The sequence below is a fragment of the Schistosoma haematobium genome, chromosome 6 (genome assembly GCF_000699445.3).
Source record: "Schistosoma haematobium chromosome 6, whole genome shotgun sequence".
Lineage (NCBI taxonomy): Eukaryota > Metazoa > Platyhelminthes > Trematoda > Strigeidida > Schistosomatidae > Schistosoma > Schistosoma haematobium.
The window spans coordinates 4,824,733-4,896,821 of NC_067201.1; the positions used below are offsets into that span (position 1 = coordinate 4,824,733).

General features: G+C 35.5%; 1 protein-coding gene across 1 annotated transcript; it reads left to right on the forward strand.

Annotated features, from left to right (window-relative positions):
* The first annotated feature begins 10,006 nt into the window (after positions 1-10,006).
* On the forward strand, positions 10,007-33,490 carry TAF8_3 (transcription initiation factor TFIID subunit 8). The gene is made up of 12 exons (XM_035732348.2): positions 10,007-10,327; positions 10,359-10,782; positions 12,225-12,510; positions 14,039-14,103; positions 16,294-16,363; positions 18,143-18,685; positions 18,791-19,116; positions 19,408-20,140; positions 21,031-21,479; positions 24,911-25,687; positions 27,409-27,962; positions 31,722-33,490. Exons 1-12 carry the CDS (start codon positions 10,218-10,220, stop codon positions 32,011-32,013), a joined length of 4,629 nt encoding a protein of 1,542 aa, XP_035587556.1. The 5' UTR covers positions 10,007-10,217; the 3' UTR covers positions 32,014-33,490.
* Positions 33,491-72,089: the final 38,599 nt, after the last annotated feature.

A 72,089-nucleotide genomic window follows, 5' to 3' on the forward strand; every position in this document is an offset into this window, starting at 1 on the left:
ACATAACACGTATATATCAAAGGTAAAAGGTCTGGGGAGTTGTCGGTGAGACGGAATGAGGAAAAAAAATTATTTTTAAGTAGATGCAGGGTATGATTAGCTGCGTGGTTAGATTTTATCCTGCAGCCGAAACTGTCAACATCCTTGACTGACTAATTGGATGTGCCCAGCGAACCGTTTTAGTCATTTGTAAAGATTTATTATCTTTACATTTCGATTCCGTAATGGATTTGTCAGTTAAACGATCTAACAACACGTATGGTGGTTCATGATCTAGATAAGCCGGCTTTAGCCTATCAATGCTTACTGTGTCGATGTTTCCATGTTTTTCTATCACGAAATATTTAGATTTTCTTGAGACGACTTTGAAAGGACCTTCAAATGGAGGACTGAGTGGTGCTTTTATTTTGTCACATCTTATCCAGACGTGCGTGCAATTGCTTAGGCCTTTAGGTATATATACGGCGCGCGATTGTTCACGAGTATTAATCGGCTTAATTTTAGACATGTGGTCCCGTAGTTGATCTACATAATTTTCTAAATTAAGTTTTTGACTGTTAGTATTAGGGTTAATAAATTCACCTGGTAGTCTCAGAGTTGTTCCGAAAACCAGTTCCGCAGCTGAACACTGTGCGTCAGTTTTGACAGATGTTCGTATTCCCAACATAACTAACGGTAGGAATTCTGTCCACTGATTGGGGTTTGAGTGAGATATAAGGGCGGTTTTTAGCTGACGGTGAAAACGTTCTACCATCCCATTAGCCTGAGGATGATATGCAGTGCAGCGTATCCTATTGGAGCCTAGAAGTTTAGCCAAGTTATTAAATAGTTCGGATTCGAATTGCGCTCCTCTATCCGTCGTTATTGTTATGGGTGTACCAAAAATGGTTACCCAGTTCTGCATGAAAACTTTGGCTACTGTTTCCGCTGTGATGTCCGCTATCGGGATGGCTATAGGGAATCTGGTAAATCGATCTATGCATGTAAACAGATAATTAAAACCGTTCGAACGTGGTAAAGGACCTACCAAGTCGATATGCACATGGGCAAAACGTGCATCTGGTTGCGAGAAAACACCTATGGGTGAATTTGTGTGACGATTAATCTTTGATTGTTGACATGCTGAACACTCTCTAACCCATTTGTGTACATCCTTCTGTAAATTCGGCCATATATATCTGGCATTGATTAGTTTTGTTGAAGCTTTTGCGCCAGGATGAGACAAAGAATGAAAGTTATCATATATCAACTTTCGCATATTTTTGGGAACGAAAGGTCGCGGCATTGCCTTGGTCGTGTCACAATAAATTAGAATACCATCGATAGGTGATGGGAATTGTTTTAAATTAAGACTTGAATTGTTTGTTTTAAGTAGGTTTTGTAATTCTAGGTCCTGCTCTTGTTCGTGTCTCAACGTTTCGAAGTTTACTGTAGACTGCTGTAGCACGTTCACTTCTAGTCTGGATAAAGCATCTGCCGCCTGATTGTCCTGACCTTTGACATGTCGGATATCGCTTGTGAACTGTGATATAGTCAAGGTGTCGGACTTCTCGAGGTGAGTATTTATCGGCTCTCGCTTTTAATGCATTCGTTAATGGTTTGTGATCCGTAAAGACTATAAATTTCCTACCTTCTAACATGTGTCGGAAGTGTTTAATGGTCAGGTAGATTGCAAGAAGTTCTCGCCCGAAGGTAGAATACCTTGTTTCGGCTGGAGCGAGTCTTTTAGAGAAGAAAGCAATTGGTTTCCAGGCGTTTTTAACCAGTTGGTTAAGGGTACCGCCTACTGCTTTATCTGAAGCATCCACCATCAAAGCAAGTGGGGAAAGAGAATTCGGATATATCAATGTAGTTGCTTGAGCCAGTTTATCTTTAAGCTGTTTAATAGCTTCGATGGCGTCAGAAGACAGTTTGAATTCTTTTGGTTTTCCTTTAAGTGAATCTGTCAAAGGTTGCATTAATTGTGCACAACCTGGTATGAATCTGCGATAAAAGTTAATTAGACCTAGAAAACTTCTCAGTTGTGTTAGAGAACTAGGTATGGGGTATTGTTTGATGGTATCCACTTCTTTTTTGATAGGTTTAATCCCTTCTGGGCTTATTGTGTGACCGAGAAATTCTAAAGTTTGAACACCGAAAACACACTTTGGTGTATGTTTATTCCATGTTCATCCAGTCTTTTCAACAGTGCTTGTACATGCTGTTCGTGTGATTGCAAATCGGGGCTGGCAATTAACAAGTCGTCTATATACCCCTGCGCAAATGGCATATCTCGAAGTAGGTTATCTATGAATCTTTGAAATGTCTGTGCCGCATTTCTCAGGCCGAATGGCATGCGTACAAACTCGAATAAGCCAAAGGGTGTAGTAATAGCTGTCTTGGGAATATCTTCATCAGCCACCGGGATATTGTGATATGCCCTGACTAAGTCAATTTTAGTGAATATGTTCATACCCTGTAAACCGTTTGTGAAATCTTGGATATGAGGTATTGGGTACCTATCTGGTACGGTTTGACGGTTTAGGGCTCTGTAATCCCCGCACGGTCGCCAGTCACCTTCATTCTTCTTTGGGACCATATGCAAAGGGGATGCCCATTGACTATCAGAGGGACGGATAATACCCAATTGTAGCATATAATCAAACTCGGCCCTAGCGATTTTGAGCTTATCTGGTGCTAGTCTCCTGGGTTTTGCAAAAACCGGTGCACCTTCGGTTTTGTGACTTACTTTTAGTTTGTCTTTAGAAGGCTGTGGGTTTGGTTTAGTTAAGTTTGGAAATTCCGCGAGTATATCTTGGAATTTCGCTGTTGTTACTGGAGGAGTTTGAATCAAGTTAGGAGAGCTGATGTGACTTTTTTTGCCTTTTGTGTAATACGAAGTTTCTTTTAGTGTTAATCGCCGTTTCTTGGTGTCAACTAGAAATTCGTATCTCTCTAGAAAGTCCATGCCCAGTATTGCCAGATCTAAGTCGGCTACCGTGAAAACCCAAGGGAATTGCCTCCTGAACTCCAAATCTAGGGTTAAAGTTTTCTGCCCAAATGTCGCGATTTTAGTTTTATTTGCAGCTTGAAGTGTAATTGATGATGTTTCTCGACTAATCTCAGTTTTATTTTGAGGGATGATGCTAAGAGCAGCGCCAGTATCCACCAAGAAATTCAAGCCAGAGTTTCTGTCTCTAACATAAAACAAGCGACTGTTTAGGCGCCCCTCCTCAGTCGTCGCGACCTGGGGAGGGGTTACTCGTTTCCCGCTGCCTTAGGATTATGCTTAGGCCAGGAGCATGGTTGCATGCACTTGGTTGAGTTGACACCAAACTTCCAGTGGTACCAACAAAACTGCCCAGATTGTCTGGACATTTGTGACCTGGATCGTGGTCGTTGTGGTGACCTGATCCTGTTTCTATGACCCATTTGCATTCTTGCGACAGCCTCAGTGAGACTCTTAACACTCGCAATGAGTCCTTCTATTACGGGGTCTTTTGCTGATTCTACTTTTTGTGTGTGATTTATTGTGCCTGATCCAGTTGGAGGACCTCTTTCCATTATTCTGTCGGCTATACGCGCTAAATGAGATAATGAGGTTTCAGGATCTTGTGCATCCAAGCAGTGTTGGACATAGCATGGGAGAGCTTGTATCCATCCTTGTTTTAAGACTGCTTCACCCACTGTGTTATCACCCACTAAGACTTGGAGGTGACGTAAAAACTGTGACGGCGACCGATCACCTAGTGTTTCACCTTGAAAAAGTCTTTGAATTCTTTGACTATCTGATAATGATAAACGGTTCATTATCTCTCGTCTTAAGATGGTGTATGATTGTGGTGATGGTGGATCTAAAATCAAGTCACGGACTTCTTTGGCGACTGAAGGAGGAAGGATAGAACACAAATCTCTATAGCGAATCCCTTCAGATTTGATATTGTGTCTCGTGAAATAATGCTCTAGTTGAGCAAACCACAACTCAGGATCACTACGATCAAATTCTGGAAGTCAGGATTTCGTAGTCATAACAGTGTCTATCTCCACTGGTGACAAATCATCCAGATTATGGGTTTCTATTGAGTCTGACATGAAGTTTGTGACAAATATAGCAATAAAGTTAGCACGAAAAAATGGTTTCTATAACACGAATAACTTAAGGTAATTAAAAAAAGAAAAAAAAACTATTTATATATCCAACTTAGTTTACGGATAATCAGGTCTACTTTTACGATTGAGTACAAAAAATATAATATTAATAACAAAAATGAGGTTAAATTTGTGTTCAAAAGGGCTCACCAATTTCGTGTCTATAGGTAACCCTCGTGCTATTGATAGAAGAAACCAGACAAGTAGTGAATAGGTCTTTATTTCGATCTTAGCGCAGTCACAGTCGAGCGTGGGATTATCTGTTCAGACAAACAAAGGCTCTCAGCATTCAATATAAGATAATAGGGAATATAACGCTTATACAAAATAAGGAAGTGAATGAATACTTGAACAATACTGTTCTGGCATATACTTGGTTGTTTGGGGTCAACTCTTAACCAACCAACCTAAGCTGTTACAAGTTAACTGTTTATCAGATACGAGTTATAGAACTAAGTAATAAGTCTATAGCTGTCATGAAGTAATGAGGATATAAAATAAAACTTGGCAGTAGAATAACGGACCAGCTAGAAACAGTTAAACGGATTGTCTTTATGCTCGATAAACTAGCGAAATTGAAGGTGTTCTTATTGAGGTTTAGGAAATTCAGTACCGTCCAAAGATCTATTCCTATCGGTACCTAACTCGCCAATCTTTCACAAACTCAAAGAAACCGGAAAAGCTAAGTGTGGTTTCTTGACTGTTCAGATAAATGTCCTGGAGCTTACGTGAACAATTGATTTGCGTGGAGCCGGGCAGCACAGCTTATCTGCTGAGTATGTTTTTACATCTTCATGAAGAGCTTGTATCCATTTCTGATGACTCGAAAGAAATATTCAGGAAAGTGAGGGGGCCTGAGCCTAATCGAGGGAACTTAAAATGCCCATAGTAGTTGATCAGTGTTTAACTAGGAGAGTGTGTTGAATTCCAGATGAGATTTCATTTATTTAGTGTCTTATTATCTTGACGTTGTGCAAATTTCGTTATGAGTAAGGAGAATCGTTAGTTTTCTGGTTCCTTAGACAGTCTCGCTATAGAAGTTATTGGGAGCAATACACATATCAATAGCTTTTTAATCACGTTTTCTGCCATTGAACAGGTGAGTAAATTAGTTGTTCAGATAAGTGGATCATCAAACAAATATTTTTCATTGAAGACACAGACAAGTGATTTAAAGATGTCAAGATTACATTCCCCGACGTGTTAAGGGGATTGCCTAGGCCTGAAATGCCGGTGACCTGTAGCACCGCTCAACGGGCATTTGGTTTATAATGAGGTGACTTTAGGTTTCTCTCAAACTCACTGGAGAAGCCGTTAACTTCTTTGTTGTTTCATCGCTGTCCAACTCAGTGGATCTTACAGCTTAAGCGTGCCCTTAAGCTGCACTCCTCCTACAAAACTTTGCAAGGGTCAGTTAGGTTGGGGTCCAGTATTCAGCAGGCAAGATCTATCTACACGACTGTGAGTCGTCAAATGTGTGCATCTGCCACCGTGTTTCGCTCTCTTCATTAGAGTTAAGAGCAAGAGTGACAACCACGACTCCAAGTTAAGACAACATCCATTCAGTGATGCAATGGAGATGGGTTACCGCCTACGCCCATAATAAGCACCAGAGTACACACATAGGTGCGTTCCATGTAGTAGCCATGGCCTGCAAAAAATATTCGCCTTAAAAAGAACCAGTACAACTAAAGCAGCGATAGGAATACGTGTTGCTTGTGGGTAGACTACGACGAAGTTAGGATAATAACTGATTCACAACTTCCCTTCTTCAGAGTTCATCAGAACCATTATAATTCCTCAGCTTTGGTAACAGACTATACTGGATTCTTTATAGCTTACCAGAGATCATTGAAAAAGGGATAAAGGTGAGTCCACGTGCTCGTAAAGTTGGGCCTTAAACATTAAAATGGCCCATCATCATTCCACGAATTCGTCCACAATTCAAGTACCCTATGTATGTTTTCAAAAGATGCCTGTGTGAATGTGGACCATACCCACAGTTCCGTCAGCAGTAGTTGATGAAGAGGTGTAACATCTAGGAAAGGAAAGTGATTATTGTACCATCAAAAAAGACTCTACGGAAAGTTGAAGGTTCTAATAGAAATGATGATGTGTTATGAAATTTATTGCATTACTGGAGAATCATGTTGCCAGGAGAAATATTCTTAGTGTTTGTCCTCTTCAAGATTCCGACTGACCACTAGCACTGCAGCGTAAGTAGCTCGGTTTAATGTATCGCTTTCTTAATATCGAAGGATATGTTTTTTGATAAAAAATATTGTGTTTAATGTTATGGCAATGACTTCCTTTCTGAAGATGTTAACGAAAGTGCTAATCCCTTTACTTCCGATAAATTTAAGTGAGCTCAAATATCTGCATCATATTGTATGCAGATGTTGAGAGTGGTTGAATAGTTGGAGCGCCTCTTGAGTTTGTGTGAAATCCGAGATGGGGCTAAAAGTATCTTCAATCTACTTTTCCAGAAAATTATTCCGCATTTACTTCTATGCAGGAAACTTTTGTTTACCACGTTAGTTAGAGCTCACCACTCTAGTCTTATAATCGACTGTCAGCACTCCTAATGTTCCTGAAGAAAACATTATATTCCATCAACGGACGTGTCCTACTCATTGTCAGTCTGCTACTTACTAACCGCTCACTTCACTTTCATCTCCACCTTCATCAGTTACACAAGAGAACAAAACGGACAAGGAAATCAAAAACCAAAATCCCAAAACTGCCGTAACTAGTATTTGTAATGTAGGTTGAGAACGTTATAGGTGCTAAGAGAGCAGGAACCCTGCCCTTTAATTTATTACTTCAAAGGCTGTTCTCAACCAATTTTCATTTGACTTTATATGACTACTTTCACTTTTTATGAAAGCATCCAATATCTGCGACATATACAACGAGGTCTGGCTTGTTGAAATATTCTGTCCTCTGAATCCCCTATTGCGACAAAATGAATCGTAATAAATAAACCCATCGTTGTCATTATTAGATAGAATATTAAGACATTCGTCAGGGCCAAAATTCAAATACTCCATTTCAATTCAGGAAACCCGTCAGTAGCATCAATATCTGTCTTGATAAGTCAGACAATTATGTTCTTCTGTATAGAGTACGAAGCTTTCCTACGTCGCTCACATCTAACGATTGTATCAAGACGCACACAAACATTTGCAGTACAGTACAGCTAAAGCTGGCTGCTTAATACAAATTTGAATTACCTGAGAATGAACACGCGTATCCCCAACAAAATTGGATGAAACTTTGATCTGTAAGTATCAATTCAGGCAACAGACAATCTCACTAGATAAATAAAGGGCAAAAATGATTAGTCACTATACTCCCGAACCCTAATTTCGGTTCATTGAGACCTTATTGTTAACCGTTAGTTGTTACACAATAAAAATGTCATATTTATAGCAAATCTCACACGAAACCAAACAGCAGATGCTTTGTTAAGAGAGATCTGGTCAACCTGGATTTATTAATTGGTTTGGTGGATGCAGAATCATGATCTAGGCCAGGCATTCATCTTTGATACTAGAATGATAGATCTAATCCCATAATTGTAGATTTACCACGGCATGACTATCTAATCTATCATATCCTACGTGAAAGTCACACATTTCCTACACCAACTAGTCTTATGGCGAGTGACACAATCGTGATAGGGATAGGATATTATATTTAACATAGTGTCCTCAACTGTATAACCGAGCCATGCTATACATAGCAAGTGTCCCGTCATCTTCCTTTCTGGCCTTCTCTGTGGTGTTGAATGTGGAATGCAAATGTTCTGAGTTGTCATATGTTCGCCATCGAGGATTATGTGGTTGAGAGCTAATCTTATTATATGGAATAACAGGTGTTGTACCTTGACCAACTGAGTGATAAGAACCTGTTCGTGAATAATATGTGAAGTTCCTATTTCACAATTGATTGATCACTGGGTGGCGATCAATGTCATGCATGTCTAGTCCTTATTAGTGTAGATCGAATGCTATCGACCATGTTGCGATGTGACCACCAGTCTAGGTGACTCGACACTGCGAGCACTATATATTGAGATTAGATGGTGTTTGGAGGTAGTCGACAGGAAACCCTGGACCCGGGTTTCCTGTCGACTACCTCCAAACACCATCTAAAGTCCCTATTTGGATACCATGGGTAACTGAGAAGACAAACAATTAACTTTTGAGTAAAATTTAGCGGAACCAGTAACCAAGAAGTTTGACAGCAGCTCAAACTATAATAGAGGTGCTGCCAAAATAAGTGTAACCATTCATTCTATGACTAGACAACTTGGGCTAAGCACTTCAGAATTGTTTCTGACACTGTCCTGATTGTAAAAATGGTTAAGAGAATACTTTACAAATACAGACTCACACATGTTTTGCCATCCTCCGTTACGACTAACTGTGCCCGGCGATTGTCTCACAATTTACCAAACTACCAAGTATCATTTAGTTACTCCTTTCTCACTTTTTATTGTCACCTCTCCTCTTTTCATTCTTACACTTCTATCTAACACTAATTATTCAAATCATTTATTTCCCTCATGAAACAATCTTTTCTTATCATTCGTCCGTGCCAGGTTGCCAAAAAGTGACTGCAAAGAAATCAGACTGTTGATGCAAGTCCATAGCAAGTATGTTGGATATTGAAGCTAGCAGACAGTTTCTTGGAATCTTTGTCTATCATTTTGGAGATACTTTATCGATGTGGAGTAGGTTATTCTTTGTTCCGCACCTCAAATGTGAGCTTATAACGGGGAAATGAAATTTGTTATCAGGTTACCACACTTCTTACTCGTTTTCACAGATAATGTCATAGAGGTCGTAGAGAAATTCTGTCCAAACTAGTCTTTAAGCGTATACCAGACGAGGTTTGGGCAGTCCACAGAGCAAGATAGAGAGAAACTTAGTGACAACATATAGTACGTTAATTAGAGATACATATGCTATGAGATAAAACAGCCCATCGCATAGCTAAACTCTTTGCTGTGATGGTAACTGTAGTGACAGAACAAACCCGAAAATATGTAGTAGGTGCAATATTACAATCAGTTGGTAGTGATTTATTACGCCTAAAAAATCCATTACTCTCCATTTTCATGGTCTCCGAAATAGCGTGTAACGCTGTGCTCAACATCTACCGCAATCGCTAGCCAGATTAGATCAGAGAATTCCGATATATTGGTTATCGCCAAATACACTCTTCCGATCTTCTCGACTCTGTCTTTTGATTTCTCTCGGTGGGTACGAATTGTATTAGAAGGTGTTGCTGGTAAAAGCGTTGTCAAACACTGAATGCCTGTGCCATCTTCAAACGGTAAGCATGAATTTATAGTTATTTTACTGGTTTACAGTTTCAGTTTGGGAAGGACAGGAGGCTTAATGACCTGTGTTAGTCCTGGCAATGGTGTTCTCTCAGTTGATCCAGCTATCTTTTGAAACAGTCGACGGATGGAGCCTCAACCACGTGCTGAGGTGATGAATTCCACTCGTTGATGATTCGATGGGAAAGTCGATAGTCAGCTGACAAGTAATTTGTTCTTGGCTTGTGAACTTTTTAGGAGTGCCCTCGTAAATTCTCTGTTTTGGAAGACAAGAAAAATGAGGGCATATCAGGTACAAATTTGGCACTAAGCAATTTGAAAACTGTAATCAAGTCGCCTCTAGTTCTGCGATATGACAACGGGAAAAGGTTCAGCTTGGCCAGTCGAGCTTCATACGGAAGCACTGTGAAGTGTTTTTAAAAAATGTTTGCCTATTCAAAAACAGATGACAAGTAAACAATTCAAGAAAAGGTGAAAGTTTTTGAAATTCACTCGCGTGATTTTCTTGTTTTAATGCATGAATGTGTTAATCAAGTCGGTTATTTGACCCGGGTTTTTCCTTAACCGGTCATGAACTGAAATTTGGTTTTTTGTGTAAGTCTAACTGTTTAATTAATTTGTAAGGATTCATGATGCCTCAGAACTTAGGTTCCATGGTTTTGGGACGCATCTCCAGATCTGTCATTTCTTCATTCCACGGTGCTTACGAGACTCGTCTTACTTCTTTAATACAAATAATATGAATAAATATAAACGTTCCTCCAGTTGTCCAACCTTGACTTCACAAACCAACAGGACGCTTAGACGGGAAGTTTCAAATAATAGACGTCTGCTTAAGCGAATCCAAAGGTAATTCCTTTTACCATAGTTTTATTGCTAGGCAATACCATCGTCGGTTACCAAGACTTTTAGGAAAGCCAATCAAGCTCAGTGATTTGTTTGTGGCTGTAGTATCTCGCGGGGGTTATAAAAGAGTGTGCGATCATAGATGTTGGTTAGAAGTAGCTCGGGAATTAAAGCTACCTAGTGAATGTACCAATGCAAGTGTTGGACTGAGAAGAATCTATTACCAATTCTTAAGTCATTTTGAATTCAAAGAATACCCTTCTCTCTCTGAACAGTTTTTGGTTCGAACACTTGTCGAACCAGATGTCACTCCTGAAGACGTCACTTTACCACTTTCTTCCGTAGAGCGGAATCTCGGGATTGGGACATCGTGTAATCATGCTCATATGACTTCCGTCCAGTCAGCGGTCGATCTATTTGATCAGTCCCACCGGTCTCGTTTGTTTCCCTTGTTTCAGGCAAGTTCATTTTGTTTAATATGTCAGTTTTCAACATTTGGTTTTATCTGTTAATCTCTTACATCTTACCTGCTTCGGTTTGGGCACCAGGGCAGCATCACAGCCCTCACACAAATCAGTGTTGACTGCTACTGACCTCATTGTTGTTGTGTGGCGCATATGTATTCGGTGCCCCCTTTTATCAGTGTTTTTGTTCAAATAAATAAAATTATACCTTAAGACTTTTATATACATTTAGAATGATGACATTGGCTTTATTCCATCACCCTTACGTAATAAGTGTGTAACATCCTACAACCGTTGGTAGTAGCAACCATACTACGTCTGAGTTTTAAAAGTAAACTAATAAGTGCTTCTAGTTCATCACTTAGTAAGTTACATGCGGTTAGCTACTAAGATCTCACCACCCAAGTGCATTCACTGGAGTTTTATTTGATTTAGCAAACGATTTGTAACAAAGATAACCAATAGCAACTTGCTATATGTATGTTTACCAGAATGTATATTTCAGGGATAATATTTGTGTTGTACGACTTCCTTGAAATGGTCTTGAATCTATTATATTGGTTATTACTAAATAGTTCGGACCAGTAGTGTTTCTATATCAAGGGAAGTATCTTGCCAACAGAAACATTGACAACTTTGTTGACAGTTGGATATTTTAAAAATACTTTCTAGTTGATTTATGTAATGATTCCTGATGTGATTCCAAGAATAACTTGAAATGCTGAGTTGTCTGGTCATTTATACCCCTTGGTCACCCTATAAACGATTCTGAACCAAGTTCCCCAGCCGTTAATCGCGATTTCCTCGCGGACCCCGACCGATCATCATTAGTCAGACCACTAGTCAGTGACTTTATAGACGGACACCATGTTGGTCTCGTCGCTTCTAGCTTTCAGCCTGCTTTTACGCCAGAATACATTCGTCCTAACCACCTCAATTCAGAAGCTCGTCAACCGACTCTCCACTTTTGTCGATCACTCTATCCTTAATCACTCAGTCGTTCCACAAAACACGAGTGGCGTTTCACATGTACCTAGGATCAGCAACGTGCAACCCTAACGTCTTTTCTATTTCCGTAGACCGTTTTTCACAACCATAAAATAATACAGAGCGGACTATTGCTCAGTAAGCAGACCCTTATTGCTCTGAGAAAGCGTAAATCTAAAGTTAGACAGTTACATAATACTACATGGGTTTAACTGTCTCCAAATGTGTGGTAACAACAGGCTGATTTATATGACTTCCTCCTATGTCAGTAAAAATAGATCCGCAAAGTACTTTCCTTAACATTCGCTACATGCATTTACTGTCTGTTGTCGTAAACATATTTTAAAGCAATTGCTCACTGGCTTAACTGAGTGGAATTTCCGTCTGTTCCTAGACAGATAGCCTGTTTTCGCTTCAAATTGATAAGTGACTTTTTCATTTGTTTACAGGATTATAATTATAGTAATAAAGAGATTCTGAAAACCGGTCAAGATAATGATATATTTGACGCCAGTCCTAATGCAGATGAATTTCCTGATGTATTTGAACCCTCACAACTGCGTTTAGTGGAATCAGCATTGTGTTCAGGTCTACCAAATGAAATAGAAGTTGCTTTAAACTCCCTTCTTGTTTTATCTATAACTCCATCATCTGGTTCATCAACTAGTGTTAGGCTTGCTCATTGCACAAACTTACTTTCTCTTCTCGTAGCATCTGTTGGAATATATGGAGAAGGTAAGCGAAAATCATTCATTGTTATTTACATTTATAGGGAAGTTCCATTTTCTCTGTAGTGTAAGCAAATAGTGCATCAACAGTCTCAAAGAAATTATGTGTAACCTTAGGTATAACTAATAATATTTTGTCGGTTGTCATCTCAGTGAAATATGAACTTTAACTGAGTTGCATGTAATCATATTTTTTCAAACTTGCCTGCAAACACATGTATGCATATGACTACACCCTTACAGTTAATCTCAGAAGAAAATATTAAGTGTATGTTTTAAGAACAACCAAAGGAATAGATCATAAAATTTGTGCTCACGATGATATGGCTTAACATGATATCAAACTTGCTGAAAAACAGAGGTTGAGAAAGCCAGTGAGTCTGTAACTTCTACTGAATTTGCAGTTGCAATAAACGTCTCATCTCATCTGACTGCTCTTGGTCACTGATCTTCCCACTATATAAGAAAGAACAAAAATCCTGTTTTCATTGCCACAAAGGTATATTTTCTAATATAGGATCTAAAATATTAGCTTCAGTAATCATCTATGGTCTATCTGGAGTTTGTCTACAGCAGACTGGACGTCTATTTTCAGACTTAGGTGCTTCGTCTAACTCCTCAGGGATTGATCTACAAACAGATCCATTTTTCGACCTTAAGTGCTCATATGAAATCATTCTGTCTGTTGAAGACTGAGAAAATACAGTCTTCTGATTGCCTTCAGGACCAATCCAATCATTTTTTTGGATGCACCTCTCTCCCTCTTAATACAAAATGTTGAGTGCATCGATCACTGCATTTGGATATGAGGTCTCATTAGCCGTGGTTGATTAGTGTCTCACGAAACCTCTTCATTTGTTCAAAAGTGTTTATCAAACCTAGTCACCTTTGATTTAGGTAAGATATCCGTCCACCACCAAAAAGATGATATTGTGCAGCAGTTCGCTCTGTTTTACCTCATGTCTGAGACCTGACTGTCTTAAGAGTATGTATGAAATCTAGGAGTGGCCCACCAAAGATATGGAATTAGTCCATGAGATAGTCGTGTCGATTTTAACTATGTTGGTTGGTACAGACTGACCGGTTCAAGTTCGCGTGATTATCTTCAGTCGTTAGAGACTTCGACTGAAATGTTAAAATCGTTGAAAGCTGCGCCGATCCATTCAATCATTCCTTTCCCTTAGATCTTTAATTTTAAAATCATTCTATGCTCTACATTCCATCAGTTCGTTCTTTTCTATTGAATCATATTTTCTATGCCCAATATTTTTTATTACTGGTACTTCTACTACTATCATAGTATTCATCTTCGTGATTTCATCTCACCTTGCTGACATGATGTAGTCACTCAAGCCGATTCCCATTTGTGTCAGGTTCTTCGTCGCTTTTGACTACTGATTCACTGAGATTCTTAGGAAACCTCTAGTTAATTTTCATTTTTGTTATAGCATGTATATTTTTATTGTCAAGTCTTATTTAGTTTGGATATTATTAATTTAATGCTATACTAAATGCATTAACAAATTTCATTCTAGATTTTGGGTCCTACATCTCCTGTGATGAAACTTGGGGACGTCAGAATCAACTCAACTTTCTCAAAGTATGTTTCATTGATTCTCGCTAGAAAAATTTAGCGACTATTTGTCTGTACTGTGTTTTCTTTAACGTGTAATACATTTTCTTATCAAATAACCAGTTACGGAACTATGTATTTGATTTCACGTTACACATTAGTTATAAAGGTTAATGATGCTACCTTGTTGCCCAAACCGAAGTGCGTGGGATAGGGTTAAAACCCGTCACTTATTAGTTGGAAGTTTAGAAGTCGATAGTGACAAGTGATTATTTACATTCGTATCTATTGTATAATATAAACTAATGGTAAAAATCTAGGTGGATGTTCCTGAAACGACTTAAATAATATTCATTTAACGACCAGTTTTTCAAATAATGGTTTCATTTGAAACGGGCATATGAAAAAAATTCATTATACCATTGCTTATTACATTGGAAATGTTGAAAGCGTGATATACCTCGTACACGTTAAAATGTCCTGGATTAAAATAAGAAAAAATATCGCCATCCTCTCGTAACTAAACCGTTATACAAATACTGTGAGAATTATTGACATTAATCACTTTCCGTACCAAGATGCAATCGTTATTGCTCTCGTGATAGTCATGACTCATAGGATTGTGTCTACATCTGGTTGTGATTACGCAGTTCTGTTTGTATAGTTTGTTTAAAGTTTTAAATTTCTGCGTTTGGGCTAGAACCATATCTCCTTTTTACTATAAACCTCCTTTGTTCAGTGCTTATACTATCAAGGATATTAAACTCATCTTGACTGCTTTATAAAGCATATAGTTGATTCGTTAACTTAATACTAGTAATATTACCCAAAAACCGGTTATAAAACAATGTACTATACCCGAGACGGCTATTGGTTAAGTTTGATTTTCCAACCACTCAAAGGAAAGTATCAATCAGCTCTACGTTTTTCATAAGTAGTTGATCTAATCTATACTCAAATATTTTGTTTCATATTCGCATTAGATTACTGAGTGATGTTAATTCGTCGTAAACTATAACAGAATAAAGTCCCAAAACTAACACAGCTAATATGAAAAGTGTTGAGTATTTTAGAACATTTTGTATGTGATCATTCATCCGCAAGACCTTATCTGCTACCTTCGTAAAAGTGAAATTCCTTCGATAGGGCAATTATTTTCCTGTACTAGGGTATTTAAACTAAATGTAAGATTTATGTTTTATTGATATTGTTTGACAAATGATGTTAAACAGACATCAACATAGAGCCTGGGATAAATGTGTGTTATCCGAAGTTCCTATAACATGCGCTGGAAATAATAAGGTGAATAATGATAAACTTAAATAACATAGTAGCACTGATGAAAAGAACACCTGAACCTTGGTTATATTTAAAAAGATGGATTGAAAATTCATGTATTAAAGGATACTGAGACTCAAGATCAAGAAGAAAGATAAAAGTGGATGCATTCGTGGAGTATTATGTATGACACATTGTTTGTGCATAATTTTAAAATAATGAAGAATATTGTTAAGAATTTACTGGGATATTTTCCTTTTACACTGTTATGCATGATTTCTAATATTTGTTTAGTTAGTTATCAATTAGTTTGTTCATTAAGTAATGTGACATCCAATTCTTTATTTTATTTAGGAAGACTTAAAAAAATATTTTTTATGTCATAACTTGTGGCTAATGTATAACGTAATGATAACGCCAATTAGAGAACAGTGAATTATCGATCGGACCAATGACGCATAAAACCCATGCGAGCAGTCTGGAGTACTTATCGGTCGTGCTTCCCATCTAGCCTAGCCCAGCCAGTTAAGTCCAGAACACCAATCTCAGCCTCTGCAATCTGAATCATTTATTCCAAACACACTAGGTTTATATACCAAGTAGACAAACCATATCGTACCATAAAATAGGAAATAACATTTGTACAAGATTTAGCCAGATGTGGCTGTGAATGTAGGAGATAGTAATTAATGAACTGGGTATAACTCAAGAATGGTAAATCGTATAATAATAGTTCATAGATCAAAATAAAGCTCATAATAATAGGGATATGAATATGTATAGTTTAGTTATTTAACAATGATACGATAAAAATTTACGTATAGTATTGGTCCATAAATGAATCCCGAAAGTTATCATTCATTATTCTTATCTATACATAACATTTTATTGATAAAATAACTTGATATTTTGATTTCTATTTTTTTCATTCAATGAAAGTTTTGGTACAGTGTTGTTCGTGAACCGTCTGGACGTATATTCCTCCGTCCTGATGTTTTCATTAATACGGGTAAGTGAATTCCATTTATATATATATATACATAGATTGTAGATCAATTATTAATTATTTCTGTTATATTTTTCTTTCTTCGTTCTGATATTCTCTACATAAATATCTATACAATTCGCCTTGAAATATTTATAAAGATTTTGATTGTATTTTAAGTTTGTAAAAAATCTAGTCACATGGTTGACTAAACCAATCACTTTTAGGTGTATTATTATAATATTAATGTTCGACAAGGTCACCATCATCATCATCATCATCATCATCATAAAGTTATCTTTTGTTTTCTTCTTCTTACAAGTGCAAAATCTGTATTATTATTATTATTATTATTATTATTATTATTATTTGATCGGGGTTATTTAAAGTGCTTCGAATAGAGAAAAATCACTACATTCAATGTAGTTGCATTTATTTAACTAATAATAATAAGATTTTGTTTATGTAGGTCATGTAGAAGCATTAACAAGATAATTCAAGAACTTTAAAAAAAAGTTAGGTTTTATATTCTTCTACCATCTATATCTTTACAGTCTGTGGTTGAATCTCAATAGTTTAGACACAATATACAGGAAATAAAATTATATTCACTTAGGTTGTACCATTACCAGTGTAAAATATAAATCTAAATCATCACCTAGTATACTTGTATGTTTGTTGTTAATAATTGGGATTTACTTTATTTGCTAGTCAATATGATGGAAGTGATTCTGTATAGTCGTTATTACATAATCCAGTAAACAAAATCTATACATATTTGCTATATTACACTAAATCACATGTTTAATTAAGTTTAACTGTTAGTCTTTTCAAAGTTAAGGTTAGGTTGGAGTACTTTCAGATTGTAGCATTGTGGAGATTTGACCAGCCCATAATGTTCAAATTCTGCATCTTATTTATTTAGGTTAGTTAGTGCCGTTCTGATGTAGTGTATCAAATTGGACCTAATTACATGTGTGCTAAGTTTTCTGTTGCTTATCGGTGTCTTACCGATTGTGTCCGTTTTCAAAGGCCAAGTTGAGCATCTTGACCACAGATTGTACTATAATAGCTAGTCAGTTAGTCATAAATAGTGTAGGACCCTGGCCTGAATGTGTACCAGTTGAAGTTAAAACATGTCAAACCAACACATCTAATGAAGTTAGCATCTAGTAAAACTAAACATCTCGTGGCTGTTATGGTACTGTAGAGTGTGGGTGGCATATGCAGTAGAACTACAAACGCAGATTTAACTTACATTTATTTGTGTGGCAAATATATTTAGGTGTTTACTTGTGCCAGAATTGATGTGTATTTTATAAATAAACCATCTGAAATAGAAAGTATAATAAACTCGATATCGAGTCATTTAAACTGGCGACCATATTACGGATTGATCAATGGAATTCGACCGTCAATAAAGGATTAGATAAAAACAGCATTAAAATGTGCAGGCAAATTTGGATTAACATTTACCTGAATGTTAGGAAATTCGAACCTAATCAGAAGTTAAAAAGATGTGTTTAGAATCAAATTCAAGGTAAATTTTGATTAATAGGCTTGTGGTACATTAAACTAGACAGGGAAAAGCACTTTGAATATCAGTTTGCATCATGAAACGATTTCACCTAAATAACCATTGAATACAGTGATACAGTTCTCTAGCTTCAGTCGTTTGACCAGATTGTTGTATCTCTTCCTGTTTCTCATAGTTTGTAAATGGTTTTATGATACGGTGATAAAATGACCCATTTTTTATTCAATACAACACTACATAGCTCTGTTTCATGTCGTCCTTTTCAGAATACACTATCGATGAAATTGGCACAAATGAAGAAAAGGTTATGCATGAGCTTTTTACTCCTTATTCCAATCAGTATTTTGGAACCCATTGGCCAATGGAAGGTTTTGAAGGTTCCCGTGTTTTGTTGATCGCCACTATTCTTGTTAACCTGGTGACTCCACCACCTGTTGCCTATGCGTCAGTAGTCGAAGGTGACGATGACGAACTAGATTTTGGACCTATCATACCTTGCAATCTTTTCCCAAATGGCTTGCCTCTTGTAACTTGGCGAGAAAATGCACGTGTTATTGCAGGAAGTCCAAATGCACTTCGTTTTATATTTCTTTGTGCTTATGCACATCACTCAGGATTGAGATCCTTGGGGCTGCAACTACTTTCAAGCATACGCTATCCCCTAGATCCACCTGGTTTATCACTCCCACTCGATTGCCCAGAATATTGGACACCTTTAATTGATAACGGTTGTCGTCTTGGCCAGCTAACCTTAGCATTTCTAACTCGATGTATTCTGGAAAGTAATGATCGGTGTGATTTAATTGCAGGTGAGATTTTCTTATCTTAATCTTTTCAAATCTTAAGTATGTACTGCATATTAGTTGTTTTAAGACTTCTTATCATTCATTTGCCTTTTCTTACTAACATTCTAGGTTTGATGTTTCTGGCTAATCTAACGAAAGTTCGTGAAAAAATGAATTTATCTAGTCTTCTTGTCGGTCTACCTCAAACTGTTTGGCCCAGACTTGCCCAGTTGTTATGCTTACCAGATTTGGCAGTTGTGTGTGCTACTTTAGAGGCTCTTCGTTGCTTAACAAATCTGGATGCAACGATGTGTTTAACTTGCTGGGAGTCCTGTTGCCTAAATGTAAATTCATTCGATCAAGAAAACATTCCTTTTATTTTACTCCAACCCTTGTTAGCATTACTTACATTAGAAGGCCAGGCGATGGGTTCTCAATCGCTTCATCGCATTAGAGTAAGTTACATATTCATGGAATAAAACTTTTAAACTGATTTGTGTGTCTTAATACTTTTACTTCATACATATCAAAAAATATTCTCATATGGTTAAAATGTTTGATATAAGTACTCCTTGTTTATTTCCTTGTATATAAAGTAATTAAGTGCCTAGGGAAATTATCAAAATTATTCGACTTGATGCAACTGTATTGTTAATTTATACTCTCTTTTTATACAGTTCTATTCGAAAACTTAAGTATTTCTATTCAGTGCATGTAATTTTACTGTTTTTTAAACCTATTTATAGCTTTTACCCCGCACTCCACAAGCTCAAAACGTTCAACCACAACTTCCTCATGGGACCGGTCTCCGAATTCCTGCTCTTAGTCGTCCGTCTCCTAATGTGAATGAGCTCAATCGATCCAGGGATGCACCAGCATACACTAATGGGCAAGTGTTTAAGTCATATTTGCGCCCAAAACTTCCTGTAGTACATACAGTTCCTTCTGATTCTTTTGATAATAATAATATTCATAACTCTTCTACTTCATCCTTCCGTAATTTGAAGTTCGAATCTAGTACTCATTTAAAACAATCCCCAATTTCACCAACATCTACTTGTATATCACATCCAGTGTACAGACCTCAAAGCGGAAGTACTGCTTGCTCTGGTCTTATCAACTTACTATCTTCAGCGCCACCTGCTTCATCATCACCTAATATTAATATGCCAGTTATCAATTCTACTTCTCCTAATTCACCAAAAGTGGTTACACCTAGTCTATCTGAACTGACGGATAGACTTCAAATGCCACCACCTTCCTTACCACCGCCATCTGCAATGCGACGTTCCATAAAACGGACTCATTCACGGACAAGTCTAATTTCATCTCCTACTCAAGCGGCTGATGCAGTGAAAGTGAATATTTCTTCTCCTTGTAGAACTAATCACTCATCAGGAAACGTGACTGTAACAGATCGAATTAGTCCAACATCTTTGCTGCTTGCGAATTCGTGCAATCTAAGACCCCAACCTCAAGGTAAATTTTAGCTTATACACTTATCTTATGTATCATCCAAAACAATGACACTGATACTATAGCGAATCCATCAATAAGACAATCTAATATGATATAAATGATCACTTGTGTATTGTTGATCAACTGCCGATTAAGCAGTTGGTTTTTTGTTTCTGATATAAGTAGTAAGTTAGTTAGCGAAGTTATTTTATTTTGTCCACTGACGTAGTATGCTGAATTGTTATTGGGTATTTGGCTTTTTCATCATATAGGGATTAATAGAGATTGATTTATTTATTCTAGGTACATACGTTTTAGTTTCTTTTAAGTGCTCACAAGCACAAATTCACTGACGGAGAAATAAAACTTGAATAGTTAGATCTAACTGACAGTCACACAAACGTGTTACAAAATTTCTGGGGTTGAACTAAAGAAATTTCAATAGACTATTAAAGGCTACGTCAGTCTAACGATCACTTATCTCGCTATACTGCATAATGGGTTTAAAGATTTAGTGGGTAATACATTATGAAATTTATGAATAATTGATTCCCGACTGGTGATTTTAGCAGTCTTACCTTATAATTGATTGTTAACTTCTCACAAAATCAAATTATTAACGTATACCTCCGAATAAAATCGATATCTGAAGACCAATACATCTTGCTAGAAGATTAAATTTTTTCTTAAAACCAAGTGACGTGCTCAAATAAGAAATATTAAAAGAAACAAGGGATTAAAAATAAAAGTGAATAGAGGATGATGACTTAATAGGTCACTTATAAACCAATGAAGTTTGACCTTGACTCAGCCCTTATTCTTGGCCGTCATTCCAAAATAATATTTTATTTTTAATGTTTTATGGGTATCATTATATTATGATAATAGATGGTCTTATTTTGCCTTTACAGGAGACTCAGTTCCTTTAGGGGTATCTATAAACCCCAAGGAAATTCAACAAACTGAGAAACATGAAGTTTGTTCAGAAAATTTTCCCGATGAATCTTTAAATCAAATAAATAATTCTCGTAATTTACTACCTCATTTGAGGCCAATTGTGAATTATGATACTTGTAACAAGAAAACCAGTAATAATAGTAATAATAAGGACGAGCTAGATGACAGTGAAATCAAGCCTATTGTTAATGGTGAAAAAACTATTGATCCTATCATGGATGGTGAATTGAAAAGTCCAGTTAATACTTTTCATACGAATGGTCTTCGAACTGGTATTTTACAAGAAGCTGTTTTAGCTCTTCAAGACAGAAAATTAAAGCAAACTTCTGAACAGTGTAAATCAACTATCAAATGTGTCAATGGTGTATTAGAGACGAAGCGTGAACTAATCTTAAGTACAAAAGTGAGTGTGTTATTATTCTTGTCTTGTATCTACTTTATTGAAAACTTTTATCAAGGACTAAATTAGCATGTTTGTGTAAGAAACATCATTTCGACTTGACGTTTTACCTGAGATCAATAAAAACTCCAGATTGGTTTGGTAAAGTCAGTTCTTATGTTGGACATGTATTCAGGGAGCATAGTATTGATGACAACTATTGCTGTGGTGGTTTGTAGGCAGTTATTATTAGTTCGTTATTTTCAAAATTCTCATTTCATTTCTCGGAGTTTATTTCTTTTTATTTATGCATCGTTTTATGCTTCTACATTTTTCAGCCCAATTTATTATCAATCTGTTCAAGTTACATCATTTGCATGTGTCTGTCGTCTCTCTCTCTAAGTGTTGATTTTACTTGTATTATCCTTCACGTACTGCGCTCGTTCAACTGATCGGTCTTCGTTTCATTCATCGAGTAAATAAATAGGATAATAGTGTGACTAATGTATTATCTACACTACTTTGAATTACGGTAGTTGTACAACTTGTGTACCCAAGCCGAAATAAGTAAAGTATAATCTAAACCTGAAACTTAGTGGCTGAATGTCGGTTGGTTCAATTGTCAAACTATCACTTCACTATCTATTCTATGGTTATGGATCATTTTGAAAGTAAATATTAGTGTTAGATACCATCACTGGATTTGATTATTTTTCCTGCCGACTGCTTTCGACCATCTATCATTAAAAGACTAATTAAATTTCCCATAAACACCTCACTTATATATGTATAACTACGAGGTAGGATTTTGTTTTCCTAATCGTTATGAAGACGAGAAAATATGCGTAAAATTCTGTATGCTCTCTAATAAGCCTTTTCCATCGACATCATTCACTATTTCCAGTAAATATTGGAAAATTACAAATAAGGGGAGAAAATAATTGTCTTCATAGACTAGTTTCTAGTCAGCTAGTCAGCTACAACATAGGACCAGGCACATATATGCATCGATCAAAGTTACCATACTGCATTAGCACAGCAAGATGAACACCGGATTCATAGGAGTAGTTAATTCAGTGGTGGTAATATATATATATATATAAGAACATAGTACAGGAAGAAAGAATTAGTTCGTAGAAAGAAAGATATGAAGCGATTAGTATAAGGGAAGACAGAGTGTATACACCGACGCCATTGTGATCGATTCTGAGCAATGTCACCAAGAGTCTCCAACCATTGGTTACGATAGTCACACGGACACTAACCAAGTAGTCTGCATCTACCAACATGGCTCAGACTAGAAGTTAGTGATTTCAAGCACTGATGCCACGTTTTGGTTTGCTTTCTAGTAAATTTATGGGTTGAATTATTCATTGTAAACTTTGATTATTCAACAAATCAATGACACAAGTAGTTTAAGCTAGTCTATATTTTCATTATGGTCTTGTAAAACTTTTCACTGAAATATGTAAAATTCTAATTCGTCTTATATATATGTGAGTAGAGTACTAAACAGTAATCAGTCTACATGTCATACGTGAGCATTGTACTCATGTTATATAAATTGATATTTTATGGACTGTATTAACTGAATGCATAACGATTTCCACTCATCCAATGTAATTGATATTTATAAAAGTTGATTTTTATCTAATTGCCATTATTATAAAGTGAGATTTGATGGATGAATTTTTAATTGGTAAGATGAAAGAAAAAACTACTGATCATTCGATGATACGCACTAATCAGAAGTGACCGGGTGATATTGTCGTAAACGAGAACATGGTGTGGACAACCAAATGTATATGGATACAAAACTACAGAATCTCTGGTGAGACTATAATTTATGGTCGACCTTTGAGCGACGCTAAAATGACCTTGAGAGTGCCCACCTAATAACTAGGACCAAATGAAGATTATAAAGCAGTTTGAAGAATAAGGATTATGATTCACATTTGATGGGTAAAGTTAGGAATTAGATTTAATGTTGTCATCACGAACTGACATCAACTATAATGTCAAAACAATATTTAGCCAAATAAATGAATGAATGTCGCGCCAAAATCCGAGACCTGTTATCTTATACGTGATTGGTTAGTCCATAAATTATAGTCTCGCTGAATCTTTGAGTAAAATCTGAGAACCACACAATAAATACTTCATTTGCAAAATATCCATCAATTGTCCCAGACTTGCTTATTCCTTCATTTTCATACCAATCACTCTGTGTTTTCGTTCTCGTTCTCTTCGATGTTCTCAACGTTCTGCCACCAGTCATTCCAATTTCAGTTAGTGATACATACTACCTATATCTGTCGATATCAGTAGCACATACCACAATATCTGTTAACAAGAGTGAATTACTGATGTAAGCCCTCATAATAAACTGATATTAAAAGACAAGATCACCAACCAAAAGAATAGATTTTTTATTTATCAAAGTGATATGCTTATGTACAGAATATTAACAGAAAAATGGACATAATTGAGTATTGTGTGGGATTGAAAGCAATTACTTATGTAGGTTACGCACTGTCCAATGAGTTAAAACTTTTCCATGTCATATCACATTATAAAATCAACGCATGAGTAGGTAGTTCTCTTTTATCGCTGGGTTCATGGTTTATATCCTAATTTTATTTTCTTGTTATACCTTTCTTTACTTATTGGGCTGTTAGTTTCATATTTGGAATGACTAAGATAGTTATAATCCTCTAATATATATTTATGTTTATGCAAACGACAGTTGGAAGGTGTTTTATCTGTAGAATTGGAATTATAGGCTGTTTAAATGCTGAAGGTTTTAACTTATTCTTCTTGTCATCATCGGATTCGGTTGTTACCTGTTGAATTTGGTCATTCGACTTTCGACCAGTAAACTACGCGATCAATTTGTGGACTGAATCTTCCAAGTTTTAAGCAAACATAATAGTTCGTCCCTTTTGTCCGTGTATCGTAGTTTTCAAGTCACGTTGACTCATAGTCACCGAGTTGCGTATCATCTCGTAATATTGACTTAGCAATGAAGACAAGATTTGTATTAACACGGAATGTAACGGAAATTTTGTTTGTTTCATTCGTAGAACTCATCGAGTTCTTGCGATTAAGCTACATTGTGACCACTATTCTAAATTATTCAACGTTGCATGTATTGTGACCTTACTTGACGAATGCCAACTAGTACACTGCTTAGCTCCAGAACTTCCTGTCACTGGCTTCTATTCACCTTCAAAACAACACGATTTTGAAGAAATATGTTAATCTCTTACCATACATTTTAAATCACAATTTGGTTATATAAACAGTACATAGATATTAGTATAGGATACTGGTAAAGTTGTCTGATCTTCGTCAAAATGTGCCTAAAATTCTGTATCACTTTTGTTTAATATATATATTTGTATCATATCAGTTTCCTCATTCTCTTTTACATAATTTAATATCAACACTCACAGGATAATTCAAACACGGATACTAACTCGAATAATGGTAAATCAACGCCTTTTGATGTATGTGAGAATTCAAATAAAAAATCGAGCAAAACTTCTTTAAGCAATGGATATTTAACGGATAAGATTCATGAAAATGAAAAAGATTACAATTCACTATGTGAAAATAATCCATTGTATATTGCTTCTAGTGGAAATGGTAACGTCAATAATGATGATGTCAATAATAATAAAAAAACTGATGAACTGGAGAAAAATTCAAAATTCCGGTTTCGTGGTGTACATTCTTCTCATAGATTCTTGAAGCGTCGACGAAAATGGGGTTCAAAAAATCGATTGTTCACACCCAAGCGTCGACGTGATCTGACGTCTAAACATATTGACTCGTCACCGACTTTGCATGTTCCATTAACGTTTAATCCTGTACCTGGTTCTGTTCTGGATCCTACTTGGAAACAACCTACCGATCCTGTATCAGTTGAATCCCCTCCAGACACCAGTACTAGCAGTAGTAGTAGTAAGGCGATAGTCGAACCCCCCTCAAGCAATGATAACAAAAATTCATCAATTTCAAAAGATGTTATGGACAAATCAAGCAAGCATGATTGTGATGTTTCCGTGACCAGTGAATCATCAGAACGCAATTCAGAATCTGGCAATACACTTTACAATGCTAGTCTCACATGTTCAGAGGATCCATCTAAAACAGTTAACATAGAAAAACCAGTATTGTATTTATGTGAATGGGAGTGTTGTACAGCTACATTTGAATTGAAACACCAGGTGGGTCTGATTACTTTCTATTAATCTTTGGTTTTTTTTCGAAATGTTTCTTTTTGGAGCTTGGGAGCTTTTTAGGTTTTTTACACTAGATAGAACATCTGAAAAAAGCACTTCTGTCGCTTGAATAGAAAAGTGGTGGCTAAATTATAAATTAATATTTTAATCTGTTGGTTGATGAGTTAAAATCTCTCCACTTCAGATTTTATGATTCCTTTTACAGACCATAGTTTAAATAAGTCTATTAGACATTTTATTCTAATTTGTTGAACCAGTACAATTCTCTTTACAATTTTTCCTTACATCATAATTTTAAGTTGGTTAGAAATATATGGAGTCCTATTTTTACTATGTCACAGCTCTTTGTGATTGCAAATCAGATAGCCTCTTCTTCTACTCTTGTACCTCAGTGACGTTCGTCAGGTCTCCCTACTATCTCAGTTTCTATTTAATTTTGTTATCGATATCCTCCTAGAAATAACATTTTCTTCAGTCAACTATTCATGGCTCGATCTACCACTAGGAGATTTGCTCACGGACCTAGAACATCTAGATGTAGTAGTCTAATGTGAAAAAATTCTGAACAACAGTGCTAGCGTCGCTTGCATTTCTCTCCTTCTAAATGCGAAATTTCGTTCTAGGACTGGTTTGCGTCAGTATATAAACCGAAGCAGGTGGTTTTCTTAGGGGGCCACACCCGGAGCCTTCGACCTAAAGGTCCGATCCACAAGGCAGAAAAGCAACGTCAGGAGATGCAGTCCCATGGTAGCCGGTGACCAACGATAGGTTTATGCTCCACTTATCCCCTCAGGATCCTGGAGCCCATGTGCACGATTGGTTTGGAATGAAGGTTTTCGAACTCTCTTAGATGGATCGTCCCTATCCACCAACCTGGTTAAACCCTTGGACATTTGCCTTTCGTCCTCTCAATTTCGTAAACACCACCCGTCGCGCGAAAGGCAGTGAGTAGAACTTTCCTGGAAGTGGCTATGTACGTGTGGTCATATGAGAGCATTTGGAGAGCTAACTCCTCACCCTTGACCTTACTAGGGTATTCGGGGGCAGAAAACACGCTTGGGTTATAGATCTTTGATTGTAGGCATTGCTTGAGTTTCATGGAATGACTAAGTAAGCAATATTAAGGTAAGACAGCGTACTTAGCAGAGGTGGCAAACTGGCTGGTGAGATAGTGGATCTTCATCGACCAAGGTAGTTAGGACATGTGCTAAATATGCCTAACTACAACCTACCTCGACAAGTGATGCTTGTTAGTGTAGAAGGGGCATGAACGAAAGCCAGGAACGATATAACCGACTTGTGCAATTAGTTTTTGAAGTCATTGATTATCGGTCTGAAACATGCTAATAGATTTAGACTTACCTTGTCTACGCGATAACCTAGATTAATGGCTGGATATTGGGTGATACGAGTCAGAACTATCCATAATGTCACAGATCCCCTCAACTTCCCCTCAGTACTGAATTCAAGTATCCCTCCAAACCCACCTTTCCACTCTATCTTTTCAAACCATATTCTCGTTGTTCAGTCTTATTATCATCGCTACTACATTTTTTAGATCTCTCACTACCAGTCTTATTATTTTCATGTAGTGCCAATGTGATATGATAATTTGGGCCAACACACATGTATTCCAGGTTCTATGTTGATTTTATTCGTCAGTAATCATATATCATATATCATGTTACACAATCTTTTTTTGACAGGTTGCCTTTCATGTTTACAGTACACACTTACCTAGCAAGGAAAGTTGGAAAGTAGATGGATCACATCATAAATGTTCTGTTCAACTTGTACGTCGTTGCTGTCGTTGGCGAGACTGTCAGTCAGCATCACTGGCTCGAGCACCGTACGCCTTAATGACTCATGTGCTTGATATGCATTGCAGTCCAAGAGAATTAGAAGCGCGAAGATCAAATCATGCGAAGTCTAAAACTGAGTACAGAACTCGAAATGAACATTTTTCTGATGTTAATTCATCGATTGGAGATACACATCCAGAATATCCTTTAGTTAGTGATCGTACAGGATGGGGAATCATTCGTTCTGTTGAAGCTAAAAATATGCAAACTGAGCTGTTGGCTGCACAACATCATTTTCTACTTACAAATCCCAATTGTCATTCAAATATCTCAATAAATCCACTGGTTCATTCAGGCATGAATAATCCACCACGTGAAGGACCAGTAACAAAACATCTTCGAGTAACTTCCGCACTTATATTAAAAAACCTAGCAGTACATGTTGATCAAGCGAGAAGGTGGGTTTCTTTTCTAAAACTGTATTGATTTATGTCTTCAAAATAATTATGTTGATATCTTAGAATAACTTTCTTTTTGCGTTACCTTCTACACATTTGGAAAACGTCATTTATTCGATTTTTCAAATCTAGGAAGCAATGTATACATAATCCGTATTGGCTTATTCCCTATATTTTGTTGGCTTACTAAGGGTTCATGAATCATGATCTTTTCCCAAATTATTGATCATCTGTTCTAATCATAAGGATACAAAGGTAGTTATAGAAATGTTCATATCTATCAATGTTGTTCAGCTGAACGATATTCCGTAGCAACTTCTTCATAAAAATAAAGAACACAGTAACCTTAAACCCCATTACCTATACCGAATTTATGCCTCTGAAGGGGGATCTCAGATCAGATTAATTAGGGAATTTTAATATACTTGGTCTCCAATGTCCCAACTCGGAGGACAGCCGAACCTACTTTAATCTATCGTCATTTTGTAAACGGACGTTTTAATTCTGTTACACCTCTGCACTAAAATTTCATTGTAAATATACTTCCATTCGAAAAGAGCTCATTAAACAAAATAATTCCCTCTATCAAAAATACTCGAACAATTATTATAATATAAAATACGCAAATGATGTAGTCCTGTTTGGTGAAGACGCTGATAAAACCCAGTATTTTGGTAGCACTGAGCAACAATGCCAGGTTGTTTGGGATGCGTTTCTCTCCTTCTAAATGGTAGTTGTTGCTTCAGGACTGGTCTGCGTCAACACTTGAACTAAGGACAGGGAGTGAAGTAGTCGAACGCGTTGACAACTTCACTTGTCTTGGAAGTCTGATCAGCCCTAATGGGTTGGTGTCTGACGAAATCTCAGCACGGATTCAAAAACCTCGCTTGGCTTTTGCCAACTTACGTCACCTATGGAGAAAGCCAGATATCCGTATACCAATAAAAGGATGAGTATATTGTGCAGCAGTTCGTTCTGTTCTACTCTACGGTTGTGAAATGTGGCCATTAAGAGTAGAAGATACTCGTGAGTTGCTAGTATTCGATCACAGATGTCTTAAAAATATTGCTCTCATCTGCTGGGATCACCGGGTCAGGAATAGTGGGGTTAGATGCAGGGTATTAGGGAATGATGGTAAATCAGTTAATGAGGTTGTGAATCTTCATCGACTGAGATGGTTAAGTCACCTGTTAAGTATGTCTGAACACTGGTTATCACGACGTGCAATGCTGACTAGTGTTGGGGTTGATTGGAAGAATGTTAGGGGCGGCCAAACCAGCCAAAACGTGGCATTAGTCTGTAAACTCAATAACTTCTGATGCAGATTACTTGTTTGGGGTCCGCGCAACTATCGTAATCAATGGTTGGAGACTGGGTGACATGGCTCAGAATCGATCACAAAGTTGATGTTCCTTCCTGTTTATGATTTCGTTCAAAGCTTTACTCGTAGAATTTTAAGACATCAGTTCTGTGTAATAAGATATCATTTCATAACATAACTGGAAAAAACTATCGATTTGTAGTCGTTATGTTAAAATTAAGTTTCAGTACGTCTAATTATAGTTAAACTTGGTTTTGTTCTTAAAGTTCTTTTAATTCATATTAGGTGAATGATACTACTTTCAAGTAGTTTAATCGTGTTTACAGAACTGTTATTTCCTATCAATTCTGTTCAATATTGAAATATTTTATTCCGTCTAAAAATGTTTATAAACAAATAATACCTACAGGAATTAATCTACTATGTATATTCCCGTAAATCAACTACTGTTTTTTCTCAGGCTCTCGAATTTTCTTCATGAAATGTTAAACTTTATCTGCTTGTTTTTTTCTCCACATCGTCTTTAAGACACGATGTATTGGCGGAGTAGTTTGTAATTTTTGTTCCAAGCGTACTAAAGATTATATTAAGTGGTTAGAGCGGCAAAAAATCGTTAACTTAGTTTTCGTGCAACAGTTGACTCTCGTCATAAAGGTTTATGTGGAATCTTGAACTAATTGTTGCTTGCCATGAAATTCGAACCCTTAGAAATGTTATTACAGAGGCTGTGGAGAAAAATACAACCTATAACGTCTCGCGCTTCTTCAAAGGTCTTGGGGATTATGAACCGTTATAGGAGGTCGGTCTGACCAAACAGTATCGTAAATTCAGATCATCCCACTGTTCATGTGGTAGCGGATTAATGAGAAGGAGCTTTAAGACACATAAATTGATTTTATGTGAGTCTTCCAGGCGTGTGTTTAGAGTGTACCTGCTCGCCGAAAAACAAAAACGGTTGCGGGAACGTCATCTATGCTTTTTTCCTGGGAATTAATAGGTCTCTGATCTATGTACTTAAAGTCTTCATGCAACGTTTGGCTGTCTATCTGGGATTAACGCTAAGTGGCATATATACTTGCAAAGAGTGCACGTAAGGTGTATATGTCACAGAGAGTGGTCCCTAACTGCCGTCTGAAAACTTAGTAAAAATTATAATTTACACAAGTGTAGACCTCGCCACCTTCCTGAAGTGAAATCTTTGCATATGCCATGGAGTGGATAAACCAATCTGATTTGTATATCTCAGGTATTTATGTAACAGGAGACCAGGAATAGCGTTCCACGTACTCGAATCGTTTGCCCTAGCGGTGCGAGGTGATAAAGAGACATGAGGAGGGTTGGTCATGGAGATAAGAGAGGTATTAGGAGGTGTAGGAAGGATTTGAATGTGACCAACTTGGTCTCGTGTGCTGTTACGGGTATGAGGGCTGATATCACTTCCCGGCTGCCCACACCGTGGAAGGGTATTTCTTGAGGAACCTGAAAAGGAAATTGGATTAGTGTTGGTCTTAACGACCTGGGAGCGTGACCGCAGAGCCCAAGGAACAACTGCTTGAGGCCGGTTGCGCACGGCCTTTCTGTGGAAGGTTTTTGACGTGTTAGCTCCGTTCTTCAAAGGGCCTTACCGTCGGAGACGGAAATCCGTGAGGTAAGGTGAGGTGTGCATTTTTAGGGTCGATCTTTTCTAACCCCACCCCTCCTTGTGGGAAGGCAGCATCGCTGTCATGCTGGTTGTCCGAGGGAAACACCTTACTGCTGTCACACCTCTCTACAGTCAGCAGTACGACTTCGCCCTCAGACCTTGAGTTGCTGCTTTTAGTCTTACCGTTCACCAATCAACCTGCCTGGCATGGTAGAACCTACAGGAACATATGTTCCAGCCAATATAGCTCGGTTGGGTCATCACGATAAGCAAGCCCGACCACCGCGTCAAAGTAGCAGCTTCGGTCGGGACCTTTGAGAATATACAAGCTTATTCAGCCAATCGACTTTCCCGATACTTTGGATGGAACAAGGAATCACAGAGACTATTCAGAACACCTCTGAAAGTATTTTAACTGCGAAGATTCTTTTTTCTCAGTAGACATTGTGATTTGCATGAGGACTCATGTTTCTTGTCCGATTCCAATATAGCCTGTTCAACATAGCTGTAACCATTGTAAGCACAGATTGATAGTGGCTTGAATTGAGGACGTGTGTTTCGTACTACTTGCGACTCGTCAGCTGTATGTAATTGCATCCCAATCCTACTTATATTGCTTGTAACCTAATGGCGATATCGAGGCAATCCGTCCAGGGTACACATATGCTAACAAGGGACTGATCAATTTCAGTCCTAAACGTCAAGGGGAAGATTCAGACAACCAATACAAAAATGAACAGTTCTAACAAGCTTTAATAAATTATTTATTTTAATTTTCATTCATTCTTTTTACCAGGTGGTTACTTAAAGAGTCACAAGTTTTATCAGAAATAGCATTTGGCTGTACACCAAGCGAAACAGGATTAAAAACAAACAATGCCAGTCATATTATTGCCCAATGTTTATCTATATGCACCTTAAAACAAAATTCTACGAATTGTGTTTTATCACATCCATTAGAACGCTCATTAAACATTCCGTTATTATCTACAGACGCTTGTTCATCGTTGAAGATTCAACCGAATGAATCGACATTGTATCAATTGAAAGAATCTACTGTAGATCTAGATTCAGATACTTGTAATTAACAGTCAAAAGAAAAAGAAATTGGCAGTACTTTTTTTAAAAGTGTAATTCCTTAATTCACAATGCCTTTCCATGTCTTGTATGTTGTAGTATTTCTTCATAGCTATTTTGTTCAGGTTTATTTCACTTACTCTTCCATATGTTATTGTTGTGTAGATAACAAACAAGCGTTGTTTCATTTATTCTCAATCCTTCAAAGCGCTTCAGGGTTGTTACCGTGGAAGGCTTTATTTCCACTTCAAATGTGTTTACTTTTTTTGTACAGTTTCTAACGGTTAACCTCACAAATTCTCTCTTCCTTTCTACATATGCACATATATACATATATATATTTATTCTTTAGTTAATGTTCACTCTTTTGATCTGTTGTGTACTTTGACAGTGAATTTTGTTGAATTGATTAGATAATTCTATTTATATAATATATTCACTGTTGTATTTCTATTATCATTATGATGATCAATTCCGTGTGCAGCTCAACTCTTATTTTTCTTTTTCATCTTGAGACGAGAATTTGTTCCCCTTTTTTTTCCCCCACTGTTATCACACGAAAATTGTTTTCAAAACAATCTGTGTATATCTATAAACACACACACACATACATACATACACACAGGTTATTTAATAACAGAACGCACTACTTGACCGCTTTCTATAAATAATAGTTCATCAATCCTATATATATATTATTTATTGTTTTATCTCTGGTTTGTTCCTTTTAGAAAAAAGAAGTGGTGCCAATTGTCGTGATGATATCTTTTGGTTAACCTTCTACACTTCTTTTTCTTTTTTTAAAAAAAAACAACAACAGTCGAACCCCTTTACACTACTGCATATTTTGTAATTATCTAAGTTGCTTATACACATATATATATATATATATATATATATATATATATATATATATATATATATATATATATATATATATTGTTTTAAAGAATTCCCCAATGAACTTCCTATTATGTTGTACAGTTTCTTGATCAGAATATCCCATTTTTTTTCTTTCTTTCTAAAGATGAGTAAATGTGTTTTCATACTGAACGAATACATGTGTATATCAATTGTGATATACCCTTGTTATATATACATATTTAAAGGATTTATTATTATTATTCTTATTGTTATAGTCCTGTTTCTTTTGTCCAAATATGTCTATTTTTGAAATGTTTATATTCCCTTGTTTTTTTCCCCATGTTTCTTTTCTCCGTCTCTCCAACTTTTCTCCATATGTAGCCCCTTCAATCTTCCTATTCTAATTTATTGCTTAAATTTCCAAACGATACACGAAGGTTGTACAATTTGGGGTTGTAATAATGACGGTAAGCCTGATAACGACGACGATGATGATTACGAGAACAATAATCTTAGTGCATTTCAATGTGATTTTGATCAACTCTTTTTTTAGTGCCTACTCAAGTGTTTGCGTATTTTTTTTGTATGTGTCTTGGTTACGTTAGTATTATTTATGCATTTGTATGCGTAGTTATCAATTGAAATCTGTGCATAGTGGGTTATAAAACAATTTATAAGTATACCATTACAGTAATAGTTAGTCTACCATAAATTAAGTTATCAAGTAAAATCGGAGCTTCTCTGTAAATTAACAGTAGGATTGATTATTTCTAACATTTAGGTCAGTCAGTCAGTAACAACGTAGAACTTCGTACGTACGTACATCAGTTCGAGTTGCCACACCACATTAGCACAGAGATACAGTTGTCGATTCAAATCCCGTAGTGGTAGAGGTAGCAAGAGTATAAGCAGTAATCGGAAAGATTAGGGTTTGGAGATGTTATTTAAAGAGTATAATCCAGTGAAATAAATTTGGAAAGAGGAAAGAAGAGACATGAAGAATTCAGAAGATTAGAATTTGGGAGAACATAAAGAGTGGATGCACCTGCGCCATTGCAAACGATTTTGAGCCATGTCATTCAGGGTCTCTAACCATCGGTTCCTATCATCTCGTGGTCCCCAACCAGGTAGTCTACACCTACCAACATGACTCAGTCCACTTGTCAGTGACTTCATGGACTTGTGCCATGTTTTGGTTTGGCTGCCTCTAGCTTTCTTCCAACCTACTCCTATACCACTGAACATAGCACGTCGAGGTAGTCGGTTGTTGGGTATACGTAACACGTGTCCCAGCCATCTCAACTGATAAAGTTTCACTACTTCATCAATTGATTTGCCATCCTTACCTAGTATCCGTTTCCTAACAAATATATTACTTACTCGGTAGCCCCAGGATATACGAACAACCCTTCGAAGACAACTATGATCGAATACTAGTAACCTACGAATATCCTCTACTCTTACCGGCCATGTTTCACTGCCATAAAGTAGGACGGGACGAACTGCTGCGCAGTAAAGACGTCCTTTGGTTGATAGACGGATATCTCGCCTACGCCATAAATGACGCAAGTTGGCAAAAGTTAGTCGGGCCTTCTGTATCCGTGCTGAGATTTCGTCACACACCAGACCACAAGGTCTGATGAGACTTCCAAGATAAGTGAAGCGGTCGACACACTCAACTACTTCATTCCCTATCACTAGTTCGGGTGTCGATGTAACCCAATCCTGAATCAACATTTTGCATTTCGAGGGAGAGAATCGCATCCCGAACATGCTTGCATTGTTGTTGAGAGTGGTCAGAAGACTCTGCATTTTGTCAGCGTCTTCGCCAAATAAAACTATGTCATCGGCATATTCTAAGTCAACAAGTGAACCTCCCGGTAGAAGTTCAACCCCTGTAAATTTAGATGAGGAGAGTGTTATCTCTAAATGTACGTCGACCACAAAGTTGAACATTTAGGTATTACGCCGTAAATGACTAACTTATGTTCAAACTACACGATTCTCTTTATAAAATTACCAACCATTAATTGCGAATATTCTAGTCAGTGACTTCATGTCATATTTAACAAGATTAAAATCTAAGAAATAGAAATAATCATATCAATAACAGCTGAGTAGCACTACGGACTTAGAGTTAATGAGTACGAACTTCTGTTGTCATTTATACTACGTTTTAAGCTTCACAGGTGTTGTCCACCCATATATAACATAATGGATTAAATACATTCTAGTCTAGTTCTACTGAGATTGCCGTACATCTGTATTTCATTGTTTCTCTTTTTGTATATACATGTTTCAAGAATTAGATTCGAGCTAAAGCAGGTGCTTTCTTCAATAAGTGTTTTCCCCATTCATTTTACTATTTCGGTTCTCAGCTTAATACATTTGATTTTTTATTATTTTTGGGCTGATTGGCTAAATTAAGAGATTGTCTCATTCTAGATAACTTTATACGTGTCAGCAAAAAATATTCTTAGATTTATGATAATGTCTCTTAGACTAATTGTCTCAATTCATGTTTATTGCTTCAGTCCGTGGTATCACCAGTAAGCTATAATGACAATATGAGAACGTCTATAAATGTTTATGTGTTCGTCAATGGCGTGTCAAATCATCTTTTTGACAATTCAAGTAATTGTAAGTGACCCTAAGACTGTACAGATACCGTTTTACGATTTATCCTAATGGGATTTAAAGGGAACTGATACCTCGGGTGATGTTCGCTACAAATATAATAGTTCATTAGGGTCACTAAAATCCCGTTGGTAGATTTTTGTCACAGAGTAGCATCAGTTATCATACCGTAGGAAAATGTCATAATACGAAACAGTAGTAAGAAATTACATCGCTAACAATCGAGCTCAGGACTTTTGAATTGATATTTTAATGTCTCACTATTTCACCACTTCCAACGAATTCACTTTAATTCAAAATATGGGTCACTAGTTGAGGAAGATACATACGTTTCGCTAACATATCTTTAGATACGTGGACGTTGATCTCACTTAAAAGCCATTACTGTATATGATTTTACCACATCAAAATCTTAATATAGCATTTACTCAATAGCTCTTTCTGTTATGAAAGATAGCAGTTTGCACGTATTTACCACAATTTGTTCCCAATTGGTGTACAATTGATAGCTCGGGAGCAGTTGTTTCATAGTTCTGCTGCGTTCCTCAGTGGTATTCAAGCACAGCTCCGGGGGGGATCCTTGACTCGCGTTCCGTAATGAACATTTAACCATTAAAACTACTAGTTTGGAGTTTAATAACAATATCGGTTATTAATCGGTATCCATAATTGTCATAGGCTCACTTAAACCAGTTAACGCTAATAAAGACAACATTTTACACAAACAAAATGAATAAATAAATACTGCATGTATTATGTGAAATAAACCTAAATTTTTATAAGCGAAGATGGATGGTGGCTAGCAGTGAAATCCAGGACGCGCCTTTCGTCCTATTTTGGACTCGTCGGCTGTATGTACGTACATCCTAAATAACAATGGGAGGGTACATGCAAACAATACTAATTGAAAACATTACACCGAGAAATGGGGATACATGAGAAAAATGAACAAAAATTGGATAAAACTGGAAAGGAAGGCACAGGACAGAGTGAGTTGGAATGCTGGTCAGCGGCCTATGTTCCATTGGGAGTAACAGGAGTAAATAAGTAAGTGTTTAAAAACTCACAAAGATAGACCAAACAGATTATTTTTTGAATTGGTTAAATTCTGAATTTCGCATAGTGATAATAATTAAGCAACACATCACAAACTATGTCTTAATGTTAGATCAGCGTAATAATCGAAGTAGTGTGGTTCAATGATAAAAGTGTTCCACTTTCAATCGACAAATCGATTGTTGATCAATCACAATGCAAGAAACTCGTATATTCTCGAAATTATCTGCTACATTCAAATACTTCCGTTTCTTATCTTAATCAAAACTAATTCCTTGAACACTTATGTATCAATCGTAATTATGTCATGCACTGATTTATTCTTTCTTTTCACCTCAATATAATAGAGATGGACAGACAAAGTGATTCATTGTCTTTTTTTTTGTTGTTGGGCGGTTACTACTATTGGAAAAGGATGAAACCATTAAAATTGAATATTGATAAATTATTTAATTGCAAGGTTATTTCTTTTTAATATTCATGTTGATTGTTGCATAGGTATTAACAAATTTTGTCGGATATATATAAAAATGTTTAAAAATTACTGTAATATTAACGTTTGTAAATCGATAAGCAATGGAACGATATGTATGAATATATTCCAAAAGTATTTTGCAAGCAATGATGAATAGTGGCTAGCAGTGGAATCCAGGACGCGCGTTTCGTCCTATTTGGGACTCGTCAGCTGGGTGTACCTGCATTTCAGAGTTGATGTTCACCCTGGGACTCGAACCCAGTACCACTCGCTTCAAACGCCATCACGTTATCCACTCAGCTACTGAGTCCTGATAGTCACTTGCTTTTGCAATGAGGTGAAGTTCAAATTCACTTGGTATTGTTTTGCTTGTATCTTCCCATTGAGGTTTAAGACTGCAATTGATCAGTCTGTTATTGTCATATGTGCATACTCTGAGATGCAGGTACATCCAGCTGAAGAGTCTCAAATAGGACGAAACGCGCGTCAAACTGGATTCCACTGCTAGGCACTATCCATCATTGATTACGAAAAGCTTGTGAATTAAGGCAATATTGAGGCATACGCACAGTATGCACATATGCCAATAACAGACTGATCAATTGCAGTCTTAAACCTCAATAGGCAGATACAAGCCAAACAATACCAAGTGTATTCCAAAAGTAATTTTATCATTTATTAAGACTTGCGGGACATAGGTTTCATATTCGTTCGTATTATTTCAACAATTTATACTGGTTATATTTAGATAAATGACTTCCAGGCGTTTGTTGAATCTACACATCTTTTGATTTTAACCAATTTTTTGGTATAGTACTATTTTTATTGTGATGATTCCTTGTCTAAATGGAAATCTACGTTTAGGTTTTCATAATAATATGATCGATCGGATGTTCTGTAGTGTGGTCTGGTGAAATTCATGTAAACTTGTGTGTGCGTTTGTATGGATAATATAATGCCACCTACAACTATTTTGTTGAATGCATATAAATCTACAAATCTGTCAACGTTCTCTTTCCTTTCTCCCAGTCCATGTCATCGCATGATGTTTTCATACCTAGTATTGTTCATTCCGACTTTAGCGTTTATGTCTCCCATCTGGATTGTCAGGTGCTTTCCTGAGCACTTCTCTGCGATCGACTGCAACCTCTCATAAGACTAATCTTGATCATCTTTACTGTTATCGGTGGGTGCATAGCACTGTATAACGTTCCTCCTTATTTGTTTTGATGGTTGCTGTGCTAATGCAGTGTGGTAACTTTGACCGATGTATATGTGTGCCTGATCCTACGTTGTAACTGACTGACTGTCTGAGACTTATCTTAAAACGGTGATAGATAAACGAGCTTTCTTTTTAATAAATTCTCTTCAAGTTTCACAATTATTTATCCATGAATATGCTAAAGTTGGAAACCTAAAAGTTATTGAAACGGGATCCAGTGGTGTACGGATACCCATCGAAAACAGTGGAGAATGATCACATAATTGTCGTAAATCCTCAGTAATACGGAATCCTAATTTAAGAGGAAATATCCACTAAGTATTCCAATGAATGTTGGTTAAATCGTAGTATCAATAATATTATATATGCTCCAAGAATTCTACTGATTGTGTACACAGAAATTTTTGTTTATCATACTACTTACACTTTAAATATACTATTGAAATTCAACAATTAAATCACTTAATTAGAATTAACCAATACAAAGTGCAAATTTATGTATTCATTCTAGCACTAACAGAACTAGTATAATATATGTATATATGTATGCATTATGTGCACTCTTCACCATTCAATTTCTCAATCAGAAAATATAATGAAGAAAGACTAATATATACATAGATAGCAGTATAGTAATAGTAGAATGTATAGATGGTAAGACTGACAATGTATATAAATAATTTATCATGTACTGAAACAGTATAAATCATTGATCGATTGTTTTAGACGATTAAAATTCAGAATAGAATAACTTGGTAAACTTACCTAATACTTTACTCGTGTTACTCCCAATGGCGTATAGGCCATCGACCAACTCGATGTTTCCTCAGAAAGCCCTATCTTCTAAAAACTCTTCAAGTAATGCTTACAGGTAAGAGACACATTACGGGGGAGATAAATAGCTGAATGTTTGTGACTTAAATAAGTCTTTTATATGTCAGTCGTTTGATGTCATCCTTCCAATACCCACAGGTTTGATGAATAATTGTATTCGAATTTTTACTGAAAGTTATGTCCGGAAATGTCTTCAGTCACTTAAGTCGTCCTAAGGTTTGGGACTTGACGAATTCCCGAACCTGTTATTCATTCACGAGCATCTTTAACAAATCCTTTTCAACTAATCTCACGCCGAAAATGTGAAGAAGGAGAAAGATAATCCCAATACCAAAGAAAGTATCTGATTATAAGAATGTGAAATTTAGACTCATAGCAGTAACTTCACCTCTTCTCGAACAACGGAACTATTGTTGATAATCCCACTTTAACCCCTTCTAAAAAAGCACACTGATCCAAGACAGTTTGCTTATAAATGCGAAGTAAGCACCTTAGACGTTGCTGTTGTCCTGTACCATAGTATAGCGTTCAGTTTCGAAAAGGGTTAGAACTATGTTGTATGCACATTTCTGAAATGTACTTCTGCTTTTGATTATATCCTAAGACAACTTTTACTTAACAAGTCAATCAGAGTCAACACTGACACCTGGATAACCGATTGGCTGTGTTCCTACCTCTGTGGAAGGAGACAGTACACTGTGTTTGGAAGAAAGTGTTCAAATTCTCTACCTTTTCTTTTCTCTTTTTTTCTGCATGATCTGTCATCTTCCACAGAAAACACTTTTATAAATATGTGGATGATCTCACTGTATGTATGACGATTTCTACTTATTTACATCCCATAGAAATGAATGAGTTCTTCACTCGTATTGAATAGTGGTCTGCTGTTAACAGTCCCACACATAATTCGTCTAAATGTCAAATTGTTAAGTTTAGGCTGAAACATGAACAGCATTCAAACATCCGATTGGAGTCCTATAAAGCTTATACTGTTGGAGATTCTTTAATGTTATTTATCTTGTTGTAAGATTTCCACTGATCTCTCGATCTTCTTATGTTTTAGTGTTATCGAAGAAAGTTTACCGTTTGAATTACTGTATACAGAAGCTGTATGCTTTAAGGATTACTCGACATTTACTCTTAAAATTTGATAATTCTTGCGTATTACTTATTATTCTTTACTGTTCTTGATTATTCTCTTCCGGACTTTTGAGAGAAGACTTTGATGTATTGTGGAGAGTGCTGAAAGTCGATAGCAGAGAGTATGGTGAATTGTTTCATGTTATTAATAATAATATGATTGTAGATAAGCATTTAAATTCTTGCAAACACTTATCAGGTGTTATCTTATCAGATACTAACCATCCATTTTATCCATATCTTTCTCCTTGTATATCTATCTTTTAGTAGAACGAGACATCAATACATTAGAATCCATGCATGTAAGCAAAGTTATAAAAATCCTCTAATACCTTATCTTGCAAATATACTCTCTGACGAACAAGTTGTTAGAGTTGACCTTAATCAATAACTTGTATTCTTAAACATGTTTCTAATGAATATGTTATACAGACTCAAATATTTCACTCAATTTCATATTGTTTATCTACTTAGTTTATATTATATCGGTATGTTTAAATTATTCTGTTGTGTTTTTTCGTAAAAGAAATTTGTCGAAATACTTTATGCTGAGAATTCTATATTGAAGGTATTTATAATAATCATAACCCCCTTCCATATGGGGTAACAGACGTTAGTATGTAACTAACTAACTAACTAAATATATTAGAAATAAAAGCTTAAGTGGTGTTATTTTAATGAAAAGCTATCAAGTTCTAACAATTTCTACATGTATTTACAAGTTCTATTGTTTCTATGAAACCGGTTATAATAGACTGTATAATCACGTAAGAGCATGTTTTTGTCTTGCTAAACATCATCTATAATAGTTGAGTAAAAGATAAGATTGAATAATGATAAATTCTTTTCTTAAATGATATTACATATTGTATTGATGAAAAGGTAGCTTTTATAGTTATACATTATATGGTAAGCCAATCAGAAGTAACTAAATGAGAAGGTCACTTCATGACAAGCTGGTCTGACCTGAAGGACAAATGCATATTATTGGTTAAGAAGTAGATTGATTTTCTAAGGGGTAATCTATATATATATAAATAAGTATTTGTGCATATCATTTGGTATCTCAGCATACTTTCTCTTCCGCTCTCGTGTTTTGACTCAAGCAGTTAGGTTGGGGTGGGGGATTAGTATATATTACGTCGTGTATCTTTATCAAATATCGGACATCGCCCATCATAATGATACATCTCATCCCTTCCAGTCTATTCTATGAAGAGCGAATGAATGTAAGCTTTTCTAATATTTATTCGAGGATATCATTGAAGAATAGTTAGAATATGGTGAAATGAAAGCGTGTGTAGTATTACCATTGAATGCTAGATATTATCTAAAAATGTGAGATTCAAAATCTCACTACCTGTTTTGATGGTTAAAAAACTTGTCACTGAGCTATCCAAGTTATTACTGATCTGTAGGACTGATATATTCAGTTCAATCCATCACTAAGTAGTAACCAGTGTGATATTTAATCGAATTCTATTGATTAGGTTTTAAAAATAAGATAAATTAGCCTGCTAAACCACTTTTGCTAGATAACATGTTATCTATGATCATATGATACTATTCATTCCCACTACCTAATTAAATGATTAAAAAGAACCCTTTAAAAACAAATGATATTAATACATAGTACAATTGGTTAGAAAATTAGTTTGCTGTAATGTGAATGTAACATATTTATAGAATGCTAATACAATAATAACTATGGCATAATATCATTTAAGATATTGTGAATTGTAGGAGATGAATTATTCAGGTCATTCATATAAATGATGAAATTAAGCTCTAATGATTACGCTTAATTTGTTCATCATCATCAACATCATTTAAATTAATGCTTAGTTTTATAAAGATTTGATTAAATGTATATTGATTTTAATAGTTGAGATCGTGAGTCAATTATAGTTAGACCATTATGGAAAACCTGGAAACACTAGACAACTGTTTCATCCAATTATGGGACTCCTCATCAATACGCATTCATGATCTCACCTCATGAGATTCTAACCCAGTTCCTAACAGGCTCGTGCGTGAACGTTTAATCTCTAGACCATTGAGCCAGTTAGTGAGTGACACATCCATTATTGTCTTCAGTGAGTTACTATCTCACTATATTGATTAAAAATTATAGTCTATAATCATGTTAAACAATTTTCCTTACTGTTCCTTAATATTTTATCCCATAGACGTTTTATTTATTTTCTTTCTCATATAAATTTAATTTTATCAGTTGTGTTTTTCACCACCACTCCCCCACAATGTTGCATAACATACATTCGTTATCGTTCTTCCTTTAAATCGATATACATCAATGTACAGATTTGCTTGAAACCCATAAAACATTTAATTATGTATACATATTTATACTACTGAAATTGTAATAGTATTATGAAAGAAAGTAACTAAATGTTTTGAAATAAAACGTTCCTATTTTGTTATTGAATAAGATAAAGTAAACGAATGCAAACATGAAATATTTCATTTATAATAAGATGACTAATTTTAAACGACACTTTTTTCTTTTCATTTATTCGTTTGTAATATTATCGGGATCAAGAACCGACCTAATGTAGAACAGAGTAGAAAAGGAGGAAGTTGTGAGTGAATGTTTTGATTCAATGTGTAACTTTGATTATAGGTGTTTTCGATGCATAGATCGTATAGCCTGGGATCAACGAGTAAGTAGTGCAGTTGTTAGGAAACGGACACTAAGTAAGGATAGAAAATCAATTGATGAAGTAGTGGAAAGAAATCAGTTGAGGTGGATGGTATATGTATTATGTATGTCCAACTGCCGACGAACCCGACGAGCGAAGTTTTATAGTGTAGGAGTAGGTTGGCAAAAAGCTAGAGGGGCGACCAGAACAACATATGATATAAATCCAAGAAGTCACTGAAAAGTGGACCGAGCTATGTTGGTAGGTGTAGACTATCTGGTTCGGATAAACGAGACGATAGCAACCGATGTTTAGAGACCTTGAGTGACATGGCTCAAAATTGTTTGGAATGGCGCAGGTGCATCCACTCTTTGTGTTCTCTCAAATTCTAATCTTTTTAATTCTTCATGTGGATGTTCTTCTACTTTCAAATATATTTCATTGGATTTTACTCTGTTTAGCAGCATTCCAGAATCTTAGAGCAGCCCAAGGACATTTAAAATATTATAAAAACCCTGTATTTTCTGTATTGGAATGAACCTTGGAGTAAAGTACTTCTCACATACTTTGCGTCTTCTCTCTCGTTGTTCAGGTCGCTGTATAGTTCTAGCTTGGAGGTTACAGAATAACTTAGGAAACGAATATAGCGTTCGATTTGCAAAACTTATCATTTTGTAAACAAAACCAGTCGAAATACTTTGTGCTGAGAATTCTATATTATACCGAAATATAATATTGAATAAAGCTATTGATAATAATAATAATAGTATGTAACACTAATCAGATGTGGAATGTCCGAGAGCAGAAGATTCAAAAGATCGAATTAAAACAAAAGAGGAATGTAATCGTAGATTAATTTTAATAGCAATAGAATGAAAGAATCATGAAGTATATATAGGACCATTGAAGGAAGATATGTAAATAAGTTATTCAATCTATGGTTTTCGTATTTCATCAAGATATTCCCCACCTGAGTTTTACGTTCACTTCACGTACACTGTATGACAGTCAATAAACTTCTTTGTTCATAAATCACTTACAATATCTATATTCACTAATCATATACTTTCTAAATGAATTTCAGTCATGCTTAATTTATGTTAAATATTCTTCCTGCAAGTATTTTATTTTGTCCAATATAAACCGTGTCATAGTTTATTGACTAATTATTCCATCTGGTGACTGGCTTCAAGAGATATTTCCTGGATTTCTAGTGAGGAGCAGTAACCCGTAGGGTTCAACTGGGTCAGTTGTGAGATAATGACTCACCGATGACAATAGTGGATGTGTCGCTCGATTTTGTAGATTGGTTGATGTTAGACAATATAACCGTTGGATGCCGACCGGCTCAGTGGTCTGGAGGTTAAGCGTTCGCGCTCGAGACTGATAGGTTCTGGGTTTGAGTCCCACGGGACAAAATGTTGGATGCGCCCTGATGAGGAGTCCTATGCTAAGACAAAACGGCCGTCCAGTGCTTCCAGGTTTTTGATGGTGGTCTAGCTTCAACTGACTCATAAATTTAACTAATAAAATTATTATAATATCCGCAAAATCCCTCTGGAATTTTTATTTCACAAATGTGGGCTTTTTCTGACTGTAGTAACAGAGAAGATTAATTTTCATTTTAAAGCCATGAACAACCATAAACCTACTTTATTTTAACTGTATTAGTGAAAAATAATACAGGTAAATGTATTGTAGAAGTTGTCAGAAAAAAATTTATATTTTATTGTATAGATAGGGTTCTCCGGTTTTCTAATTTATTTGGAACATGGGATAGTATGAAAAAATATGGCTGGAAAATGTGATTTATGGATACTGGAATATTTAAATCTTCAAATGTTGTTATTATTTACATGAAATGATATAAAGTATAGCTGATTTATAAACAAATCTATTTTTGGTTACTCTTAATGCTTAACCAATTAATTTTCATTTTCTATGATCTATACTTTAAACTACTTTTACCGTAATAAAGTAGTTTAGTACGATTAACGAAATTTTCAGGAAATTTATCAATCATAAAGATAATTATGGATTTATACATAATGTTTATACATAATGTTAAGGATCATTCAACAAGTATTTATAAGCAAACCAGTTGATAAAAGTTTAACCAAGTCAAGAATTGAATAGTTCAAGTGGTAATGAATTACCGGAGTGAACATCTACTCTGGGATGCAGGTACATCCAGCTGATAAGTCCCAAATAGGATGGAACATGCGTCAAACTGGGTTCCACTGCTAGCCACTATCCATCTTTGCTTACAAAGCTTTTGACTTAAGGGTATACCAAGGCGATCATCACAGGATGCATATATGTCAACGTAAGACTGATCAATTGCAGTCTTAAATAACAATTAGAAGATACAAATAAAACAACACCAAGTGAATTTATAATGTTTTACACTGTCTAGTTTTTTTGCTATATGAAGGTTATGTGTGAAATATATAAATTCCAAAGGCACTGTGCATATTTTTGACCCGAAAATTGTGGATTTTGTAAAACTTTTTTCTCTAATATGACAAGAATCTAGAGTATACATCTTGAAACTGTGTTTCAATAGATCAGGAAGACAATTTATAAGCTCAAGTTTGCGGAAGTATCTATATAGAGAAGAATGAAGTTAATTTAAAGACAAGAATTATGTAAAGTAAAACAGATTTGAGAAATTTTCTAATGATCAATTTGATCTGTGATAAAACTGACTTATATGTTATACGAGGAGTGAGAAACATACGTACTTTCCATCTACTCATAGCAGAAAAAGAAGTGATTTAGTAGGTTTTGGAACGAAGCTTTATTAGTTTCAATGATTCCATTAACTCTGGAATATGATTGCTGATCCTAAGCGACCATTGATCTCTGTTGAAAGCATCCTTCGAAGATTAAACATATAGAGCAATGAAATCTCAAACGACGAATTGATATTTGCCAAAAGAATAGTCAAGTTTGAGACAATGGATTGACATTTTGCGAATCAAGTATTTACTGTATGGTTCTCAGATTTTAATGAAATATTCTGTATATTTGTTCTCAAATACATTTGATTGTTCCTACTACAATTTCAGTAAAATATGATCGAAATTTAGTCTTTACTATCAGGAATAGGATAATTTAAACAGTTTTATAAATTTCAATGGTTGAGATCATGAGTCAATTGAAGTTAGATCACCATGGAAAACCTGGAAGCACTGGACGGCCGTGGGACTCCTCACCAGTGAGCATCTACGATCCTGCCTCGGGAGATTCGGACCCAGAACCTATCAAATTCAAGCGTGAGCGCTTAACCACTAGACCACTGAGCCTGCCGTCATCCAGCGGTGTTAATGTCTAACTTCAACTAATCCATAAAATTGAGTGACACATCCATCATTGTCATTGGTGAGTCACTATCTCACAACAGACCTGGTTGAACTCTACTAGTCATTGCTTCTCACTAGAACTCCAGGATATACCTCTTGAAGCCAGTCACTAATGAGCGTATGTTGATTAATATCAAAAAGAGGTTTCTATCCAATAGTATTCTCAATTGATAAATGGATCTATCTAATCACTGATGTGAGTTGTTGTTTTTCTCTTGGTTTTTTTTTCTTTTTAAGCTTTAGTTTATTTATTTTAGTATTTTTCACAAAAATTTCAAAGAAAAACATTCGTTTTTTGTATTTTTAAAAAATTTTTTTTCGAGTTACCAACGAATTAAAATATTGTTTATGCTTATAGTTCAGATTCATTTCAATATAAAACATTTTGAGGCATTTTAGTTAGGTAGAATAAGAAAAGTTGCATATATTTAGTCAGTTAGATACATACATATATAGATAGATAGATAGATACAATGGTATAGTTTATAATTTATTCTATCAAGGGATATTCATAAAAATCTATGTATTGAAGTTCTCATATGAAATCATTCATTACCTCCCTTTACAATTATGAAATAAATGTATACATATTCTGTAGGATGAAAATGAGTAGGTTGGGAATTATAAAGAAGTAGTGGGACGTCATCAGTTGAGATGGATGGGACATGTATTATGTATGTCCAACTACCGACGACCCTAATGTGTGATGTTCTATGGTGTAGAAGTAAGTTGGAAGAAAGCTAGGGGCAGCCAAATCAAAATATGACATAAATCCAAGAAGTCACTGACAAGTGGACTGAACCATATTGGTAGGTGTAGACTATCTGATTGGGATAAACGAGACGATAGTAATCGGTGGTTAGAGATCTTGAATGACATGGCTCAAAATCGTTTGGAATGGTGCAGGTGCATACACTCTTTGTGTTCTCTCAAATTCTAATCTTTTTAATTCTTCATGTGGCTGTTTTTCTCCTTCCAACTTTATTTCACTGGATTATACTCTTTGAATGACATCTTGAATTGCTAATCTTTGCGATTACTGTTTATATCTTTACTACCTCTACCACTATGGTATTCGAATCGACAATTACATCGCTGTGATAATGTGGTATGGCAACTCGAACTTATGTACGTACGAAGTTCTACGTTGTTGATCACTGACTGAATGCGGGACTATTCATTCTGCACCTTGACATTCGGTCTCGAGGTGAACACAAAACCGTTAGATAGCTAATCTGGCATGCATTAGTATGCATGTCTAGCTTCAATCAGTTCACAATATTACACAAACATAGTTTAATTTCTTCAATCAATAAATATTTCACCCCCGACATCGTTGAACTCTAGTAATCACAGTTTCTCATTAGAACCCACCTCAAAGTTAATCACTAGTCAACACTATTATTATCAATATATTGTTGTTGTAGAGACTGTGGAATTTTCATAGTTTACATTACGGAGTGATCTTAGTTAGATAACCTACACCACATAATCTTGAACTAATATACAAACGTCATAAGTTCTACGTTGTTTACTGACTAATTGACTCAATAAAATATATAAATTTAATCTAAAGTTTTTCACATGGTGATTGTTAAATACTAATCAATAATGTTTATCTGTCTGTTTTATTTGATGTTTCTCTTTTTTATTGTTTATTTTTATAATAAAAACTTTGGTAATTACAATCATTTGTTTCCTTATCAATAAATATTTGCCATGGAGTTTGTTTAAAAATTTCAAAAAAAGCCCATTTAAAGAAAGTATCTTGTAGTAGGAGAAGTATAGTGAATGAGAATACTAACATGGTGGGGGGGATGACTAAATGTAAGTGAATGTATAATTATAGAGTAAGTACTTCATTTGTTAAATGTCAACCAATTATCTCAGACTTGTTTGTTTCATTCTCTGTTCTTGTTCTTTTTCCTTCGATCTTCTTCACTTTCTGCCTACAGTCATTCTACTTTCGATTGGAGTTACATACTATTTATATCTGTGGACATCAGTAGAACACATCACAGAAGTACTTCAAATAAAATGGGATTTGAATTGTTTGAATAGTAATAAGGTAATGAGATAAAATCTGACTTGATAGATAGACATTTTCAGTATAGGGGTTGTGGAGAGTATTAAGTTTTCGATTAAGATCATGAACCGATTGATGTTAGATCACTGTTTTAAACCTAGAAGCACTGGACGGCCGTTTCGTCCTATTGAGAAACTCCTCAGCAGTGCGCATCCACGATCCTGCTCGCGAGATTCGAACCCGGGATCTTCAGTCTAACGCGCGAACGTTTAGCCTATTGGGCCATTGAGACCGCATCCAATGGTGTAAATGTCTAACATCAACCAGTCCGCGAAATTGCGCAAACATTATTCATCATCAATCGGCTCATGATCTCAATCAAAAACTTAACAATCTTCACAACCCCTATACTGATATTTACCATATGGTCACTAGCGACTAGCTTCGTGAGGGAATTCTCGGAGTTCTAGTGAGAAGCCATAACCAGTGGAGTTAATTCGTGTCGGGTAGAGACAGGGATCTACCTCAGTACAATGGAAGATGGTCGCGCAATTTCGTGGATTGGTTGAGGTTAGACATTAACACCAACGAATGCCGGTCGGGTCAGTGGTCCAGTAGGTTAACCGCTCGTGCGCAAGACTGAATGCCCTGGGATCGAATCATGTGGGCGGGATTGTAGATAGATGTTTGTTATTTTCGTAATTCATACACGTATCAAATTCATAAAGCTAAACCTTCTCATTATCTTTGTTGATTGATTGATTTTATTCATTTGGCAATGCATATTTACCTCATATGGAAAAAAATGTTAAGTCCGAATGTTCCTTGTATTATCTTTAGTCATTGCAAGTTTTATATATAATATATCGACTCCGATTCGTCTGCAGTCTTGTTTCTTTCCCTGAACAATAACCTAAAGATTCCAAGTTTGCTTCAGTCCTTGATCCAGTTTAACTGTTACCGTCAAGCGTATCCTATTCACCTACAATGCCTTTTCCTGATTTCGTCCTTAACTGCATCTGCTTTGTTGTCTGTTAGGGTAGGTAGGTAGGTGGTGATAGTGTCTGGTCGACGGATTCGGAGTATGTCATGTAGACACCTGTCTACAAATAAATACACTCCTTTGATGATGGTTATAGTAGTTCTGCAAGATCCAGCTCCGTACAACAGAATTGTCTCAACGCTTGCATTGAAGATTCTGACCTTGATGTTGGCTGACAGTTGTTTTTATTTTCAAATCTACTATAGATGTAGGAATGAGACTTTTACTTTGCCAGTCCGTGCCCCAATACCTGCATCAGAACCCACGTTGCTTATCGATGGTGATGCTTGTGCAAAAAAGAGGAGGAATAACTTCACGTAATAATAGTCAAACAGCAAGAAAACTGATCATCATTCCTACAATTGAAGAACATATGGAATTCAAAACAATTGTCAATCAATATCACATTCACAATCTTCAATACGAATATCAAGACAGTTAGTTCTATTATACCGAAATGAAACTTCGGCAATTGATATAACCTGCATTAACAATGTACAAGTATTGATTACCAATTGTCTACACAAGATAGTCAATGCCAGTTGGTTGGATACCATCAGTAACAACCGACTGTGAGAAAGAACAAATCAGTTTCGAGCTGGAGAGGATATTAGACAAAAACATTAGAGGTGGATTGGACACACATCATAGAAATTATCAAACTACATCATGAGATAAACCTCAACATAAAATCGTGAAGCGAAAAAGAAAATTGTGGAATCGGAAGTAGACATCAAAATGATGAGTACCAGCTAGAAATATATGGAAATGATTGTCAATAACAAAGTTCAATAGAGAATTTTGGTGAGCGGATTATGCTCCTCCACAAAGAGTAAAAGGAGTAAGTAAGTAAGTAAGTAAGTAAGTAAGTAACACAGCTGATAATCTTTAGATAAAGCCATTAACGATATTATTTTCATTATTTTTTATAATCTTTAATAACTTTCATTTATTAGTATAATGAAACAATGATAATTTAGCTTGAATATAAATTTGTTTACATATCACATGGATAATTAGTAATTAGAGTATTTTTTTTCCTTATTCAATAAAAAATTTGTCACATGTTACCGTTATGTCTGAACATAATTTTTGTTGTCAGTGTATTAATGATTAATTTTGTTATAAGTTATAAGTTACTTTAGTCGTAGTAGTAGTAGTAGTAGTAGTATTATCGGTAGTAAGAGTATTAGTATTAGTATTAGTATTAGTAGTAGTGTGGTGCGTGCTACTTATATCGATATAAGTAGTATATGACGCGAGTCAGGAATGTAATCATTGGCAGTAGAAGATGGGGGAAGATCAAGAAAGGAAGAGCGGGAATAGAAAGGATATAGTATGAAAATGCAAGAACAACGAAGTTCGAGACGATTATTGAACACTTAGCTAATTAAGTATTATAGTATGATTTTTCTATTTTACCAAGTAACTGTGATTTTGTGCTAAATATAATTCGGTTGTCCTCACATGTGTTCTCCATCACCACAGTAGTAGTTGTAGTATTAGTGGCAGTAATAGTAGTAGTGGTAGTAGTAGTATTGGTAATACTAGTAGTAGAAGTAGCAGTAGTGAGAGTAGTATTAGTATTAGTAGTATTAGTAGTAGTAGTAGTAATAGTAATAGCTTAAAATTAAAGACTTCTGATTCGGTCAACTGTTAGGATTTTTAATTGTGTAGTGTACATGATTGGCATTGATATTTTTATATGTTCATATGAATCCTATGATATCTGTATTTTTGTTATGATAGAGAATGTATTAAAAGATAGATATGAGTGAATTTTGAGGTTCATAGTGGATGGTATAACATTTAACAGTTGTCTGTAAGATTTCAAATGTCTATCTATATCCACAATGATAATAGTGTTAAAACATTCTGGACAACTAACCATAGAGTTCTTCAGGAGTCCAGGAAAAACAGTAGAAATGTGTAAAGCATGAAGTAACATAAAGTAATCTATAAATTTTTTCTCTCAAATCAGGTAGTTTTGATATGACAAATTAATCAGTATTTATAAAACATGAAAAGATTATATGAAATCAGAAGAAATACTAACACCAGGATCAGTCATATTTGATGTATATATTTTTTTTTATCAGAAGGGGTTTTGTGGAGATTTTAATAATTTCAATAGGTGAAATCATGAATCACTTGAAGCTAGACCACTATGGAAAACCTGGAAGCGATGGACGGCCGTTTCGTCCTAGTATGTGACTCCTCACCAGTTCTCATTCACGATCCCGCTTGGCGAGCTTCGAACCCTAGGACCTATCAGTCTCGCGCACGAGCACTTAACCATTACACCATTGTCTTCAGTTAGCTGATATCTCACAATAGACCTGGTTGAACTCCACTGGTCACTACTTCTCACTATGACTCCAGGAAATACCTATCGAAACCAGTCACTAATGAGTATATGTTGAATAGTACCAGATACTAAACAGAATTTCATCTTATTTCTAATAATGCGTTAACTCATCGGTTTTTATGCACAATCAAAAGTTTCAATCATATCCAATAAACTAACTTTGTGCATAAACATCTCTTTAAAATATTCAACTTCTCAGTATTTATGTACTTGATATTGTTATGACTTTATGGCCGCTAGTTATCACGTAATCTACTCGCCAATCAAAATACGACTTATTCGCTTTTATACTGTGCTAAACCAATGACGTTCATTCGGTCTGATCAGCCTAGCGTCCCACTGGTCCGTTGTTCGCCTAGCCCGTCCAGCTGAATCCATAATGCCTACAACAACCTCCACTATGCGAATAGAATCATTTATTTCAGACGTATTGGGTTTATATACCAACCAAACAGACCGCATCACATCATAAAATAGGAAATAACATTTATACAAGATCAAACCAAAAAGTGGCTGTGAACGTGGGAGATTGTAATCAATAAATTGAACATAACTTAAGAACATTAAATCATATCATATTAGTCTATAAGTAAAAATGAAGCTTATAATAAGAGGAATATAGATATACATAATCCAGTTACTGAATAGTTATACCATAAGAATATATAGATAATATTAGTCCATGAATAGGTCTCCGAAGATACCCCTAATTTAATCTTCACTAAGATATAACACCTCCCCCTTTTCTTTTCTCGAAGATCTGAAGTTTAGATCCTTATCTTATTATATATTTTCACATTTAAATACACACAAACACACATACACATATACATACAAACATATACATTCATTGAATTCAAGTTATATAGTTCTGGTATTTAATAAATTAAATAAAAAAGAAAAAAAATTTTTTAAAAGGTTAGTAACTTAGTTCATTAAAGATTCTTTCTTAATTTTCTTTTAAAGATTTTCCTTTTGACTAATTATCAAATTTAAAAATAAAAAAATTTTTTATATTTTTATTTTGTTTCCGTAGTTTTTTTTTGAGAGAGAGAAAGAGGGGGGGGGCGAAAGTTTTGTTTATTTTAGAAATGTAAACAATATTGTTTTATTTACTTCTTCATTAATTAATTAATTCAATCAATAAAATTCAAATAAACAAATAAATTTTATGATTGAGATAAGAATATTGAAGAAAAATGTTTTTTTTTCTTTGTTTTTTGTGTGTTTTTCTTGGTAAACTTACCTTTGTGTATATGGTGAATTCATTAATTATCAGAAGGGGTTTTGTGGAGATTTTAGAAATTTCACTGATTGGAATCAAGAGTCAATTGAAGCTAGATCACCATGGAAAACCTGGAAACACTGAACGGCCGTTTCGTCCCAGTATGGGACTCCTCACCAGTGCGCATCCACGATCCCACCCCCCGAAAGATTCGAACCCAGGAACTACCCTTCTGATAATAATCATCTACTCACTAGCGACTGAATTCAAGAGGCATCTCCTGGAGTTTTAGTGTGAACCGCGACCAGTGGAGTTCAACCAGGTCTGTTGTGAGATAGTAACACACTGAAGACAATGGTGGCTCAATTTCGTTGATTGGTTGAACTTAGACATTAACACCATTGGATGACCGCTGGATCAGTCGTCTAATTGGTTAAGCGCCTGGCGCGAGGCCCATAGGTTCTGGGTTCGAACTTTGCGGGGTGCGGGTTCGTGGATGCGCACTGCCAAAGAGGACTCCCATACTAGGACGAAACAACCGTCCATTGCTTCCAGGTTTCCCATGGTGGTCTAGCTTGAATTAACTCATGATTTCAATCAGTGAAATTCATTAATTCACAATATTTCTTTGTCTAAATCCTTGTAGAATTAACCATTGTAGACAATGAATTAATATGAATGGATACATTAAATATTGTAAGATAATATTTCACAATGATGACGTAGAAAACAGTCAACAATGAAGAAGGAATTCAAGGTGAGACTATAGTTTATGGACGACCTTTGAGAGATACTAGACTGAACTCGAAAATGTTCACCTTATAAAGTTGTGTGAGGAATTCGAATTATTATTTATAGCTGATGGTTAAGATTGGAAAAAAACATTTGGATTTCCATCACGAGTTGACATCATCTAGAATGCCAAGAATCTATTTAGCCAAATGAATGAATGAATTTCACGCCAAAACCCGAGACTTGTTAACTTATATGTGATTGGTTCGTTCATAAATTATAGTCTCGTCATGAAGTAGTAAAACTTCATCAGTTCAGATGTCTGAGATATGTGTAACATATGTGCAACCACCAACTGCCCCGACGTGTGATGTTTTATGGTGTAGAAGTAAGTTGGAAGAAAGCTAGGGGCAGCCAAATCAAAATATGACATAAATCCAAGAAGTCACTGACAAGTGGACTGAACCATATTGGTAGGTGTAGACTATCTGATTGGGATAAACGAGACGATAGTAATCGGTGGTTAGAGATCTTGAATGACATGGCTCAAAATCGTTTGGAATGGTGCAGGTGCATACACTCTTTGTGTTCTCTCAAATTCTAATCTTTTTAATTCTTCATGTGGCTGTTTTTCTCCTTCCAACTTTATTTCACTGGATTATACTCTTTGAATGACATCTTGAATTGCTAATCTTTGCGATTACTGTTTATTATCTTTACTACCTCTACCACTATGGTATTTGAGTCGACAATTGTACCTCTGTGCTAATGTGGTTGGTAACTTGAACTGATGTATGTATGTAAGTACGAAGTTCAACGTTGTTGCTGATTGACTGACTGACTGAATTTCGCGCCAAAATCAGAGATCTGTTATCTTATACATGATTGGTTTGTTCATAAATTATAGTCTCACCGAATTCAGTAGTGAAAAATCGAATAGGATATTCTTAGCTCATTCTTCCATACACATAAATATAAGCTGAAAATTTAGATTTTTAAAATAATTTAAGGAACTGTTTAATGATTCATTCAATAGAGCTATTGTAAATTCTGTTTGATCACTTGTTTAACAAAGTGCTTAGTTATCATGTGGTACATGTTACTGATGTCGACATACATAAGTAGTATGTAACACCATTCAAAAGTTGGAAGGCTGACAACGGAAGCCTAAGAAGATCAAACTGAACAAAACAGAAAGAGAAATAGGAAGGAATTGTTGTTATATCCCGATGACAATGATGGATAGTATTTGTTGGGATCTATTTCCGGATTAATATTATACGTATATTTTTATTGTATAATTGATAAGTAACTAAACTATTCATATTCGTGTTCCTCTTATTATAAGCTTTATTTTGACCCATAGAATATTATTATACGACTTGCCGTTCTTGAGTTATACCCAGTCCCACATTCACAGCCACTTTTAGCTAGACGTCGTACAAATGTTATTTTGTATTTTATAGTACGATGTGGTCTGTTTGGTTTGTATATAAACCCAGTATATTTCAAATACATGATTTATATCGTGGAGACTGAGATTTGTGATTTGTACTCAATAGGCAGGGATAAGTAGGAATAAGGACCGATAAAGACTGCTTGTACAGGTTTATATGTCATTATTCCGATCGATAAGGCACTATTCTCCAATTGGCGGTATCGTTACGTCATACATTAGCAGGGCACTCAGGCCACACGTTATAACAATTGTGAATTAGAAGAATTAAACAGAATGTAAAGGAAAATCGATGGGAAAATTTCCAAATGAAGCATTTAATGTATGGTTCTTATATTTTATGAAGATATTCTGGTTATCTCCACTTGAATTCTCTTTCATTACAATATCTATACATCATGTCCAACTCAGATTTTCATTATCACTATGAATTACAGGCAAACAAAGGTTTATCTTTTAGTACTACTTCAAATACAGTACTGAACAATATGATATATCATATCTATGAATTAAATTCTTTCAATCAAATTTCCTACGTATGATAGTAACCCATTAAAAAAAGAAGGAAGAAATGAAGTTTCATATTTAAGTCTAATCATTACAACTTGAACTGATGTACGTACGTACGAAGTTCTACGTTGTTACTGACTAACTGCCTGACGACGATATTGATGGTGTAACAATGAAAAATAACTTGAAATTGATTATGCATTAATAGGACAAAATGCCCGCCACTTCTTCTAAATTTTCTATATTCATCTAACGAATGTCCATTTTGTGATTTCAATAAAATTTAACAATCAGAACAACCCTATATTATCCTTAGTTATGACTAGCTTCAAGAAGAAATTTCCAGAGTTCAAATAAGAAACTGTAGATGATGGATTTCAACTAGTTTAGATGTGAGGAAAATTTCCACTTAAAACAAAAAACGAAGCCAGTAGGTCCTGGGCTCGAATCCCGCGAGGGGGGGGCGGGTTCGTGGATGCGCACTGCTGAGGAGTCCCATACTAGGAAGAAAAGGCCGTCCAGTGCTTCCAGGTTTTCAATGGTGGTCTAGCTTCAACTGACTCATGATTTCAACCTGTGAAAAAATTAAGTGTTTAACAATTTTTAGCTTCTTCAACAAATGACATTACTGAATATAAATAGAACTAGTTTCCCATGGTGATCTAGCTTATATTAACTCATGAATTTAATTATTATATTACTACAATCTCCTTAAGACGCCTTTCAGATTATAATCATCATATGCTTACTAGTGATTGGCTTTAAGAGGTATTTCCTAGATTTCTAGTGAGAAGCCGTGACCAGTGGAGTTCAACCGAGTCTGTGATAAGATAGTAACACACTGAAGTTAGACACTAAGACCATTGAATGCCGGTCGACTCAGTGTTCTAGAGGTTAAGCTTTTGGGCATTAGACTGATAGGTCCTTTGTTCGAATCTCACGAGGTGGGATAGTGGATACGCACTGCTGAGGAGTCCTATACTAGGATGAAACGGCCTTCCAGTGTTTTCAGGTTTCCTACGGCGATCTAACTTCAATTGACTCATGAATTCAACTATTAAATCAGAACAAATATAGTAGGTGTATATTAAATGATTGTTTATACACATCAAGATGTTAAATGTGAATGTAAGGTAGTTGTTGTAAAATGTAACAGAAATTACAATAACATAAGAAATACATGTAAGTACATGTAAATCTGATTTGATGAAACAGCTGATCATGTACATCATTATTCAAACTGATTTAGAAAAAAATGATTATACATCACTGTTGCTTACAAAACTTACGAAAGAATAAATATTACTTACTTAATCCTGTTACTCCTAGTGTAGGAGCATAGGCCGCTCACCAGAATTTCTTACCAAACTCTGTCATGGATAATCCTTTTCAGTTCATTTCACTTGCTATTCATCCTTTTCATATCCGCTTTCAATTCCCAAAGCAATGTATTCATTTATCTTCCACTTTTCCTTTTCCCTTCACGATTCAAAGCTAGCACTTATCTCATGATACAGTTTGATGATTTCCTCAAAATGTGTGCTATCCAGTTCCAGCGTCTTTTTCCAATTTCCTCTCTAGATCGAAGCTGATTTGTTCTTTCTCACAGTCGGTTGTTACTGATGGTATCCAACCAACTGGCATTGACTATCTTGTGTAGACAATTGGTAATCAATACTTGTACATTGTTAATGCAGGTTGTATTAATTGTCGAAGTTTCATTTCGGTATAATAGAACTAACTGTCTTGATATTCTTATTAAAGATTGTGACTTTGATATTAGTTGACAGTTGTTTTGAATTCCATATGTTCTTTAATTGTAAGAGTACTTTTCCATCTTTGCCCATCCTTGATTTCATATAGACATCAGATCCTCATTGTTGATCAATAATGTAGCAGAAGAACAAAAAACTTTCCACCACTTCTTTAGCTTCTTCATCAAGTGTGATTGGATTGATACTCTTTGTGTTTTATTTCGAGATCTTGGATTTTTCTTGTGTATATGGAGGCCTACTGATGCAGAGGCTTCTGCTACACTGACTGTCTTCTCCTCCGTTTGTGTGTATGGAAGAAAATAGAAGAGCCAAGGCACCTTCGAAGTCCAGATTGCCAAGTTACAATATGAAATAAGCAAAGAAATGATCCACAGTTTTCATTTAATTCTTCAATACGTAACCATTTTTTAAAATTTAATTTACTTATAAAATATTCTTATTATGAGAGAATTTCTAAAAACGAAATGGTTAATTAGATCTTTCCCGTTTATGATTTTCTTTCCATGGATTAATTTAATTAAAAAGAAAATATATAAATATCTGTACAGGGCTGTGGAGATTGTTGTGTTTTGAATAAGATTATAAATCAATCAGTGCTAGACTATTAGATTCAAGAGGCAGTTCTTGGATTTGTAGTGAGAAGTCGTGACCAGTGAAGCTAATCCGTGTCAGGTGTGAGGTAGTTATCTACTGAAGACAATTGAAGATGGCTGCGTATTACTATTAATTAGTTGAAGTTAGACATGAACACCACTGAATCCCGGACCAGTGGTCTAGAGGTTAACCATTTGCACAAGAGAACGACGATTCTGGGTTCGAACCCTTCACGCTGGGTAATGGGTACGCACAGATGAGGTGTCACATACTTGAGTGAAACAGCTGTCCAGTGCTTCGAGGTTTTCAATGGTGGTGTGACATTGACCAATTCATGGATGAGTCATATTTTTCAGTTACTTTGGTTAAATTATTGATTGGATAAGGTATATACACAGATTGGATCATTGATTAACTGTCAGATCAATTTATTGAAAGTCATTGATTGATTGAACATTTGAAATGATATGTAATTTATCGTTATTATCATCGTGGATGTTGTTTAGTTAGTGATTGGTAAATAAATTAGTCCTCTTCTGCTGTTTTATTTTCAAAATTGATTGGTCACTGGGTGGTGATCAGTGTCATATATGTCGAATCCCACTTATTGTGGATCGAAACCTATCGACCAATTCGCAATGCGATCACTAATCTAAGTGACTCGACATCGCGTGTACTGTCTTGTGTTCCTCTCTCAATCCACACAGCAGCCTCTTTACATTGGATAAGTAGAAGGTAGCAATGTTCCGCACTTATGTTAAATAATTGTACCAGTAGCGATAATCGGCATTTAGTTTAAATCACAACGTCCATAAATCAATCTCGTTACAAATTTAAAAATACAACTAACATGATAATATATGTACACATGATAGCTAAAGAATTTTATCTATAAACTGAATTTATCATTCAAGTATATTGAATATTTCAATGTTTCGCAGATGATCTGGCTCTTCTATCGCACACTCAGTAACAAATGTAGGAGAAAACAACCAGTTTAGCAACAGCGTCAGTGATAGTAGGTCTCAACATAAACAAAAGGAAAAGGAAGATACTCTGATACAACAGAACATGCACCAACCAAACCACACTTGACAGAGAAGCATTGGAGGATCTAAAAACCTTTATATATGTAGGCAGCATCATTGATGAACACGGTGGATCTGATGAACATCTGAAGACGTGTATCAGCAAAGCAAGAGCAGCATATATACAATTGAAGAACACCTGGAGATCAAGACAACTGTCTGTCAACGAACACCAAATTTAGAATTTTCACTACAAATGTCAAGACAGTTTTACTGTATGGGGTATAAACTTGGAGAACTACGAAAGCCATCATCCACAAGATACAAGTGTTTGTTAACAGTTGTCTACGAAAATACTTCGGATCCATTAGCCAGACACTATCAGCAACAATCTACTGTGAGCGATGACAATCTAGATTCCGGTGAAGGGAGAAATCAGGAAGAAGCACTGGAAGTGGATAGGACACACATTGAGGAAAGCACGGAACTGCATCACAACCCAAGCCCTTACATGGAATCCTCAAATCCAAAGCAGGAAAGGAAGACCGAAGAACAAATTACATCGAGAAATGGAGACAGACATGAGAAGAATGAACGAGAATTGGATAGAACTAGAGAGGAAGTCCCAGGACAGAGTGTGATGGAGAATGCTCTTCGGCGGTCTATGCTCCATTGGGAGAAACAGGAGTAAGTAACTAAGTAAGTAGTATTGAAAATTTCATTAAATGTTGTATTGTATTGCGAAAGTCATCAAATTGTATCAAGACGCATCCAACAACTTGGATGCATAAAGTGAAGCGGAAATGGGATTTGTTCAGTAATGATCCATAGTTATCAAATAGCAAGTCATAATTCATAAGTGGTGTTTGTTATCTAATTATTTACAAGACATATATATATATATATATATATATATATATATATATATATATATATATATATATATACTTAAGCATTGGCAGCGAATGTCCTCATCTATTGTCAATCGTCAATTTCGATATGGTTGAACAGTATTATAACATAAAATGTTGTTTTTCTAGAGTATACTGTTAATAATTCATTTACACCAAGGCAAATTTAGCGGAGCATCATATTATTAAGTAGATGTTTTAAAGAAGTTGATTTCCAAAGATAAATGTTGATTGTGCTAAGGAGGCTTCGCATTGACGTCTGTTATTCCCCAGTCCTACCAAGAAACCCACATATTGTTCCGTTTTGATACAAATCTTATTAACCGTTGCTATTATAATAATGTTGTCTATTTAAAAATGTTCTTAATCTATCTAGCGAAACTCATTCCATTCTGCTGTCACTGTTGTAGTTTCAAATCTTTGAGTATCAATTGTTTCGTTTTTTTCCAGATGAGCTACGATAGAATATAGGAAACCTTGTTCCATAACTTAGCTTGACTTAACTAGTTGATATTTTTATTGATATCGGATATGAGGTCATATATGATAATGGCCTGACTGAAATGTCACTACAGTGACAGCCCTTCAGATTCAGTCCGTAAATGCTTTAATGAAATTCAAGTTATTCACAAGTATTTTTTTTGTTTGCTTGACTACACAGCTGTTGTTTATAGTCACGGGACTGCGTTGACATATTTTATATTAAATTCTAAATAATATAGATATTTAAGATATGTGATAGTGTGGTGTGTGCTAGTTAGTATTGACATAAGTAGTATATGATGTTAGTCGTGAACAGAAGGTCTGGCAGAACAGAGACAAGAGGATCGAACAGTAAAGAATCGGAACAGAATGCAATTTGTATGAAAATGCAAGAACAATTAAGTCTGAGTCATTTAAAGACAAATGATGGGCATTTACTTTATGATTGTTAGATTTTATTAACAAGTCCTGAAATTTTGTGTCAAGTACATTCGAAAGTCCCCACCTGTGTTCTGTTCACTACAATAGCAGTATTGTATGATATGGTATTCTCGCTCCAGTACTTAATAGTTTCTATGGATAATTAACTATCGCCATTATAGACAACTATTTCAACATCACTTTTAACAAAGACAGTTCAGCTTTATCGAGAAAGTGATAGTCGTCACGGAAGGTGATTATTAATCTTTCTAATTGAAGTTGAAAGTAAGGAATATTTAATGCCAACTTACTAGCTCAAATGTACTGTGCTTTCAGAAAGACTTAATTTTCTTCTATTAATATATAATATAGCTATGAATACTCACCGCAGAAGATTCATATAACTATTAAATGTTTCGTCATCTGAACATCTTCCAAGATGAAGCTCATTTCTGAAATGAAACTATGTTTTACAAACTTTCCATCTCAATAAATAAATAGTTGCTCACTTTAAATTAACACTTGAAAAAAAACACCTAAAATTATAGTACAATAGGCGACACTATAATTTATAAACGAACCAATCAGATTTACGATAACAGATCTTGAATTTCAACGCGAAATTCCTTATCCATTTGGTTAAATAATATCTTGACATTTTATGCTGATATCGATTCATGATGAAAACCTTAAATCCTTACACATCAAATGTAAATCCCAAATCTTATCCTTCACATAAGTTTAAAACCTTCATTGGCGAGAATCTAATTTATGGACGAGCTTTGAACGAAATATTAGCCAATCAGCAAACGGTCAATATAGAGTAAAAATATGTTATACAAAACCAAAGAAATAAAGTGGATACACTTCTTATATGTGGTTCAAAAACTTGTCAAGGTTAGAAAGAGGTTCTAAAATCGTAATGCATGCAGTAGAGGAAATCATCCATACGGCTACAGAATAGTCGGGCTCTGGAGCCATGCTAAAGTCTCAAAAATTCTTTCAGCCTCAAGCACATAGCTTCAATATTGTTTATGTGCACTCCGGTTGTTGAGTGCACAAAGTGCTACTGGTGGATAGCGACACGATGCACATAACCAAGCCTATGCATGAGTCTGTAGGCTTTCCAATCATCCGTATATAATGTAGTACCTGGCTGCAACCAATGTTACTGGTGCTTTTATTATCCAGTTCGCAATAGTTGTCATAATTTGCCTTACTTAGGAATTATATATGGGTTTTTTATCACGAAATGACATCAGCTATAACGCCAGAAATGTATTAAGCCAAATGGATGAAATGCTTTCGCATTAAATCCGAGGTCTATTATCTTATACCTGATTCATTCGTTCACAAATTATAGTCTCACCGTTTTATTTGTTATAGCCTCTCAATTATTACGTTTTGTACAAAATTCCATGTGAACCGATCGTACGTTAGCATTAAGCACTGAAGTTGGCGCCGTAACCTTGAAATCTCTAAAACGCTTCTGATTGGCTCGTCTATAAATTAGAGTCTCTCCCCTTCATTTAGTTGTAGTATTGTAGATGAACATTTTCAAGATCACTTCAACATTATTCAAAGGTCGTTCACATACATTTGAAGTTTCATTGAATTCAACTAAAATTCCTTGAAAAAAAAGTGAAAAGACAATTAATCATAGAAAGTAATTTTAAACCAAAAACATAAATGGATAAAATACTTTTAGAAGTTCTAATCTTCCAAACCTATTTTGAATGTCATAACTAAATAAAGAGAAGTAAAGAATATTAAGAATCAAACATAATTAGGTTTCTTATTATTTCAATTCGATAGATACTGTATGAAAGTTATTTAGTATTATCTATCTTAACTATAATTAATCATGTTCCATGGTAGATTGTATAGAAACTAAATTGTGATTTTTTTTACCATAAAATAAATAGAAGTATCTTGATTACAAATATTTGATGTTTATTAGTTTAGTTAAAATCATCTAGTGTGTTAAGTTGTGTTAGGCTTTATTATTATTATTATTATTATTATTATTATTATTGGTTGCTTGGTACTATATATAGAATTCTCACGGTAAAGTATTTCAACAAATGCTCTGGTACAGTCGAGATTGGGGAGAGTCTGCTCACCCTCTCAAAATGCTCTCATATAGCCACGCATATATAGCCTCTGGCAGGGAAGTCCTACTCATTGCTTTCTCGCGGTCGGGGTGTTGTTTACGAAATTGAGTGGACGAAAAGCGAATGTCCGGGGCTTTAACCGAGCTTGTGGGTATGGGGGGTTCACCCAGGGGAGTTAGGAAACCCTAATTCCAAATCAATGGTGCACATGGGCTCCAGGATCCTGAAGGAACAAATGGCGTATGAACCGATCGTTGGTCACCGGTTACCATCGGACTGCATCTCCTCACGATGCTCCACTGCCTTGTGGATCAGACCTTCAGGTCGAAGGCTCTAAGTGTGGCCCCCTAAGTAAACGAGCTGCTTCTGTTTGGGCATCCGGGCAGTATCACAGATCTCACACAAATCAAATGATATTTGTGTGGTGCATATATATTTGATGCCTCCTCATACCAATATCTATGTGCTCTAATAAATAAATAAATAAATAAATAAAATCTCTTATTTCTTGATCGATTTTGATGATAAATATTGAGCAGTCGCCACTGGTATGTTAGCAGATCAAGAATCGACATGTAGAATAATGTATATTCTTTTCAATGCATACTGCTGTCAGTAACCATGATGTTACTGATTCAGCTCTTTTGTAACTTGTACAGTGAAATATCGTAAAGTTTTCACAAATACACTTGAATAGATTATACAACTAATAGGCATAATGATATGTTAAAACAAATAAGAAAATAGATAACTTGTTGAAATATCCAGATGTCAGAAACCCGTAGCCGAGATATTCAAGAAGGCTACCTTGTTTGAAAATCATAGTTTCACATTGCTTGTAGTTAGATAATTACCGGTATTCTTATAGCGGAAGCACTTTCTCAACATTATAAACTTATATTCAAATCACATTTTAGTGTTATCAAGAGGCTGCTATTTTATCCTTTGACTTGAAGAAATCAAAATTTTTTTCATTAACTTTTCGTAGTTAGGGTGATTACAAATTGGTAAGATATAGATTTTGGAAGTACAGAAATTTTGGTCAAATTTCTTAAGAATTTCATACAGTTAATCCTTTTTGTGAATTCGAGTGAATCCAGAACAGATATTCATAAGCTACTAGTATTTCACCACAGATGCCTTAGAAATATTAGTTGCATCTGCTGGGATCACCGGGTAAGTAATAGTGAGGTTAGACGCAGGGTATTAGGGAATGATGGTAAATCAGTTGATGAGGTTATGAATTTTCATCGACTGAGATGGTTGGGCCACGTGTTACATATGCCTGAACATTGATTATCATGACTAGTGTTGAGGATAGTTGGGAGAAAATGAGGGATTGCCAAACCAAAAAGTGGCATCAGTTCTTGAAGTCAGTAACTTCTGGTCTGAGCCATGTTGGTAGATACAGACTGCTTGGTTGAGTTCCGCATGACTATCGTAACCAATGGTTGGAGACTGGGTGACATGGCTCAAAATCGATCACAATGGCGTAGGTGCGTACACTCTTTGTCCTCCCTTAAACTGTGAGATTAAAATTGCTCTATTTTTTCTTTCTATCAACTAATTCTTTCTTCCTGTACTATGTCCTTATATGCAATCTTTCTTTTATATATTACCACCAGTGAATTAACTACTTCTAAGAATCCGATGTTGATCTTGTTGTGCTAATGCGGTATGGCAACTTGAACCAATGCATATTTGTGCCTGGTCGTACGTTGTAGCTGACTGTCTGATTGACTGACTGACTGACTGAGAACAGTAATTGAAGTAAATTTTATGAATTCGTTTTAGTTGGTCGTTACTCCTTTTGTGGCCCTGAATCTGAAACCAATTAGATTGTTGTCAAAATATACATCATGGCAATCCTCGTATATAATTATCGACTTAATTCACGTTAGTAAATAACGGAATTAAAATAAGTCAAATACAAGAAAGGATTTCGAAGCGAAGTGAAGTGAAGGACGGCGGAGAACGCGTGTGAGCCAACTCCATTTAATCAAGCGTTAATCAATATCTATAATCACACAAAAATAAGTTACAGAATGTGATGAATAGGATATAAGGTGTATACATATGCGCTCATATAACGAGTCAAGGTTGATAAGTCAATAACTAACAAGGTTAAAATGTGACTCAAGAAGAACGGATAAATTGGCCTGTTCATATGCTAGAGTAAGGTGGTATATAGGCTTAACATAGTAACCAACACCAAACCCCCTAGTTACTTACGACCATTCTTTTAGAATTTTTTTCAACCATCAATATCCTTCAATTAATGATTGTAAATAAGGTAACACTGATAATTAATTCATTTCACTTTGAGACGCGTCAGCTATCTATGTCTGTCATAATTTTCTTATCACCATTGTTGAAAACAGTCAGTAACATTTGAAATTCTTGGTTACTTGTTGCTTAAATTACAAAAGTGACAAACTAGGAAAAAATATAATTTGGTATAGTATTGTCCCCAATAGTTCTTCATTTGACGTCATTTAAAATACCTTACACAACCATCCTGATAATTGATTTTTTGGATAAAAAACATTTCAAAGTAAAGATAGTGTAATTCATCTATTTCTTAGGTTTAATTGTTCTTATCGAATTATTTAATATTTACTGGAGAGAATGGTAGACATGTGGCTTAATTTCGTGGATTGGTTGAAGTTGGACATTAACACCATTGGATTTCGTCAGGTTCAGTGGTTTAAGCGTTCGCGCACGAGATTGATAAGTCTTAGGTTCAAATCCTGCAGCGTGGAATTGTGGATTCGTACCGCTGAGGAGTCCAACTACATGACAAGATGGCCGTTCAGTTTTTTCAGATTTTTCATGGTGATCTAGCTTCCATTGACTCATAATATCAATTAATGATCTTACCATAATATCTACAAAAATCCCTTCTGATATTCATCAACATGCGCTCACTAGTGACTGGTTTCAATAGGTATTTCCTGAAGTCTAACAGCGTCTGTTGTGAGATACTGATTCACCAATGACAATGGTAGACATATGGCTCGATTTCATGGATTATTTGAAACTAGACAATATAACCATTTAGTCCCAGCTGACTCAGTGGTCTAAAGATTAAGCATTCGCACACGAGATTGATAAGCTCTAAGTTCAAATCCTGTAGAGTGGAATTTTAGATGCATACTACTGAGAAGTTCAACAATAAGACGAAACAGTCATCCAGTATTTCTAAGTACTTTAACTTCAATTGATTCATAAATTTAACTATTAAAATTATTAAATATTCTTTGAAATTACTATAATATCCACAAAACCCATCTGATATTAATCAACATATGCTCGTTAGTGACTGGCTTCACGAGGTATATCCTAGAGTTCTAGTGAGAAGTAGTGATCAGTAGAGTTCAACCCGGTCTGTTGTGAAATAGTAACTCAATGAAGACAATGGTGGATGTGTCTCTCAATTTCGTGGATTAGTTGAAGTTAGACATTAACGCCGCTGGATGCCGGCCGGCTCAGCAGTCTAATGTTTAAGTGCTCGCGCGCGAGACTTATAGGTCCTGGGTTCAAATCTCGCAGGGGGTTAAGGTCGTGGATATGCACTGCTGAGGAGTCCCACAATAGGGCAAAACAGCTGTCCAGTGCTTCTAGGTTTTCCATGGTGGTCTAGCTTCAATGGACTCATGATCTTAACCATTGAAAATATTATTTGACTAACAAAAAAGAACATACAAAAATTACATACAAATTATATCAAGTTAACTATAGGGAAATTATAATAATAAAAGAAAGAAGCCATTTAAACCCAACGAATGTATTGAATGTACTACCTTATTTGTTTATTTATTTGTTTGTTTATTTCGTTAATTTAAACAAAATTCATATTAAATAAATAAATTAGCCTTATTAGAATGAATTTTGTGGAGTCTTTAATTAGGACAAAATGGTCATCCGGTGCTTCCAAGTTTTCCATGGTGATCTAGTTTCAATTGACTCATAATCTGAACTATTGAAATTAGCATTAATTAAAGGTAATGAATTTAGAATAATTCAAATATTACTGTACATTATTATTGTATATTATTATTACTACCTTTATTCAATATTACATTACAATATAGAATTCTCAGTACAAACTATTTCAACAGATTGCCGCTTCATACTTTTCAGTTGATCCTGACAATGAATATTGAGTGATCGTTAGTTAGAAGTTAATAGTTCAGTCAATCGACATCTATATAATGTATATTCTTTTCAATGCATATTGTCAGCAACTACAATATGTTTGATTGGACTTTTTCGTAACTTGTATAATAAAAGGTTGTAAACTTTTCAGAAACGTATCTGAATAGGTTATGCGATTAATAGATATAATGATGTAATTTTAATAGTTGAGATCATGAGTCAGTTGAAACGAGACCACTATGGAAAACCTGGAAACATTGGACGGCCGTTTCGTCCTATTTTGGGACTCCTTAACAGTGAGCATCCACGATTATTTGAAGTTAGACATTAACACCGTTGGATGCCAACCGGCTCAGTGGTCTAGTGGTTAAGCGTTCTGGGTTCCAATCACGAGGGATGGGATCGTGAATACTCACTGTTGAGGATTTCCATACTAAGACAAAACAGCCGTTCAGTGCTTCCAGATTTTCCATGGTGGTCCAACTTCAATTGGATCATGATCTCGACTATTGAAATTATTACAATCTCAAGAAAATTAGTTAACTTGTTGAAATATTTAGATAGCAGGAACAGGTCGCCCTGTATACTCTATTCAAAAATTTAAAGGTAATAAGATGAAAACAGTGTTTTTTTTAATTGAAACTTTTCGTGATAATCTAAAGAGATTCATCTTATATTAAAAGCTGATCATGGATAGAATATATTGAATTAGAGCAACTCATGCGCAATTGAGTTTGTTCACATTTAATTTGGTTAAGCTCTTTTGTTTACTTATTTAACGGATAGAGCAGTCATTCGTACAATAATATCTTATATCATTGTACTTTTATGATTGTTACACTTGTATGAATATGTATGCTTGAGTATTGTTTACTGCCTACGCTTATAATCATTCTGCTAACCTTACTATTAGTCGCTTAATTGATTCGATTATTCATTCATTTCACTATGTATATATACATGTACACTAATCTGATTCACTCGACTCGCTGACCCATTCATTCGACTCTCCACTTTGTGGTCTGATCTATCTGCCAATAAACCAGTAGTTGCTGCTTCTATTTGCCTTCCGATTTCAAACACCGTTGAGATTTATGTAATAACGGTTACGTGGGTGATTGGTTAATGAAGCGCAACCACCACAGAATAAGCACTTTGATTTGAAAGATATCAAAGTTTTTACTACATACTAATGAGCACAACTATCATACAAACGAATATATACATATATAAACTGACCGTTACTGCTACCTTGATGTGGTGGTCGGGTTTTCTTATCGTGATGAACCAATCGAGCTATAATGGCTGGAACATTCATTCCTCAAGGTTCAACCATGCCAGACAGGTCGGTTGAAGAACGGTAAGACTAAAGGCAGCAAACCCAAGGTCCGAAGGCGAAGTCGTACTGTTGACTGTACAGAGGTTTGTCGGCAGTAAGGTGTTTCTTTCAAACAACCAACATAATAGCGATACTGTTTTCGCAAAAGGAGAGGTGGGGTTAGAAAAGGTCAACGCTAAAAATGCACACCTCGCGTTATCCCACGGATATCCGTCACCGGCGGTAAGGTCTCAACAAGTATGGAGGTAACACGAAAATTAATCACGAAAAGGTCTTGTGTGACCGACCTCAAGCAGTTGTCCCTTGGGCACTGCGATCACGCTCTCAGGTCTCTAAGGCCACCTCTAATCCGATTTCTTTGTCAGGCACATCTATAATAACTATTCTACGGTGTGGGCAACCAGGAATTGATAACCACCCTCATACGCTGAACAGCACTCACAATCACTGTATTAATATATATACCTAGATCTAAATTTGAACCTATGTATACTCTAGATTCCGGTTTAAAAGTATAAAGCTATAGGGTTATCCGAAGATTTTATGTTATATCCTGTGTATTTAGTTTAACATAAGTAGCTTTATAAAATACTTCATGAAATATTCCGACATCAATCTATTCACTTTACTTATTATTGATAATAATCATTGAATATTTTAATAATTTATTATTATTATTTCCTGAGTTGTTTTTTTTTAAGAAAACATTAACCTTATCATAAGTATCATTATTAATATCATTTAACTAAATAAATGAAACAATCTTATATGATTTACATCGATTAAAAGTACAATAAATCAGGACAGTGACAACAACAACAACGACGACGACGACGACAACACCACCACCACCACCACTAACAACAATAACATTAGTGATAACATATTAATTAGGGAGTTCAATTAATTGCTAATAGATTTAATAGAATAAGAAAAGAACGTTTCCTTCTTATAAGAAGAAAAGAAACAAAACAAAAGTAATGAGTATGTAATCTCTGAAATAACAATATTCTAATACAATCTAACATGAACAATTTGAAGAGAAAAAATGGGCGTATACTCATATCAATAAGTAATCATAAAAGGAAATGTATATAGTCAGAAAGGAGTTTTGTGGAGATTTTAGTCATTTCAATAGTTCAATTTATAAAATCAATTGAAGTTAGACCACCATGAAAAACCTGGAAGCATTGGACAACCGTTTCGTCTTATCATGAGACTCTTCAGCAGAACGTATTCATGAGCCCACCTCATGAGAGATTCGAACCCAAAACCTATCAGTCTCATGCGTGAACGTTTAATCTCTAGACTACTGAGCCGGCTGGCATCCAATGGTATGAATGTATAACTTCAACCAGTTCACAAAATTGAGCCACATATCCACCATTGTCTTCAGTGAATTACTATCTCACAACAGACCCAGTTGAATTCCATTCGTCACTGCTTCTCACTAAAAATCCAGGAAATACCTTTCGGAGACTGTCACTAATAAGCATATCATGATTATAATCAAACAGGGGTTTTGTGGAGATTTTAATAATTTTAGGACGAAACGGCTGTCCAGTGCTTTTGGGTTTTTCATGGTAGTCTAGCTATAATTGACTTATGAATTCAATGATTAAATTACAAAATAATATATTCAGTTGTATACAATTCAATATCCTTCTTATCATTATTGAATAGAGTGAATTGATGAAGCTAACAATAACAAAAATCAATTTATAAAAGAGAAGAAAAGAATAAGCTGATTGTATGATTCATTTTGTTATGACGATGTTTCGTATTTATTTGGACACATAAATATTGGTACAATGGTTGCACCGAATACATATACGCCACAAAATTCACTTGATTTGTGTGTGGGCTATGAGACTGGCCGGGTGCCTAAATCGAAGCAGATAGTTTTCTTAAAGGGCCACACTCCGGGTCTTTGACCTAAAGATCTGATCTACAAGACAGTGGTGCAACGTTAGAAGGTACAGTTCCATGGTAGCCGGTGGCCAAAAATAGGTTCACACACCATTTGTTCCCTCAGGATCCTTGAGCTCATGTGAATCATTGGTTTGGAATGAAGATTTTCCAACTCTTTTAGGTCGATCGTCCACATACACCAACCCGGTTAATGTACCGGACATTCGCGTTTTTGGTCCTCTCATTTCCGCAAACAAAACCTCCTCCGTAAGAAGGCAGTGAGTAGGACTTTCCTGACAATGGTTGTATTGACAACTATAATCTATGATAACTTTTACAATGAATATGAATAACATCAGATGGGTTTTTTGTGGAGATTGTAGTAATTTCAATGGTTAAGATCATGAGTCAGTTGAAGCTAGACCACCATGGAAAACCTGGAAGCACTGTGTTCAAGCACTAACATTTAATTATGTAAACTCTTATATCTTTTACATAATTACTACAACATATGATGTCATACATCCTTATTTATATGGATTTTCTTTATATAGATATATAAATATTGCTCTGAATTGCAGTGTATAATGAGTTCATTTGTGTACTATTCTTCTGATTTATCTGCCTCGTTTTGACTTACTTGTTCTCTTTTCTTTTTTGTCCTACTATATCATTCATTTACTATGATGTTAACAACTTATATGAGGTTTTGAAAAAGAAAAGTGAAGTTATTTTTATTCTGCATATCTCGGAGTTTTCGTTCTACTGGTTATTGTCACACTGATAGAAACACGTAGTTGGGGACCTTAAATAAATGAGAAACTCACTTACTCAAAACAGTTTGCCTAGGTTTACTTTTCACTAACTATTCAGCCTTGAGGCATCTTATGATTAAACCAGGTCACTCTGGTAAATCAATAAATTACTTACTGTATCTAGTCATCTTTCAGTCATACAATCTACATCAATTTAAAACTAATGGTTATGTAATCCTAAATCTTCACACAAACGCATCGTACATCCTACGGAATCACAATTGATTGATTACTGGTTGGTGATCAATGTCATGTGTGTCAAATCCTTCTTAGTGCAGATCGAATGCTATCGACCAAGTTGCAATGTGGCCATTAGTCTAAATGACTCGACATTGCGTGTGCTATATTCAGATTAGATGGTGGTTGGAGGTAGTCAACAGGAAACCCTGAACCCAAGTTTCATGCTACTTGGCACTCGTTAACAAGGTATACCTGTAATCTTGAAAGAACTGGTGCTCCCAAACAGTTTCGATTCCGTGTCACCCAGCTTCACAGTCAAAGAAGTTGCCATTAGGCTATCTTGTTGACTACCTCCAACCACCATTTAATCTTGCGGAATATCAAGAAATTACTTTCAAATTATAGCTAGAAATTAAAATTTTCATAATATCATATATTACAAATGATCATTATAACAACACATGATTCAATTACATAACCTATTACCTAGGATGTATGTTTACATATCTACCAATTTGAATATACATACAGTTATGTAATCTTTACATTATTTTGACAGATTTATAAATGAGAGGAATTCTTCCCTTGTAATGGTTAATACTAACCAAATATTCGATAATGTTATACTAATAAATCGATATATATATATATTAGTTACTATACCCTTTCATTTGTATTAGCCCTTTTTTTAACAACAATACATTGAAATATTTAAAAGCATTTCATTGTAACTAAGTCACTTTATTT

Excerpts from the sequence above, each read along its gene's own strand:
- TAF8_3 (XM_035732348.2), top strand. The coding sequence starts at position 10,218 with ATGAATAAATATAAACGTTCCTCCAGTTGTCCAACCTTGACTTCACAA. Across the intron at positions 21,480-24,910 it reads AACTAATCTTAAGTACAAAA|GATAATTCAAACACGGATAC; the intron begins GTGAGTGTGTTA and ends CAACACTCACAG. Across the intron at positions 27,963-31,721 it reads CATGTTGATCAAGCGAGAAG|GTGGTTACTTAAAGAGTCAC; the intron begins GTGGGTTTCTTT and ends TCTTTTTACCAG.